Genomic DNA, 72,089 nt, shown 5'->3' on the forward strand with positions numbered 1-72,089 from the left:
ATGCACACGTGACAGGTAATAAAGGCATTACCAAGAAACACGAAAATCACAAATCCAGATAGGCCATCTTCTTTCCCAATCCAAAGATGTTGGTCTAAAGCAGTTCCCCTCAATGGTCTTGACCTTTTTAGATGAGCCTTCCTTTCTTATGAAATAGAACGCCCAGCTACGATGCTAGAAATGTCTGCAGAGGGAACGGGGTTCAGTTGTGACCCTGACTTTCATAGATCGGTTCAGCGGTAACCTAAGTGCCCAAATGATAAATGAGTGTAGTTTACTAGTGCATGGCTCAAGTCATAAACTGTGGTACATGCAGGCTCTAGCAAATAATATCTTACCTAAAAAGTGAAGGATGTAGACAATGCAGGCTGCAAACAACCCTTGATTTCAGACATCCCCTTCCTGAAGAAGAGAAGTGTCCAGTGTGGTTCCGTCAATTCTGATTAAATACCCACACTTTCAAGCCCACCCATCAGAGCTCATGGGTAAGACTTCTCCGGTCAGTAATTGGTCAGTCGTGCCTACCACCGGAGTGTAAGAAAAACTGAATGAGAAAAGGTATGTAAATATCCTGGGATCCTCCCACCTAAAACACCCTTTTTAATCTTCTCTCTTCCCACCATCTGAAAATGTCTTATTGATTTACATGTTGCATTTCTTCACTCACTAGAATATAAGCTCCAGGGGAACAGAGACTTGAGATGTCATGTTTAATGCCGTGTGTGAAGACTTGCCCATTCACAGGAGGTACCTGATAAAAAGTTTGTTGGTCACTGGGGGTGCCTGGTTGGCTCGGTAGGTTAAGCGTCTGACTCTTGATTTAGGTTCAGCTCATGATCTCGCAGTTTGTGGGTTCAAGCCCCACATCAGGCTCCACGCTGGCGGTGTGGAGCCTGCTTGGGATTCTCCCTCTCTCACTCTCTCTATGCCCCTCCCCTGGACTCTCTCTCTCTCTCTTTCTCTCAAAATAAATGAATATACTTAAAAAAAAGTTTGTTCATCACTAAATGGCAGATACACAGATAAATGGACATATGTACATATGTATGTGTATGTATATATAATTTGTTTACTCAATAATATATGTCTACATATATTCATAATGAAAACATTTCATATGAGACATCATAACCTTCATTTTACATAAAGTAACTTGCCAGTTGCCACAGCACAAGAGAGTGGCAGTCTTGGGAATTGAACCCACAGACTTGTGCCCAGTGTGTGTTTTTTCCCCTACATCCCAGCTACGTACCTACTTATTTTCTCTTCTTACCAGACCAATGCCATTCTTCCTCACCATACTCTGTTTTAGAGTCTTTACGTAATAGCTCGTAACTTCACCCATTTTCCCCAGGGTCTCCGCAGCCCCCTTCCCGGCCCACGGTAGCCACTTCCCTACGGCGGGGTGAGGTGACCACGCGTGGGTCTCTAACTTTGTTATCTAGCCATCTGGATACTAGAACTTCTAGGAACGGGTTACTATGCATTCTTAGGATCCTTCACTTCATGGATTTTTTTTTTTTTTTTAACTCAGATACTGTTCGCCCTACTCTCCACAGGGTTGAGTCCCCCAGAGGCACCCTCAGGCTGGCTTACACCGCATGACAAAGAGTTTGGGCCCACACGTGCGCCAGCCGCTGACAGACCCCACGCCTCAGCTGTGCCGCTGGAGGGTGACTGTACATGGGCAGACACTTCCAGATCGAGCTGCTGAAATGGGGCCTCACAAGTCTTTGACAGTGTTAATTACCGAATCCTCCCGGCCTGCCAGCCAGGTTTCTCCACGGAAGGCCCCGCCGTGTGGAACTTGCTCCCGGTGGCACTCCCTCTGAGCCCACATTTGGTAGCAAGCAGGCGATATTTTTAAAAAGATGTTTTTATTTGCTTCAGCATTTGGTTCGCTTCCCCGCCCGCCCCCCTTTCACTCTGACACTTTGGGACTGAAATATGTTTTCTGCAGTTGTGGCTGGGTTCCCCCAGTTTCCTGGATCCTGGGTTTAGTGAGATGGTTGCTGGAGGGGAGCTATCCCACCGGAGTCACTGACCTGGGTGTTTTATTCAGGGTCCTGCACGCAGACCTACCACATGCGACGGTACCGGTAGTGACACCAGACCGGTCCTCTCCCTCTGAAGCCTCTAACTGCAGTTCTAGAGGCCCGCGACACAGTATACGAGCTGCACGTTAACACAGAAGATTTCCCTGTCCTTTAACAGCTCATGCAAAAGGGAGTCTTGGTTGGGACAAGAGCGCTCTTGTGAGCAGCTTCCCGAAAAAACAGATTCCACATCACTTTTATGCCTGATTTAACTCCATCCTTCAGTAACAGGAATTCAGCCAGCCATGCTATGAAACAATGCAAATCACAATCACAAGGTCTGTAATATGCCATTCATTAAGATGACTCTTTTGGCTTCCACCGTGGGTGTCCTCTCGCTCCACCAGAAGACCTAAGGGAATAAAAAAGAGCCAAGCCACTAAAATAGCTGCAATAGAAAGATCTGTGGTCATAGGGCCAATGCCAACACCAAAGGCATGTACCAACCAGAATGCAGATGTGCAATTTGGCAAGGTGACATGGCATGCGGGCCTTTCAGAGTCAGTGAACCAAACAGGATGATGAGGGTTTTCATCTTCCAGAACTTATGCCCATAAATTCTAATTGCTAGATTGAATTCTCTTTCTTTAGAAGATTAGCTGTAACCAGTTAGTATGGACTCATGCAGAGAGGATACATTATTCTTTTTCTCCCTTTTGGTGCCATAACGTTTTCAGATGGATAGAAGAGACAGGTACATGTCAGGACACAAATAGAATCCAGTGTTTTCTGCTAGTTCATCGGAAATGCAGCCTCTTGGGGTGATCTCCCAACCAGCATGTGGAAAGAAAGCCATTTTTCTTGAGGACAATGATTTAAGGTTCCCATTAAAAAAAAAAAATCCAGCCAGCCTACTATTTTTATACTTTGCATTTTCTACCACTTAACTTCTTAAGAAATGCAGCCCTCCCCCAAAAGTTCAGTATTATGGATTGAGTTGTGTCCACCCAAGAGTTATATGTTGAAGTCCTAACCCCTAGAATGTGACTTTATTTGGAAAGGGGTTTTTTAGATGTAATTAAATTAAGTTGAGATCATACTGGAGTAGAATGAGCCCCTAAACCAGTATGATTGGTGTCCTTACAAAAAGGGGGAATTTAGTCATAGAGACACTCACATAGGGAGAACTTCATGTGAGGATGAAGGCAGAGATCATGGTGATGTACCAGAAGCCAAGGAATGTGAAAGGCCACCAGCAAATTACCAGAAGCTGAGGGCAAAACCCTGAAGCAAATTCTCTCTCTCTCGGCCCTCAAGAGGAGCCAACCCTGCCAGCACCTTGATCTTAGACAGTCCTGAAGGTGAGACAATAAGTTTCTGTTGTCTAAGTCATTCAGTTGGTGGTGCTCTATTATGGCCGCTATAGTAAACTAATAAATTCAACAACTGTGTTTTTTGTTTGTTTTTTAGTCTTTTTGTTTTTGTTTTTGTTTTTTTTTTTTTTGTATGTGAGTTCTCCTCGTCATTAAAATTCATAGGCACAATTCTCTTTGCCAATTTTCCTGGTAAGTTTTAGACAAAGACATCTGTCCTCCTGTTACATTTTTTTCAGGTCAGTAGACTTTTTTTGTAAGTTTATCCCTAAGCACTGTATTTACCACACCTTCTCTAATGTCCTGAGGAAAGGGGAAGCGGAGACGTGAAAGAACAGATTCTCTAGGAAACAGGCGTTGTGATGAGGATGTGTATTGACTGGGGCTTGCTCTCAGATACAACACCTGTAAGGAGGTACAGGACGCAGGGCCCAGCAGAGTTGTTGAACTATAGGGTGGTTGCAACAAGGAAAGAGATGATGCATATCAGTCATAGCTTAAGACCAGCTGTAATGGCAGGAGCTATAGTTTGTTTCACTAATTTCCTCTCATTTTTCTCAGGCAAAGAAACCAACCAACCAAAATCCTGACAGGGCTGTTCCCGGATGGGGTGAAATTTCTCTACAGGAAATATGTATCCAAGAGGTGCAAGGAATGGACTGCTGCTGAGGTTGTCATTCAATCTCCTCTTCAGGATGGAGCCTCTTGCTCCCTCAGCTTCCAGTAGTGATGGCTGGAGTCCCAGAGCTGAGTCCTCCCTCAGCATTGCCCTCAGTGGAAGAGAGCTATCTCACCATGGGTCACACCCCATCTCTAGGGGACAGCCCACATCCAGGGAGTACAAAGTAACCAGGTGGCAGTCATAGCAAAGTTTAACGATACCTTTGCTGTGTCCCGTGGTGGAAACATCCTTTCTCTGGGGTTCAGAACCTCTAGACCTACAACACCCAGAGTTTGCAGAGACAGAAAGCTTAAAATCTCTAAGTAGATCTGTGAGAATAATCAGGGCCAGACCTAATGCAACTTTAGTTTCCTGAGCAATGAGTGTCATGATTAGCAAATCCATGGTCACAATGATCTGTCCTTCCTGTAGTGGGGGGGGGGAGGGGTGTCCCTTGGTCCAATGTATGTGATCCTGCATTGGTGGATCGAAGGCCCCTGAAATATGGTATTGACTAAAGCCCTGGGATCAGGAAAATCATATCCATACTCAACAGCGTGTTAATTCTGGGCAAGGTAAATTGCCGCCTCCTCTAAGGTTGAAAGAGTCCAGTGGAATCCAATTGACGTGCACTGGCTGGTTGATGTTCTTAGAAGTGTTGCCACACTGGGGACTCCGTGTTGGTCTCTATCACTAGCAGGTTGGCTATTCAGCAGTAGCAGTAGCTACCCCAGCTTTGGTGAGTGGAAGCCTATAATGCTAAGTCTGTACTGTCCATGAATCAAATGTACTAGCACTGGATTGCCTGACGACCCAGGTCCATTGCCAGAAAGACCACCTCCATCTCACAGGAGAATGTTATTTGGTTTCTCTCACCTTATAACTTGGCACATCTGACGGAACCCAAACCACGACGAGACGTTCTGCTCACAAGATCACTACACGTCCTATCATCTTGTCACTGGGGCAGCAACATGCCAGGAGGTATTTTGCAAATGGCCTCTAATTTTCTGGCGCTGATGGGATAGCTTTGCTCCAGAAACATATGGGCCTACGCTGTGGTTCTCCTACAGTGGCTTCCAATAAAGTTCCTAAAACATCTGCTCCCACCACAATATCCCTATTGTTGTACCATATACTGTATATCGTGCCGTAGAATCTGCCAGGTCTTATGACTCAAGCAACAGGGCTTCCTGCATTGCCCTGGACCTGAGACAGAGCTTTCGGCTCGCGTCTCACTCAAAGCTGTCAGCCTTCCATGTCACTTGCTAAATGTTTTGGAGCTGTTGTCCCCACGTGGAATACGCTGCTTCCCAAATGCGAAGAGGCCTACCAGACACTGTCCCCTTCTAGGTTGGTGAGCGACGCAAGAGGCAGCAGTGCCTCTTTTGTTTCCAGGGGAAAATGCTCCTGCATGCCCAACTGATGTCTAAACCTTTGCTGATATGGCTGGCTCCAGAGTCTTTACAGAGATTGACTCTTACCCCTCAGGCCAAAGCGGCTTACCAAAATGTCGAGCACGCTTGCTCCTTTCTGCTCATCTGGTTCAATTAACATTATGCCTTTGATACAGTGGGCCAGTGTGACGATCTGCAGAATGTCCAGAGAGTCCACGTCCCTTTGGACTAATTATGATAGAAGGTGGGGGGAGATGAACACAGCCCTGAGGCAAGACTGCCTGTGCGTACTTTTGTCTGTTCCATGTGCGGGCAAACTACTGCTCACTCTCCTTCCCAATGGGGTTCAAACTAAATGCATTCATCTGCTCAGTGGCTGCAGACCATGTCCTAAGTCGGTGTCATTCTGTGCTTGCAAAGATACCTCATCTGACAGAGGAGCTACAATCGGGGTTCCTACTTGATTTCATGTTCAGCGTGCCATGGTCATTCTCCAGGATATGTATGAGTTGTTCAGTGACAAGACTGATTAATTAAATAGGGATATGATATGGACCACATTTTTGCATGCCTTAGTTTTTCTGGGTAGCACTACTTTCTCCATTCCACCAAGATGCAATATTATTGTTTATTTCCTATATTTGCTGGAGGGGAGGGACACTGTCAACTTAGACCCCGTGTCCCTAGTACTTGAAACATCTGCATATTCCCTTTTTCCTAGTGTACAGCTCTCCAAGGATATGTCTTAGACTCTTTTGAGGGAAGAACTAGGCAATTTTTACAAACTTTTTGTGGGGTTGTCGGGTCCTTCTTCTTGGAAACCTGGCATCTCCCTCAGTATGTGGGTTCTGAGTTTGAAAACGAACTCCATTCAGGAAGCCGGGCAAAGGATAATTATTTTATGCCGGGTGGTTCCCCATAGCCTTTGGTATATTGTTTGCAGAGATTGAGGGATGCCCCTGGCAAATGCCCACCTGTCTTTCCCCTCGGTTCTATTAAACACGGCCAGAGTTTTATTCAGCTCAAGCACTCTGAACTTGCACATTGACCATGTTGTCATTATATCTGCACCTGTCTTGCAATACCACTTAGTCTCTACCATTTTAGGATTTTACCATCTGCGTTGCTATCAGGGAGCCCAGTTCTGCAGCAGCATCTCCTGTGGACATTCCTTGCCTTCAGAGTTTCAGATGCACGCCCCCCCTCCCCTATTGGTACATTCCTCATCTTTTGGTAACTGGCATGTACCCCCACCTTCCCATGGACTGTTTCATAGAAGAGTCAGATGGAATGCTTGCTCTCTGATCCAGAATTCCACTTAGCATCCCATGTCTGTCAGCCCCTTGACCCTTGCCTCCACCATCTGCCATGGAGTCCTGGTATCAATACTTCATTTAGTGCCAACGTTCTTTTCTCTAAGCCTTCAGCAGGATCGTTGCCAGGATATTAAAAACTGAGTCCCTGGAAGTTGCTTTCATATTGACACCCTTTCCATTGGCCAACTTTCTGTCTCCACTCCATGATCCGAGAACGCTGAGGATCCAGTGACTATCTCAGCTACATTTTGACTTGATCCTGCAGTTATTTTGTCATATGGTCTCTTTTCCTCCATCAGGCTCAGCACATCTGTGCTTGGGTTATATGGTGACATAAAAGTATTGTTTTCGTAGCCAGTGGGAAAGTGGGGCTAGATCCTGAGTTCACCTTGTCTTGCAAGACTCAGGTGTCTGCATCCTTGTCACACAAGGGGGAAAGGAAGCTATTACAGGCAAAGTGGATCAGTCTGCAGAGGGTTCAGGGTAGTCTAGGAATTAGGGATTTTTAAATTCACTGGTCCAGATTTCCCTCTCAAATTGCAAAATCCCACTCTGTTAATCAGGAACCTGAACTTGAAGTAGCAGCCTTGCTGGGGTTGAGCATTCAAACTTCTCTGGGTCTCTGATAGCCTTTTGATAAATTTCCATGCCTGAGTCTCAGCTGGTTCTGCTTCTAGTTGAATGAATGTCTCTTAATATTGAAAATGAGGGCCTCTAACTTTCATACTTTACCTCAACCTGGTGATTGATTACTTGCAAATTTTATTATTTTCCTCCAATGTGTCAAAGTCCCCTTAGGAAGAGCCATCAGATTTCATAGTCCTTATGATTAGTATTTCCCCAAAACTATTCAAATACTTAAAGTATCACCTTGACCATGCATTTCCTTTTACTGGCATCCCATCTGAATTCACCATTGGTAAAAATTTTAACTATTGCACAGCTATTGCATACTGAGTTTATCAATAATCCATTGCCTTAGTCCCGCTCAGCTTAACAAAATACCATTGACTGGATAGTTTGAACAACAATTACAAATTTTGATTTTCTTATAGTTCTGGAGGCTAGAAGCCTGAGATCAGAGTGTTAGGGTGGTCAGGCTCTGGTGAGAGTTCTCTTCATGGTTTGCAGATGGCCACTTTCCTGATGAGTCCTTACATGGTGAAAAAAGAGAGGGATGTCTCGTTCTTCCTCTTTCTATAAGGCCATCAACCCTATTGGGTTAGGACCCCATCCTTATGATTCTATATATCCTTAATTATCTCCTAAAAGTCCTATCTTCAAAGATAGTCTCATTAGGGTTATAGCTTCAACACATGGATTTGGGCTATGGGGGACACAATTCAGTCCATAGCATCTACCTACACCACTGATGAGAGTCTGTTCAAGATGCCAGTTTGAGATTGGCTTTCTAAGACTATAACTGGCACCCATTGTTGGTTTCCTCCGGAAACAGATTCTGAGATGCTGAGTTTTCATCCAGGTGATTTATCCCGGAACACTGTTGGGATCAGTGCCTGCAGGAGGATAAGAAGCAGGACTGAAACTCCGATGTAGCTATGATAGAGTCACTTTTTGATCCCACAGAGAGCTTTGGAGCTATAATGGTCATTCAGAGAAGTCCCAAATTTAGGCAAGGGAAATGGGCTTTGGTATTTTCAGACAATGGCAATACCCAGAGGGAGACCTATCTGTCAGCTGCCATCACTTCCAGAAACTGGGGTAATGAGTACGTGAGTTCTGGAAGATATCTGGGCGGGCAGGTGGCGCACTTCAGCATCCACTACCCAAGACAACAGCAATTGATCAAAGATTATATATGGTAAGATTTAAATACAAAAAATAGAGTAGGAAGAAGGAAGCTAATTTTGCTTAGTTAAATTACTGAGTTTAAAACTGATTTTTGAAATTTTTTTTTTACTTGGTGTGTTTACATTACACTCTAAGATATAAATCGATACAACTAAATAGATATAAAACACTTACAAAACATAAGTCATGTTAATTTTATATAATATGTGATAAATAGACCTGTTCTTCAAATTAATTTCTAAGAATGGAAGCTGAAAGCTTTGGAGTATTTTGTCATTATTTAATCCTTTGATTTAAAAAAAATCTATTAATTTCACTGCTTTTAAACTAATGTCATCTTTTTGGTGGATACAACATTAAAAATCAAAAAGTAATTCAATTGCTTTTAAGTTTCATTCCATTATATCAATTTATTTATAAACATTGTCTCAATTAGCACACATTCCTGATTGGTGTAGTCCAAAATAGTGAAATTTACTGGAGTATAAATTATTGATATGGAAGAGGATTTTGCCATGATAACTTAAAAAATATCTTGAATCTTTAAGAGTGCTTCAGAAATCATTCTCAGAAACTACAAAATCTTTCTCCTATTTGGGTGTGGCACGTTGAAAGTACTGTAGTAGAAAAACCTCAGCCATAAGCATGACTTCATACTTGGGTGGAAATATTTATGTACCATAATTCAAACACTTTTCTTCTTTTTTTTTTAATTTTTTTAACGTTTATTTATTTTTGAGACAGAGAGAGACAGAGCATGAACAGGGGAGGAGCAGAGAGAGAGGGAGACACAGAATCTGAAACAGGCTTCAGGCTCTGAGCTGTCAGCACAGAGCCCGATGCGGGGCTCAAACTCACGGACCGTGTGATCATGACCTGAGCCGAAGTCGGACGCTTAACCGACCAAGCCACCCAGGCGCCCCCAAACACCTTTCATTACATATGCATATCTATTTAGAATTTACTTATAGACCAGTGGAAGAGACTGAAGAATGAACAACTGTAATGTAGGAAATTAATATAAAAAAATAAATTGTAGTCCTTTCTCATTGTGGGGGCACGGGCTGGAGACATTGTCCATTTTTGCTTTGAAAATGGGCCAGATTTAGAAATGTCACTCTAAAAAAGATTCATCTGCAGTTCCCAGGATATTTAATATGATTTAAAACATTATTTCTAGAGTTCTACACTTGATGAAGAGAAGAAGTACTTCACCGATTCCTTTTCTTCACTGTGGCAACCACAAGATGCTCTTTGAGTACGGTGTTCTACTTTTGTCCAAGTATGAGTGTGAGAGTTATAGAGTCTCCCATAAAAAGACTTACTGCTGATTCATATGACTGGGACCTTTACCAATAGCTTTTATTATACATATTAATCACTCCAAAAAGAATCTTTGTGGGGAGAACACTTTCATTCTATGAGAAATCCCTATTTATCTAATAGAATTTCACCCATAACACACTGGAACAGAATAAGATATTCAATAACAAAAATTATGCTGGCAGTTCAAACTCCAGTACCAACATCCATAATTCTTTAACTAAAACTAATTTGTCAGATGAGTCTCTTTCTTGCATATTGTTTTCTAAAGCTGTTTCCATCCATTATCCCGTATTCTCACATTGTCCTAATAAAGTTAGAAGGACAGGTTCTAGCTTTAGATTCTTTCTGTTTTCATTTCAGACCTTTCTTTTTTACTCACATTCCCATATCTGTCCTTGTAGTCCATACGTCTTTACTGAGTTCCCGATCTGTATATCCAACTACCCACTGAGTCTGATCCTATACTGTTCCTTGTCTCCTCCAAACCAGATAAATCTTTAACATCTGTCACCTCCTTTAGGAATAGCTTTAAAACCCATTCTCTATTTCTACCCTCACTGCTTCTGCCTTAGCTTAGCTTCTCAGCATCTCTTGTTTGGATTTTTATGATGGTTTCCCAATTATTCTGCCTGCATAAAGTTTAATTCCCTGCTCATCTATTCTGTACATCATTTCTATGTGATGTTACTAAAAGGCAAACCTAATCAGGTCATTCTTTTGGTTGAAAACTTTAATGTGATTCCACTGTCTACAAGAGCTAGTATAAGGTCTTTAGCACAGCAAAAAGACTCACCATCACTGGCCCTTGGTTTTGCTTCAACCCAGAGCATCTTGCCCCTCTCTGGAAAGGCACCATCATATGAACTACATATCATTCTCTAGATTCACACATTGATCACTCAGGTGAGCAAGGCCTATTGTCCTTGCCAATAATTACCATTTCTGTCTCATCAAATTGGCAAAGTCCATCCCATAATTTTGGTTTTATTTATTGCACCTTCCTATGAAGTCTGCTTGACCCTTTTTTTTTTTTTTTTTTTTTTTGAGAGAGAGAGAGAAAGAAAGAGAGAGAGAGAGAGAGAATCCCAATCAGGCTCTACACTCAGCACCAAGCACGATGACCACACAAGGTTTGATATCAGGACCCCAGGATCATGACCTGAGCCAAAATCAAGAGTCAGACACTCAACTGACTGAACCACCCAGGCGCCCCTTGACCCTCCCATTTTAAGTAGGGTCACCATACAGTTTTGTTTTGTTTTGTTTTTGTTTCTTGGTTGTAACTGGGACACACTGGAGAGCATAAGAAGGTGAAACTAATCTGTCGTGGACATTCAGGGCAAGAGTCATAACCAGAACCTTCCTTGGCAAACCAAAATGTATGATCCTTTATCTACAAACAACGTTGATTATTCTCTTTTCTTTGCACTTCTCACCTTGTGTCAACCACTGCCCTCATACTCATTACACTGTATTAAAATTATTTATTTTTATGTCTTTCTCACCTACCAGGCCTTTGAGGGTTAAACACAGTGCTTTGTTCATCTTCATATACAGGACAACTAACACAGCAAATCTGATCAGGTCATCAGTACAGATATGTAATAGAAGCTCTGTAATTGGATTACACAAATAAAGTAACCAGTTTATTTCGACTGGTTTGCCAAAGCCGTACACCTTCCTAAACTTGAGATCCCTGTGAAGCCATTCGGAAGGTAAGATGGCCCAAGTGCTCACCTCAGGATAATTCTCAGAGGCCCGAGCTTAGAGACCAGGTGAGCAGCCAGGTTCAGGAAGGTGTAGACATATCTGACGAACATCATAAAGGGCGAGGTAGTGCCCAGAAACCATAGACCAAATGGAGGGCACATGCAGATGAACTAAGAGTTGAAGACTTCCCAGTGTGGAAAGAAGCTTAAAGTAAAAGAGAGGGCCAAAAATCAGAAGAAGGAGTCAAAACAGCTGAGGTGTGGCACTTAGAAGGAAGAATCCTAAAATTTGGGCTGGTTTAACCTTGCCCAAGCTTGCGGGTGGAGTTTGGTGTAGGAGACCAGTGATGAGGGAGCACGTGAAATAAGTAGACTTAGCATCAACTAATTTTATTTATTTTTTATTGTTTTATGCTTTACTTATTTTTTAGAAAGCACAAGCAGTGGCGGGGGCGGGGCAGAGAAGGGGGACAAAGGATCTGAAGCAAGCTCTGCACTGACAGCTGAGAGCCTGATGTGGGACTCGAACTCATGAACTGCAAGATCATGACCCGAGCCGAAGTCAGACACCCAGCTGACTGAGCCACCGAGGTGCCCCTTAACTAATTTTAAAGAGAGAGAGAGAGAGAGAGAGAGAGAGAGAGAGAGAAAGAGCGCTACCTATAGATATTTAAATATATATATTTATTTAATCTCAGAGGTTCATCTTTTAAGAAGGTCCATGCATATACATGTGAGCACACGTACAAATTCTAGTACTCCTCTGTCTGTGTGTTTGTCAGGCTACATGCTGTGTAGAAGCAACAAGTCATTTTAATTTTATCCACACATTTAATTTCTATAGAACGTAGGTTTTCTTCAATATAAAATTCAAAAATTAGCTTGGTATTAAGAATTAGCTAAGCCAAAGGCATTGCATGTTCTTTATGATGAAATAAAAGTTTCTTAATAAGGAACAGAATATTACTTTGATTACTCAAAGTTTTGCTGCTCAGCTGAAACATCTCTTCCTCAGAGAGGCCTTCTCAAGCCTTCACTTAAATCATCCCAGCTGGGCACAAAATATGCCCAATGTAAAAATATTCTAGTCTGGAACATTTACATTTTATTTCAAATTAGATACATTTCAATTCTATTTCCTCACCCATCTGCAGGGAGGCAGAAAATCGGAAAAGAGCTAGGGTTGGGATGCCCTAGACAATACAGACTCCCTTCAATAAATTATTTCCATTGTATCGCGTCCATTTTTTTGTTTGTTTCTAGTGACTCATTCTCCAAGAAACATTAGTAACTTTTCCCTTGGTGTTTTGCCTCTTTGAAGCTGGGTCTGACTCTTTTCTCCAGCAATGTGTTTTCTTTGTTATCAGCAAAGCCACCATCTGCTTGAGAAGGAGGGTCCTTTAATAAGACTTGAAATGCTAAAATGCTGCCCGAGGCGAAAGTCTGAAGTTAGAATTTGGCCCACAACCATCTTTGCTTTCAGCACCAATGCAATCACCTCCCTTGGGCACCCAGCATCCTCTTGGGTTCTCTGTTTATAGACCTCCTTGGTAGCTCTAGCTTTCCAGACCCCTTTGCAGATCCATCCTCTTCTGTCAGAATCTTTCCCATGTCCCATTCCAACTCAGGCAACTGTCTTCTTGAAATCACCCTGGTTAGCAAATCCTCGATAAAGTGTTGCTAATGTATTCCCTGAATTGACAAAATTTTCCAACCGAGGAAAAGAGTTAAATCTCCATGGTGCAATTTCTGGCCAGAAAATAATACATTTGATAATTCAACAAGTCTGTTGCCCCCGACTGTCACCCCCCCCACCCCCCACCGCACCCCCTGCCCGAAAAAAACCATATCACATTGGTTGCTGCCAACTCTACCTGGGTATGACTTGGCCTAGGGTGAGGTCAGTATTTGGGTTTAATTTTCATGAGTTGTTGCTTTGTGAATCTATTTTAATTCCTCCAACTCTTTGTCAGTAAAATACAACTTAAATAGATATGATGGCTAAAACTCTAACTTCAAAAAGGCGATTTGGGCATGTGTAACAGTTGAAAATAGGTGGCAACCACAGAGAAAAGCCTTGAGAGTTATAGAGGAGAGCTTTCTCTGCCTAGAAGATATATGGCTTTCACCCCAATCCAGGTTGGTCTATAAAATCCCTCCCCTGGCAGCTGCAGCAGGCATTTTGTAAATGACATTATATAGGAGGCGTTTTGTAGAGGGCAGTTTGCAGTGCACATTAGCAAAATGTATTTCCGTGCTTCCGTGAATTTGTGAATTAGCAGATTGCACTAATGACAGCCATGGCAATAGAACTACAATTAATGAGAAATTCTAAAGGAGGGAAAAGAGGCTCTACAGTTTAAGAAATTACAACTACAACACCAAGAACTTTCTTTTCTACAAAGGAATAATCCAATGAACCTGATTAAAGATGGAGCAAAGTAGAAAATGAATCAGATCAACACACCCTGCTGGACCAGCTGAACCAAAGAAAAGTAGGGTTATAATAGATGATGATTTCCTACTGGGGGGAGAGTCGTGGGGACAAGCCGACCCACACTCTATAATTTTACTTCCATTTGACGTATCTTTATGCTCACATTAACTCAGAGTGTATGTTACAAAGTTTTCTTGCTTATTGCCATTCCCATGATTCCTTTGTTCTTGTATTATTAGAGTTACAAGTAAAATGTTTTGTTCAAACAAATTAAGAACTTTGAACTGGAATGAAAATTAAGATGTTACTGGATTCTACGGCAATATCTCTGCTTAAAGCATTTTAGTGGCTTCCAGTTGTCCTTAGAATAAAATCCAGTCTTATACAATAGCCAACCAAGACATCTGGCTCCTGTATCCTCCTTAGCCTCAAGCATGCCCTCCTCACTTTGATCAGGACTTTCCAACCATCCTTATCTTTCTTGAATGCCCCGATACCCAAAACTCATTCTTGCTTTAGAGTCCTGCTATGTACTATCTATTCCGGCAGCTGAGAATTCTCTTGTCTGTAGCTGGTTGGCTCCTTTTATAAAGCTTCATGTCTCAATTTAAATACAACCTCATTGGAGCAAATCTCCATTATTTAAACTGATTTCATCATTGTTCTTCCATAACTCTCCCAGACCCACTATAACCTATCAAAAGTCAATTCTTTTCCTTTGTTCCACTCAGCACAAATTCTGCTTTTTTCCTCTTTATTTTTTGTTTAGTATATGTTGTTACCTGTCTATCCCACTCTGCTGAAAGCTACATTACAATGGCAGCCATGTCTGTCCTGTTCACCTCTTTATGTCCCGCACCTAGCATGGTGTCTGGTTTTCATGAGCTGTTTGTTGTGGTTGGGGTGAGTTCCAAAGACATACACCCAGCGTGGATCTCAAGAGCCAATTCTTTACTGGGAAGGCCTCTCCCAGGACAGCGGGACTGAGAGTTAAAGAAAGTGAAATAAGAAAAAAAGGAGAAACAAATGTAAGATCACAGTCAGGGCTCTCCATTACCAAGCTGCTCGTGTGGCTTCACAAGACACACAGCTGTTGCTGAGCCATGAAGAACATTCCCAGGTGGGCTAAACACAGCCACTGTACCTTGGAATGGCGTTGGACTGATCAAGTTCTTTAAGGGGCCCTTAACTACTCGGTTTCTCATACTGTCATCTCTGCACTCCTGGGTAGCCATGAGGACGCTAGACTGCACGCCCTCTGTTGTGGTGAAGAGTGGTAGGAAGAAGAAGAGAATGTATGGGTCTGGTCTGGTCAGGTCAAGCCTGGGTTCCGGGTCTATGTGGCTTCTTTCTCCCGGCATAGCAGAGGCGGTACCAAGGCTCAACGCTACTGTGACAGGTAAGAGAGCGAGTCTTGCCCAGAGACGAGGGACTGTAACTGCAACCATGGCCATACCAGTGGTAGCAAGAACTTCCCATGCTCAAGTGGCCAAAGGTCCAAGTGGGAGACACATGAGGCCGCAGAGATTGGAAGAGTGGATAAATCGGATCAGTTCTGTTGCTCAATCTGTTTGCTGAATGAATGATGGAAAAATTTGATAAATTTAATGCTGGTAGTAGGCCACTGTAGCAGCAGATCCACTTATAGCCTGAATAGTCTGAACGCTCCTTGTTTAGAAAGAAACAATTCGAACAGTCTATTCAATATGTCTCCATTCAGCCCTTTATTTCCCACTCAACGTACCAACACCCTCATCCTCCTCCCAATTAACATATAGTCCTTCACCCATTTTCCATTGGTCACATCGGCATCTGCTTTGATTGAGTCTATGTTTCTATATCTCAGCAGATCAACTAGCATCTATTTCTTGGATAGGTAGTGTGAGCAGGCAGCAGAGAAGGAGCAGTTGACCGGGAGTTATGGGAGCTGGAGTGGAATCTTATCTCAGCTACAATTTAATGCAAGGAGGTTGGTTGTAAGGCAGGCTCAGCCAGTGGGCATCCTAATAACGGATCCGTGAGAAAGGGAAGGAGTCTGGGAATGAGTAGCTTTGAGGATGGGGTACTAATCAGGCTGGTGCTCAAAGAGGATGGCCACCAGCTCAAATCAGAAGATCCAAATGGCATCAAAATTTGGAGTTCAAACTGAGCTACAATCGATACCTAATGTGGTGTATGCAGTGGGTGGAGAACTGAAGCTCATGTCAGGGGAGGGCAGTTTTAGGGTTGACGTGTTTGTTATTTGGTTTGGCTTCGAGAAGGATACAAGCCCTGAAGCTTGGAGTATGTGAAGCTGATACCAGCTGCCGAATAGAAGAGCCTGGCAGAGAGAAGAATTTATTGGGCACGTACTCTGTCCTAGGCTGCATACGTACTTCGGTTAAATTGATCCTCACTGAAACTTCATCATTTTTTTTCATCATGATAAGTTTACTTTTTAATCCTCATCTGCTATTCCTCCATTCCCCGCACACACCACCCCCCTGGTAACCAGTTAGTTCTGCATAGTTACGAGTCTATTGCTTGGTTTGCCTCTTTTTTTCCCTTTGCTCATTTGTTTTGTTTCTTAAATTCCACACATGAGTGGGATCATATGGTATTTGTCTTTCTCTGACTGATTTATTTTGCTTAGCATTACACTCTCTACATCCATCCCTGTTGTTGCAAATGGCAAGATTTCATTCTTTTTCATGGCCGAATAATATTCCCTGTATATCTCTACCAAATCTTCTTTATCCATTCATCAACCAGTAGACACTGGGACTACCATATCTTGGCACTTATAAACGCTGCTGCCATAAACATCGGGAGGGGTTCGTGGATCGCTTTTAATTAGAGCTCTTGTATTTTTTGGACAAATATCCAATAGTGTGATTATGGGACTGTCAGGTAGTTCTATTTTTAATTTTTTTGAAGAACCTCCATACTGCTTTCCACAGAGGCTACACCAGTTTGCAATCCCACCAACAGTACAACAGGGTTCCTCTTTCTCCACATCTTCACCCAAACTTTATGTGGACGTGTTATCATTTATATTTTAGAGAGGCATGAAGTGGGGCTCGGTAAGCTTAGGCAACTTCCCTAATTAAAGGCAGTCAGATCTGTCTGACTTCAAAGTTTATGGTCTCTCATCACATCAGGCTGATTTATAGACAGGCAAGCCCTGGGGATGCAGACTTTGAGACTCCTAATCAAGCACTCGTGAAAGCAGATCAGGGCTCCAGTCCCAATTGGATTAAGGGGCTGGACTCACTCCAGTGCCCTCGCTCTATGCCCTTGGACAAAGCACTTCACCTACAGTGCATCCACTTCCTCTCTCTAAATAAAGGAAAGTCTCAGGGCCGCCTGGGTGGCTCAGTTAAGTGTCCGACTTCTGCGCATGATCTCGCGGTCTGTGAGTTCGAGTCCCGCATCGGGCTCTGTGCTGACAGCTCGGAGCCTGGAGCCTGCTTCGGATTCTGTGTCTCCTTCTCTCTCTGCCCCTCCCCCGCTTGAGCTCTGTCTCTCTCTGTCTCTCAAAAATAATTAAATGTAAAAATAAAAAAACTTAAAGGAAAGTCTCCTTCCAAGTGGGCCTAGGATTTATCTTTATTATTCAATTTACTAGTACTGCTATGTGAACTAAAAAAATCAACAAACAGAATGAAAAGTAGTATGAGGGCCCTACCCTCAAGGAAGTTACAATCACCATGGAGAAAAGGAAGAATATTTGTGAAATTGTTATTAGCAATCCCACAGAGGATGAAATGACTCTCAGGGTGTTTGTATATATGTATGTGTGAGAGTTAAAAATGATGGCAGAAGTTTCCAGAAGTGTCATCATTTTGGAAGGGGAATTCAAAAACAAGGATGAGGTCCTGGTGTAGAATGAGGGATGGGGAGAAAGTATACATAAGCAGAGAGGCAGGTGGGATCGGAGACCATTGCTGTTTTTCCTCAAGACCCCTGGAATAGCTTCCATGGTCCCATTGGCACAGACCAAATGTTTGGTTGTAAGAGCTATCCCGCTTCCAAAATAATACATACATACCCACATTCAGGAAAATAAACTTGGAGGAATAAACTCTCCCCCAAGAGTCTCCACGGTCACTTTGAATTTGGCTCTCAGTCCTATTTGTTAGAGAAAAACCAACAATACCTACCCTTCCTCATCTCATGATTCTGTGCCCCGCTCCTTAATAGACTATAGCCACTCTACTTGCTTTTCATGCCCTAGGATGTTCGAGGGGAAAGGAAGGGAAAAGGAATACCGGGAGACTAAAATTAAAAAAAATTAAAGGTTTGCGTTGCCTTGGATGTGAAGGAATCACTGATTTAGGCTTCCATTTTCTGTTCTATTTATTTGAAATAAAAGCAAAGGAAACCAGAGACTCGTGTCAAGGTGATGGTACACACATGTAGAGACAAACAGCTTAGTCTGAAACAGAGTAACAGATCGTAGCATGCACAGCTGAGCAGACCTTACATTCATGCACCCCATATAAGCTAGTTTCTCATTCAATCAGAACTGTCCTATGCATTAGCATGTCGGAGTCTGAATGCATTCATGCTGTATCTTACCCAAAGGTAGAGCTTTTAGCATTGAACATAGCATCCTTACTTCCTGTTGAGCTATGCACGGATAATGAAAACAATCATTCCTCTTTTCACAGCAATTAAAGATAACTTTTCGTGTCTGGAGCACTCAAACCCAGTCAAATCCTAGAGCTGAAACTCTCCACGTGTCCCACCATCGAGGAACCTAGACCCGTGGGATAATTTTAACCCTTTTTCCTTAAAGGTAGCAAAGGTAGGAGTGTAGCCTCTATGTACAAATATTTTAACACTAACAAGGAAGACTGACTGTTTTCTACTTTAAAAATATTTAACCACAAAACCTTGCAGATAATTTGGAAAGAACAGGAAAAAAGAACTGCTTGCGTAAGTGTAAGAAGTATTATAATTGTGCCAGATTCGCTTCAGAAATGTTTCCGGGAAAAAACGTCATGAATAGAGTTGAAGCAGAGGTAACTAGCATCCCAAAGCAATCTGTATTCCTCTCCACCCATGCCTGCAACAAACAAACAAACAAAAAAAAAAAATGTTTACCATATATATGTGTGTGCATCCATACAAATACATTCCAGTGTTTCGTGTATTTTAAACATATATGTAAGTGGCGGCATATTGTACTTATCCTTCTGCAATCTGCTTTTTCCACTCAACATTTTGTTTTTGAGAATTATCCATGTTGATGCAGATAGCAAGTTAAACATTATTTCAGGCAGTGAAAACATCCCAGCTCACTGAGGAAGTCTTGCAAAGTCCACAGGGCAGTTTGCGGACAACCCCGGAAGCAGTTTTACCTTCCAGTGCCTTGGCCACCCATCCTTCAGCTGCTGACTCAAGATTTTTCTCACACTGGGGCTGGTGAAACGCGGACTTGTCGATCCAGTTGTCCTCACTGCTGCCACTCACGGGGCCAGCGGGGCAAACATTCTGCCCTCACCTTCTGCTCCAATGGGGCAGAACGCACCCCTGTCTCCAGCCAGTCCCCTGATACTTACAGTCCCTAACGAACCGCTAGTTTGTGGCCAAAGGAGAAAGAACTCCCACACTTTTTAAAAACAAATTTTTAAGTTTATTTATTTACTTACTGAGAGAGAGAGTGGGGGAGGGGCAGAGAGCTAGAATCTCAAGCAGGCTCCATGCTGTGAGGGCAGAGCCTCAGGGCTCTATCTCATGAGATCTGACCATGAGATCCTGACCTGAGCCGAAATCAAGAGTCAGAAGCTCAACTGACTGAGCCACCCAGGTGGCTTTTAATTTTTTTCCACACTTTTTCCTAACTTGTAAGAGGTCTGTACTTGGGTGTTTTAGGTGTTCACAATTTGAGTAAGCTCCTTTCTTGTGCACACAGGGTTGTTGACATCCCTAACCCCACCTCTGCAGGCACATCAGCTCTTGAAGGAGTCAGCCTGGGCTGCAAGTTCACGTTCCAGCTGTCAAGATGGTCCCTCATCCTCCTCCAGCTCTTTGGTCAGGTTTCTGAGTGAGTCTTCTTTCTCTCAAGCACCTGCTCGGGGAGGGAGGTCAGATGGGAAGGAAAAGAGTAACACTCAATTCCATTCATCAGGAAAATCTGAACTCTAGATCTGGCTCAGCTAGGGTATCAAACGCATCAGAATGTACTTGAAAAGAGAGACCCGTGCTATCCAGGATGACTTCGTCCTTTATAACACAATTCCCTTCATGGGGAGGGACCAGGGGCACAAGGAGAAACACTGAAAGTTAATCTCTCCAAGTTGCTACTGAAAAAATTCTTCTGAAGATAGCAGATTAAATTTATTCAAGTCCCATCTCATGCCTTCCATAGACTGTCTTCTTTTCTTGGTTGAATATGTATTTTTTGACATATGAGCACTATTTCAGAGTTCATACTCAAAGCTGTTTTTATATTCACCAGCCATATTTTTCACGCATATTCTCTATTCATTAATACTATAAAAGTTTATAGAACGCTGACTGTGTGCAAAGCTCAAACTAGGCACTCATTACATAATTCATCTTGACCTACCTTGGATTGCAATCATCTATTAATGTATTACTCTCCTAGACATTTGAACTTTCTGAGGGCAGGACTTACACCTACTCATTTGTATATGAAACTTCACTCGCATTACAGTTTTATCAGTCACTGTGTGTCTTGATTTTGGTGAGTTATTTAATGTCTTAGAAACCTTAGTTATGTGAAATTAATATAGCAATATTTACTATGGAAACTCAGAGAGAGGCTTTAATTTAATGTATGTAGAAAAGCAAAGTCAGTACCTAATGAATATCAGTTTCCGTTTTTATTTGGGTCCAGAGTATATCAATTAAAGCTTTGAAAACAGTAAAGTGATAATAAATATTTCTCGAATGGATGTAGACAATGAAATGCCAGCAATCTGGTAGTGACCACATGGAAATCTATACAAAGCTTCGAAAATGCTTTTAAAACTTCGTGTCAGCTCCCAATTTCCTCACTATTGCAACTCTGCCTGCTTGTTTCTGAAAGACAGAGGATGCACTGAGACCCTCAACCTTTGTCTCTGCTAATCTGTACATTGTAAGTACTTAGCACGGAATTGACTCAGTGTCTGCATGGGGCAGCGCAAGCCAGCATGGGGCTGTGGCTGACTTTAATTTGGAATCCTAAGTGAGCCCCCTCAGCAGGACACCTGAGCTCACATCACCTGCCCTTGTCAGTCATCTTGCCTTTCCCTCCAGTTCTATTTCAGATGAGACCCCCAAGGAATGACGGGAAATCATACCATCCTCAGAGGGTGGGAAAGTTCAGCCTCATCTGAAACCCAAATTGGCCTAACAGCTTCCTGTTTTAAGAATAATTTTTAGGGCTTTGATGATTTGTCTTTAAAGATGCATTTTACAATGAGATGGCTGTGTGAAAAGCTTACCATACGAGGGTCTTATTTTTAACAGAATAGATGCAATTTAGCTTGCCACCAGGAACGTCCAGGAAAGAAAAAGGCATAAAACAACAGAGAAAATGGAGCATTGACAAGGCAAAGAATCAGTATTTCTCTAGTTGATCTCTCTGGCTGGTCCATTTGTTCATGACCTTTTCTTTCTTTCTTTCTTTCTTTCTTTCTTTCTTTCTTTCTTTCTTTCGTTTCTTGTCGAAGTTCATTTATCTATTTTGACAGAAACAGAGAGAGTGTGAGCAGGGTAGGGTTAGAAAGAGAGGGAGAGAGAGAATCCCAAGCAGGCTCCACACCATCAGCACAGAGCCTGCCACGGGGCTTGAACTCAGGAACCATGAGATTATGACCTGAGCCAAAACCAAGAGTTGGCCGTTTAACCAACTGAGCCACCCAAGAGACCCTGCTCGTTACCTTTTAAGACTCTTAGAGCCTTGTGACTCTCCACAACACACGTGTCAATGACTATCAAAGTCATGAACCAATAAGAAAACATCACCAGGTAGGCGAGTGGCACTGGGTGTAGAATTGACCACTTTGCTCAGTGACCTCCTTCCACAGGGTGGCTGGGAGCCACACTGTGTACTTGCTGCCATCATTTTCCCCTACCTCATTTTTCTTCTCTTTCTTGCTCATTTTCCCACATACCACCTTATCTTACTTAAAAACAAAAGCCACCATTTGTCAAATGCTCTCAATTGGCCAGACACTTTGCATGTGCTTTAGACGTATCATCGTATTTCCCTCATCCGTCAACCCTTTGAAGTAGGCACCATCATCTCCGTTTTACAGATACGATAACTGAGACACAGGGACATAAATGATTCGACTAGTTATGAAGCAAGTTAGTGCTGTAAAGATTTCATACCCTACATTTTCCTAGGAATTTTTCAATGTGAGGTTGGTAGAGGGAAGCCTGCCAGATTCAGGTTTTCCTGAAACAATATGGTATCTTCCCATTTTGCATAAAATGAATCATATTTAAAGGCCCTGAACCCAGAATCAACATAATATTAAGTCTTTTTTTTAAATTTTTTTTTAAACGTTTATTTACTTTTGAGACACAGAGAGAGAGAGGATGAACAGGGGAGGGTCAGAAAGAGAGAGGGAGACACAGAATCCGAAACGGGCTCCAGGCTCTGAGCTGTCCGCACAGAGCCCGACGCGGGGCTCGAACTCACGGACCGTGAGATCGTGACCTGAGCCGAAGTTGGACGCCCAACCGACTGAGCCACCCAGGCGCCCCAATATTAAGTCTTTAGATCTTCAACATACAAGGAGACATACTGAGCCCAGAAATCCCTCCTTAAGCCCAGCACCCATTGGACTCATTGGTAAAGCATAAACAGACATGTGCCCAACATGTGCCAACTGCCCAACATGTGCCAAAAGTTCAGTCTTGGGAAATAATATTCAGAAAGAATTTCCTGACAGATACACAATCCATCATTTTATCGCCAGACAAATCTAGAGCATTGGAGAGTTGAATATGTTGTTGGGCCCCTGTAGAATTATTTTTCTTAAATTTAATGTTATGACCTCAGCCTGATCATCATGTGTGGCAGCAGGGTAAAATTCCAGGGGGAACCTTCACATGCAACATGGAGTTGTTCAACAGATGACCTTGTTGGTAGACCAGCTCTCTGAGAATCACCCTAGACTTCACCAGAAAGATGTTATGAGCCTGCTGTCTACTCCTTCACTCTGTGCCTATGCTTCAAAAATTCAAAAACCAAAACTCTTTCAGGCTTCAATGCCTGGAGCAAAATGTTTTTCCTGATTAATGGCATACTTCCAATTCACAATGAAATGTTTCTTTGATATTTTCCTATAGTTTTCCAGAATGTCAGAGAAAGATCTATGCCCACGTTTAATAATTTCAGGACTTCATGGCATACATGTTTTTACTGTGATCCTTTCATGATTCCTTTATCCTAATAACTTCATCATCGTCCTTAAAAAAAGTTACAGGATTGTATACATTTTTAGCCTGCTCAAATCCTTTAGGAAGAAGACCAAAAAAATTTCATAAATATATATGTGTATATATTTATGTGTATATATATAGAGAGAGAGAGATGTGTATATATATATATATATATATATATATACACATATTGTAGATATTACTAAAAAATAAACTTTAAAAAATACATACATAAAAATAAAGGGGCGCCTGGGTGGCGCAGTCGGTTAAGCGTCCGACTTCAGCCAGGTCACGATCTCGCGGTCCGTGAGTTCGAGCCCCGCGTCAGGCTCGGGGCTGATGGCTCAGAGCCTGGAGCCTGTTTCCGATTCTGTGTCTCCCTCTCTCTCTGCACCTCCCCCGTTCATGCTCTGTCTCTCTCTGTCCCAAAAATAAATAAAAACATTGAAAAAAAAAAAAAGAAAAAAAGAAAAAAAATAAAATAAAATCAATATATACTAAGGGAGCAGATCTTAAACTTTTCATCGCAACAAAACAATTGTGTAACTACATATGATGTTAACCAGATTTATTGTGGTTATTTATTGTGTATATCATTTCACGATACACACAAATAACAAATTATTACATGGTGCACCTGAAGCTCATGTTATATGACCATTATATGTCATTAAAAATAGAGTTTAAAAATAAACCGAAGAATATATTGTTTTTATCATATTGCAAAAGCAACACGTGACCCTCATAGATGTATTCGGCAACGCACATTTTTAAGGAACATCAAAAGAGAAAATGGACCATCAAAGATGATAAAAAAACAATAGAAAATACCTCTAGCCCCAAATCCAGATAGGAACTATTTTGTGGCCTGTTTTTGTGATGTGCCAATATATGGAGCATATTTTCCGTTGTTCTTTGGGTGTGTGTATATATAGCACATCTGTTGATTATATTTTTGATGTGTATATTGTGTTCTATCGCATGTGCTACCCAAATTAATGGCCCACTAGTTTAGGGCCTTGAAAATATTTCACAATTTTCCCTGTTATACATAGTGAGCATCCTTGTAGACGAATCATTAGAAACATCCTCACTTGTGTTTTTACAATAAACTAGATTAATTTTTGAAGTACTGAGCATCATAATTCTGATAACAGAGGTCAACTCAACCAAGGTACTCTATCTCTCTCTGTTGCATCATCTCTCTACTTATATTCTTGACCAGTGTTTCCCAAACGTCTTTTTATTTGAAGACAAAAAATCTTGGTGATCTCGATGCTTCTAAGTTGTTTTTTTTTAATCAAACAATTCACAGGTTTACAACTATAAAATCAGGAATGAATCCATATCCATAGCTATCATTGAGTTATAGCCATAGTCTCTGAAAGGTAATGTCCATCTCGTCATAGTTTCCAGAGTAAATAAATGCTCTGTTGAATTTGCTGAGTTTTATAAATGTAGGAGCCTACCCGGGATTATGATGAATTCTCATACAGAGTATGCTAGTTCTTGTAGCTTTCTTTTTTTTTTTTAAAGTTATTATTAATAAAAAATATTTTCACAGACCACCTTCTAAAAGGTGGGACTCGAGTTCCCAGCCTCTCCAGTGAGCCGAGCACCACAGGCTTCCAGAACGCTCACCCAAATCTGCGAGCCCTTCTACCGCTGAAGAGCTCAAATCGACAAAAGAAGTTGAAAGTACTCCTCTGATTTGGAAGGGGCTGGTGGGTATCGTTAAATCACAACACAGAGCAGTTGGGTGCCCTTCTGGGCACAAGTTCAAGTAAGCCCTTGAGTGATGGCTGCCATGGTAACGGTTTTGTTGGCGCTGGTTTGGGGGGCGGTTACGTGGATTTAATCTCTTTCTCATGGGTGCATCTGGAGCTTTGCGTTTGCATCGGTTGTATTATACTTCGGGCAAAATCCCCCGAAGTTCTCTCCCGGGAAGAAACGCTGGTCTGTTTCCTGTTTTGCCTCCTAGCGCCCTTCCTTACCTATCTCGGGACCCAAGTGGACGGGGGGGGGGGGGGGGGGGGGGGGGGGGGGGGGGGGGGGGACACGCACACTCCCACCTCCCCGCCCTGAAAGGGGAGCTTCCTCCACCGCGTCTGTCTTGTATATTGTCTCCATATGCCGCTGGGAAACCTCTTCTTGAAGTCAAGTGATAAAGTTGCACTTCTGTTTCCAATGGCACCCGTCCAGCCCTGAGTGAGACTGGCAGCTTTGTGAGAACCCTTCTCCACTGGGTCGCCGAGTACAGTAATGCAGCTGGAAAGCGTTTTCTCACTGTTGTGCCCCAAGACTGCGGTTAGTCTCGAATTCCTGTGAATGTGACTAAAAACTGTTTGCGTTTTAGCCACAATCACTAACAAATTACGCTCAGCTCTTCGACGCACAGACCAAAAGAGAGCCTGACCCCATTATCAAAACTCAAACCCAGATGGCGAGGAGTCCCAGCCTAATGAGGGCCTCGCAGTGGTTTCAAACAAATTTCTTGTCAATCATGCCACATCGCATATGGGGTCTCCTTTCAAAGGCATCAGAGTTTGAGGATTCAGAGGCCCTCCAGAGCAAAGCAATGCCTTCCTCCTAAAATTAGTTACTCATTTTAGAAAGTCCTAAGAACACTTCCTCCTTCTCTCCCTCCCTCCCCTCGCCAAGAAAAAAGATTCTAGGCCGTCTACGCTGGATGACTGACTGTATCAGACTCCCATCTCAAAATGGAGCAGCCAAAAAGTCTGAACTACATTCTTGGCTCCCGACTCAGGGGGAAAAAATGAACTCAGAGGAGGAGAATATCAGAAAACCTTATCAAATGGCCTATGCTTCTGAGGTCAAAATAATACCCGAAACTAATAATTCCAGGACCCTCTTCTCACTCTCGTTACAATGAAGAGTCAGAAAGAGGACCATAGCATTGTCGGGAACTTGGCAAAGGTGCAGAGGGCAGCCCTTGTGTTTCCATCTCTGGGCTGAGAGATGCAGAACTCTGCCCTCTGCCCAAAAGGGTTTGGTCCCGTAGCCCTGTCTTGACTCTGTGTCCACTCCTACCAGATCTGGTTACTTCCTTACCCTCAGTGAGTCAAAGCCTGTGCTCTCCCTATGTCTTCCCCTCCTCTATCCATATGCCATGCACGCTTCTTTGACTCCCAAGCGTCACCCCTGATGTTCTCTCTGGCATCCCTCGCAGGCTGCCACTTTCGGGGGTCGGGGGGGGGGTGGACTCCCACCCCCCCAGATTGGCCACCACAGCTGCCTGTCCTGTGAAAGCACTGAGCTTCTGGCTGTGCCCAAAGCAGAAGAAAACCAGCGTACGTTGCCGTCCTGATTGCCCATATGGGAGATTTGCAAAGAAGGGAGTGGGGGGAAAATGGAGGAGCGGGGCAAGTTGTGAGCAGGCTGAGACCAGGGTGCTGAGGGGAAAGCAGTCGCCACACCAGGAAATTTGGAGAACCGTTGTTCCTGTTGCTGCCGCCCGGGGTTCAGAGAGGGTTTTAGAGGGAAACAAAAGTCCGACGGTGTGAGGACTGAACTCCATTTTCCGTGCGAGTCTGAGCAAAGAGAAAGATAAACAGAACCTTTCACCGATAGGCATATTTTAGAGTTCAAGTGTGACATGACGGGTCCAAAATAGATTCCACATGATTGGAGCAGATCCAGAATCCAAGTCCCTGAATAGCAATCAGTGTTGGAAGCTAAGAGCCGGCATCCACTATCATCACATAAAACATGGAAGAAACAGCAAATCCTACCCAGCTGTTAGTGAATAAGGACAATCCATATGTGCAGCTCTATGCTATGGACACATTTTCTGAAATTACTCAGCTTAGCTTAAATTGAGGGTCTCTTTGACTTCTTACATGTCTTTAATGAATACCCGGAATCTTACAACAACTTTCCTTCATGAATTTTCCTTTCAAAGAAGGAGAGTTATGTTCTTTGCAGTACTCAACCCAGGCAGAACTAATAACCCAAGGGCTTCATGCTGGTTTATTTTCATGGAAAGCTCCTCATAATTTGAAACCACAGAGGGTCACAAGCATCTGAGAAGATATAAGCCAAAATGTCCAGGAGTCTATGACTTCGTCGTGAGGGATGTTGCTAAGTGGTGAGGGCTTCTTGTTCAGGACTGTGGCATAACTGAAACTCTGACAATATGCAGAGACGCAGAAGGGAGGCAGGGAGTGAGGAAATGGAGCGGGGCTTCGGGAGAGATGGAGTCCATGGGACCCGGACATTTCCTCCGCCATTTATAGACAACTATTTTGCTTAGAAACCATCACCGGAAGGCCTTCATGATCAGGTGCTCCCCATCTGACTAATGTTTAGCACATTTAAGAAAGCTCTAAAACTTTTATCATTTGAGACAGTCCACTGTTGGCCATTCTCCACCACAAACACAATCCAAAGGGCCCCGTTCTGAACTTGTTTTTGTGACAGAGCATCGATCCATGAGGGTTCCCTCCATGAGGTTCTCCGTTTTGGTGCGCCATACTCCCAAAAGTCAGCAAACAGATAACAAAATGGATACTCGAGCACTTATGGGGGGAGGGCTGGTGCGGTGTGTGTCACAACTGCATTCGGATTGGACAGGAAGTCATCATCTTGCCTCAAACCAAACCAAAATGGCAGAAATGAGACAAGTGGATTTTTCCCTGTGTTGATATCCCCTTCCTTGTTTGGATGTTCTTGTAGGTATTTGAAATTCTGTGACTCTTGCTGTGATGCATAGTGAACTGTTTATGTTTCCCCTTATTTCTCTTTGGTTCTATCAACAGGAGTTGTCCTTTGGTAACCACAGGCCAGCAGTAGAGAACCCCTACAGGTTAGCATTCTAATGGAGTGAAAAAACGTATGGAGAAAAAGGGCAAATTTCTTTCTCTCTTCACGTCATGGTACAACAAATGCAAATCTTAACAACACAAAGAAACACTGCTTCCAGAAAAATGTCTAGTCACTTTGGGGGCGTGCTTTTTTTTCTTTATACTTTGGAGTACATGCAAGCACTATGGTGTATTTGTTTAAATGCAGGCCTGTGATGGCCTGCTATAGTTTAATTACTAAGGTTACAAACAAATAAAGCTTTAGAGTGTTGCAAAGCATTCATCCATGGTTTTCCCAAATACCATGAAATTACATAATCATAAAGCTTAGAACCTAAATAAACTTTATGGATCATCTTGTCTTGCCCCATGCCTTCAGAGAAATCAGGTATTATTATGTATATTCCATAAATAAAGAACCTGAACTTTAGAGACGCAAACTGTCTTTGTCAATTTCACCCAGCTAATAAAAAGGGTCCTAGGGATTGGAACTCTTGTCTTCTGCGCCTAGAACGATTTTTTTGTGTAGAATGAAAATCTGACCAGCCTTAAATCCATAGAGATAAAAATCCCTAGTGGCTGCCAGGATTGGTGGGGAGGACAAAAAGGGAGTGACTGCTTAATTGGGGTAGAGTTTGCTTTTGGGGTAAAAAGTAGTAGTTTTGGAACTATGGAGTGGTGATAGGGGTACAATACTGTGAATGCACTAAATGCCGTTAAGCTGTGCACTTTAAAATTATTGAAATGGTCAATTTATATGAATTTTGCCTAAAAACAGTAAAAAATAACATACTGCCTCTGACTGCTAAGAAATCAAGACTATGGTATTGCTATTATCTGGTCACCTTTCTGTTTCTTCCACAACCTGCGAAGCACTTTGAGGTCAGGGGATATGCCCTTATGTCGCCTAGTCCTCTGGTACTAAGCCTAATAATTCTGTTGAAACCTCCCCACAAAAAATTCCAGCCAGCTTTTCAGTCATCTCAAATAGCAAATATCATTTTACATAATGAGTTTATAGCATTGCCTCCTTTTCTTGTCTACTCTGCTTTACTATACCATTGAAGCAGATTAAGATTATTTTGTGACCTGGGGCACCTGGGTGACTCGGGTAAGTGTCTGACTCCTGATCTCACAGTTCTTGGGATAGAGCCCGTCGGCAGGCTCTGCACTGGCAATGCAGAGCCTGCTTGGGATCCTCTCTCTCTTTCTCTCTCTCTTTCTCTTTCTCTCAAACATTAGAAAACAGATTACCTTGAGACCTGAATGGAGCTGGTTAACCTCTTCTGGGGCAAAAAACGTATTTGTTAATAGTGTGTCCTAATTGCACCTAGCATAATGCTGTGCCCAAGTAGATTCTCATCAAATATTCGTCTTGGGCGTGAGAGATGAATCTTCTGGAATTCTCCAGGAGCTGGAAAGAGATGTTCCCATAGAAGAACAGAAGTTTCAACCTGTCTATAAGGTTGGTAACATATTATGTTTGCAGATCCTAGCTCTGTTAATTTATCAAGGCCATGCTCAAGCACAGCCCCTTGCCATCCCACTACCCCCGGAAGCTTAACACTTACTCCTGAACCAGAGAAATGGAGTCACCAAAGCTCAGCCCTGTATACCAACAGCCTCTCAGACAGGAGGAGAAAATGTGAATCTGCTATTTTCATATATACCTTCCTCTCACCATCGGCCTTTAATCTTTTTTTTTAATAAATTTTTTAATGTTTATTTATTTTGAAGGAGAGAGTGAGCAGGGGAGAGGCAGACAGAGAGGGAGACAGAATCTGAAGCAGGCTCCAGGCTCTGAGCTCTCAGCACAGAGCCTGACGCGGGGCTTGAACTCACGAGCTGTGAGATCATGACCCCAGCTGAAGTCGGACACTTAACCGACTGAGCCACCCAGGCGCCCTCGGCCTTTAATCTTCTTATGAAAATCCTGTCTCTAGATGGAAAAATATTAACTGAAAAAAAAACGTACTAATTTCAATGAAAAAAGATATGATAAATTTCATCCCGACTCAAGTCATTCAATTTCACAGATAGAAGAATATATTCTTGGGGCGCCTGGGTGGCGCAGTCGGTTAAGCGTCCGACTTCAGCCAGGTCACGATCTCGTGGTCCACGAGTTCGAGCCCCGCGTCAGGCTCTGGGCTGATGGCTCAGAGCCTGGAGCCTGTTTCTGATTCTGTGTCTCCCTCTCTCTCTGCCCCTCCCCCGTTCATGCTCTGTCTCTCTCTGTCCCAAAAATAAATAAATGTTGAAAAAAAAAAATTAAAAAAAAAAAAAAGAAGAATATATTCTTACATAATGAAAGAAGTTTATATAAGTAATAAAATTTTAAAAAATTTAGAAGTGGTATATAAAATATAACGATGTGCATTATAGTGACTTTTTTCTTCACCACTTTCTTCAATTTCTCAAGCTCTTAGGAGTTCATGTGGTAACAGTAGCTGGACATTATGGTGAATCATTTTGTAATGTACATAAATGTGGGATCACTATGCTGTAAACTGGAGCTAAAATAATATTGTATGTCAACTATACTTCAATAAAAAAAGTAAATAAAAATTTAAAAAAAAGAAAAAAAGAAACCAACTCTGAGGGGTTCATGATTATATTGAACTCAACTGCTGAAAAATAAAAAAGACAATAAACGTTACAGCAAAAAGTAACTTTAGGGCACAGTAAAATCTAAGAGCTTCAGGATATTTGGAAATAAAAGTACACATGTGACAGTCTCACAAGAGGCTCTCCATCCCGCTCTCTTGACCTGTGTATGAAGTACTGTGCTGGTAAATGTTTAATAACTGACTGTCCAGAAAAAAAGTATAGGCACACATGTTTATTACAATTTTTACAGATATAAAGTCTGCGTAGCACACAATTTACACATAACAATAAAATACATCACACTCTTTACTATAATTTCCATAGAACCAATGGGTTCTCAAGGAAGGTATTAATTGAATTTTGCCTAACTCTACCCTCTATAGCCGACCTATGATTACAATTGATAAATGAGGATAGGACCAACATAAATGCTCGTTGATATTTTCACTTACGTTTATATTAATAGGACAAAAATGGAATTTTGAAGACCCATGTCAAAACTCTCCATGACCGGCAATGACAAACTCCGGTGCTGAACTGAATAATCAATTGTAAATACTGGAGAAGGATTTCCTCAATCATTCTGTACCATTCAGGTTGTGACAGCAGCTATGTATAGAGTAACATTTCCACTTTACAGATGCAACAAATGTAAATAACCTCAAGAGCGTAAATAATACTAAAGTGTAGTAAAACCATTAGGAAGTGATAACTTGGGAGGTATTTATTACTTTGTTTTTGGTCTATCTTTTAAATTGTGAGTTTATACGTTTTAAGTTTTAATAAAGGCAGTATTTAATCACTGGCTAGCAAAACTCTTGAAAATCAAATCAGTGAAGAGTATTCTGGGATGCCCGTGGCACACCACTGTGTGTATGAAAAGCAAAATGTTTTAGGTTCATCCAAACATGGCACACAATTTAAATTTTTCTTAGGATAGTCTCTGACTAGACATAAATCATCAACTATACTCAAAAAGAATTTATCAGAATTGAGTAATTAGGGTTTTCTTTCCCTTTCTGTAAACATAATGTCCTAGCACATTTATTGAGTGTGTTTTGGGTTGGGGAAAAGTCACTACAGCAACAGAAACTGGGTTGTTCAACCAGCAGAACTTTCGAAAGCCATTGTGGCAAAAGGTCTTTAACAGTCATTTTGTGAGGTACCTCTGCATTATCAATTAGCAACAATTAAACCCAGTTTAATATGAGATGATGTCAGAAGATTAAACAAAGAGGAGTTTTCACCTTCTTAAATTTGGTTTCTGACATGTACTTCAACTATCTCTGTAATTCATAAGAACAGACCCTGAGTCGATTCAGAGTTGAAAGATGATCATATAAGAGAACCTTATAAGAAAGAAAGCAGTCTAAAATGTCTCCCTATGTGGAAAATATTACTATTGCATTTTCACCTCATCTACTTAGCTGACCAGTTGCAATCCAAGGTTTCTAGTTCCGAAAGTTTTCTTTATTCTCATTGCTCAGAACTAACAACCCTGGTATCCTCACCCCTGAAATCACAGACTTAATGAAGCTGTGTCAACAGGACCCTGGAAATGTTGGCCATCAAACTGATAGTAGGGACGAGCCCTTTAACAAAAGGGTCAGAACCACACTGGTCTGCATGGTCTGATTTTCTCATGAGTGTCAACATGACTCAATTCAAAGAAAAACGTGTAGACAGTAAAACTTGTAGAGAATTCCATGGTTTCTCTCAGTAATTGTAGTCTCTCTGTAGTTTCTTTCTCTTTTGTCAGATTAGAAGAACAAACAATACATCTTCCTTCTCAACATATTATAATTCTGTGTCCGGTGGGGTGCGGGTTTTAGGAGGGGGTGGGGTTGTAGGCAAAGAGATAGTATTGCATTCCAACTTAGTTTGGCTCTCCCCAAAAGCCAAAATTGAGAAAGTTCCCTGGTGCAGATAATTTGTAAGGGAGGTGATCTCAGAAATCAGGGTGAGAAGTGGGAAGAGTCAGATGGGAAGGCGAAAGGTCCAATGAAGAATATATTCTTGATCTGATTACCACCGAGGATCACTGGGACTCAGTTCTCTCAGGGATCCTTTGAGAAACCACACAGACCGCACCTCGGATCTGTCTTCCAAAGGCCACGACTCTGGGGATTTACCCGTCTGCATTCCCCGCTAGTTGAGGGAACATTAACTTCACCACCTTTCCATGCTAGGCCACTCCCCGGCTGAGGCAGCTGCGGCAGCTCGGGAGCTTTGCTCCTGTCATATCAAGATCACTGCACACAGGGCAGCCCCCAGGCCTGACACTAGCCCTGCAACCACCTGTCACTCACCACTCAACCGGAGAAACTGGCAAAAAAAAGCCTGAGGAGGAGAAACAGAGGATCGGCGGAAACACAAGGTGAGACACTTCCAGAGCGCATACACGTTTCTGCTACAGCTGCACCTGAGATCCGAGTTAGGCGGAGATAGTTTAGCACAGAACAAAAAACATCTGCTATGATACCCCACATCTCTCCCACTCATTTGATATTTCCTGAGCACCAACCGCAGAGCTCCAACAGTCACGGGGACACGGATATAAGCACCACTCATCACTCAGTGTCTGCTTTTCTGGCACTCATGTTCTAGCCATGTCTGCCACTCAGGGATCAGGGCAATCCCATGAGTCTACACCCTCGCCTTTGCCCAATCTCTGTCGCCCAGCGAGGACCGCAGGGCCTCCTGCACTGGGATTGGGACCATCTAGTGAATCTCTTCCTTAGTATGTTAGAGAGTCAAAGGCACTGCAACCAGCAGGTCTGAATGCACTTTGGCATTCATTCAGCAATTACTGAGTTTCTTATCCATGCTAGGCACAGTGCTAGGAATTAGAAGCAAGAACATGAATCAGCTACATATCCTGCTCCAGGAGAAACACCCATGAAATGCAACCTCCTCTTCTGAGAGCTCGGGTGTTATTGGCACCAAATTGGTACATCTTCTCCCACAATGGCACCATGAGGTAGATGAGCTGGCCCCATTGCACAGATGGAAAGCAGGGTCTAAGAGAATATTAGTCCAGAGGTTTGAAATTAGTAAATGGTAAAGATGTTACTCTCCGATTGGCTAGCTCAGCAGACTATACTTTCTATTTCATGGATTGCATGACAACTCAATTAAAATGTAATTGGGAATAGGGGCCCCTGAGTTGCGCAGTCAGTTGAACATCAGACTCTTAATTTTGGCTCAGGTCATGATCCCACGGTGGTGGGATGGAGTCCTGCCTCAGGCTCCGTACTGAGCAGAGAGCCTGCTTAAGATTCTTCTCTCTCCCTCTCCCCCTCTCCTCCACTAATGTGGTCTCTCTCTCTCTCTCTCTCTCTCTCTCTCTCTCTTTCAAATAAAATTTTAAAAAACTGTAATTGAGAAAAAACAATGATTTTTGTGAATTTTCTAAACCCTTTAGAAATGGAATAAACATATAAATTGTGTAAATTCCCATACTAAAAACCAAAGACTCCATATATGTTATTTAAATCTAATATTATAGATAAGTCTCATCAAAGTAACACAGAGAAAGTTAAAAAGGTACCCTGTACAAATACTTGTCAAGCAGAAAACATTAGGGGAGATAAAAAGTCATATATTTATTGAAGGTATAGAACATAATGGTATTATGTCTACCCCAAATAAAGCTTTATAATCTGAGTAAACATATATACAAATATATATAAGTATAAATATATTTATTTATATAAAGTATAAGTACAAGGAGAAATTGAAAAAATAAATTGTGAAGAATTTTGAAAATTTTTAAATATTTTGATTGATCAAATTCATACAAGCAGTGTGGCTGGAGAGAATTTAGATAATACAATTAGCCAGATTTAAGTATATCGAAAATAGCATACTACAAACTTACACATTTTCAAGCATTCAGTTTTGAAAATCAAAGTTATTAGGTCACAAATAAAGCCTCAATAAATATCAAAAGGAATAAATATTAAAACCACATCTTCTAAATCTAATTACACAAATCTATAAAATGAACACCAAAACATTAACCAACCCAAAGCTTTGTTATTTCTTCACTCACCCACCGTACCACTTTCTACTCACACAATTCCAACCACTATGATATGATTAACATTTCATAAAATAAAAAAGAACCAAGATGATATTATTTATCAAAACCAATGAAAATAGTCAAACCGTCCAAGGGTCAATTCAGACTGTTTTTCAATTTCTAAAGAACACATATAAGAGAAAAGTAGGCACAAATTAGAAAATAGAAAAAGAATGGATCAGATTTTCTTTTGAAAGCAACAACATTTTTACAAAGTAGCAAATCTAGTCAAGGAATAAAAGAAAGATGCCAAATTTATACAACTAGGAGGACAAAAAATAAAAGCAAAAGCAGATTCAGAGGTGTTTAAAAATATTGAAAATCATGATTACATGGTCAATTACATGGGAGTGCAAGAATGATTCAAATTAAGTCCAAAGAGATATAGTGTGAACAGAAAACCACCTAGAATAAAGTGAAAACATTACGAAGAATTACCTCCCAAATGTTTCTAAACCAGATGTGTCTTCCAATGAGACTTTTCACATTTTCAAGAAACAGGTAATTTCCATACTGAATAAACTCTACCTTAGCTCACAGAAACAGATGGGAAGTCTTAAAATGAACTTTGAAAATCGAGTATAATCTTGAAAATCAAATCGTATGAGAAACAAAAATTAAAAAGTAGCAAGAACAACTCAATTATGATTATGGCAGGAAAACTCTAAATAAGTAAAATTGAGTGTGGTCATAAAATTAAAAAAAACTGGGGCGCCTGGGTGGCACAGTCGGTTAAGCGTCCGACTTCAGCCAGGTCACGATCTCGCGGTCCGGGAGTTCGAGCCCCGCGTCAGGCTCTGGGCTGACGGCTCGGAGCCTGGAGCCTGTTTCCGATTCTGTGTCTCCCTCTCTCTCTGCCCCTCCCCTGTTCATGCTCTGTCTCTCTCTGTCCCAAAAATAAATAAACGTTGAAAAAAAATTAAAAAAAAAATTAAAAAAAACTATTATGATTATAGACAATATCAGAAATGAAGACAGTTTTATGATAAGAGGTGTATTAATAGAAATGTCACATAAATAGATCAGAAGAGGAAAAGATAAATTATCTCAAAAGATAATAGGCAATTAGTAAAACCCAACATCAATACATCAATTTCAAAGTAACAACAACAACACAGCAAATAAGAAATATAATTTTTAACACATTTAAAAATATCTATCAAAGTATTTAAAAATACCTATCAAAGGCTGACTTTGCTATTGCTTAAGAGAATACTGATGTGGGTCTCAAAGTATGGTTTCCAGACCAGCAGCATTAACATCACCCAGGAACATGTTAGAAACAAAAATTCTTGGGGCACCTCAGTGGCCCAGTCAGTTAAGCATCTGACTTCAGCTCAGGTCATGATCCCACCATTTGTGAGCTCAAGCCTCTCATCGGGCTTTGTGATGACATTTCCGAGCCTGGAGCCTGCTTCGAATTCTGTGTCTCCCTCTCTCTCTGCTCCTCCCCCACCTCTAAAAATTAAATAAACGTTAAAAAAAATTTTTTTAAAATCAAAAATTCTCAGTCCTACTGAATCAGAAGTTCGAGGGGTGGGGGCTTTCCAATCTGAAGCCAACAATGAAAACGCCAAGAATTTTGTGAGCCAGTTATTGAATACAGCCATGACTAAACATAAAATTGGTAAATATATTACAGTTAAAGCATATTAAAACAAACACAGCAAGTACTTGAAGAGTATCACGGCCTCAATATTTTGCTGCATGTTACTATGAGCTACATTCTTGAGGCTGGGTAGCTATCATATCACAACAGTGGAAATACTATATACTGATGTGCCTGTTCCTCCTCCCAGCTCCACGATCAGTGACTCCACATCGGTAGCCTGAAACTGATCATGATTAGAGCATGTACAGCAGGTAAATACTAAAATTCAGGATTTGATGTGTTGTTTTATTGTTTGTCCGGATCAAGGGCTGGCAGACTTTCCCTACGAAGGGCCAAACAGTAAATATTGTAGTCCTAGAAGGTCATATGGTCACTATTGTATCTGCCATTGCACTATGAAAACTGCCATAGGTAATATGTAAACAAGTGGGTGTGGCTGTGTTCCAATAAAACTTTATTTAGAAAAATAAGGATTGGGTTGGATTTTGCCTCTTTGCCATAGTTTGCTGACGCCTGACCTAGACAGACTTTAAAACGTGAGGGATAGGAGGGGCGCCTGGGTGGCTCAGTCGGTTGAGCGTCCGACTTCGGCTCAGGTCATGATCTCACAGTTCCTGAGTTTGAGCCCCGCGTCCAGCTCTGTGCTGACCGCTCAGAGCCTGGAGCCTGCTTCAGATTCTGTGTCTCCTTCTCTCTCTGCTCCTTCCCCGCTCATGCTCTGTCTCTTTCTGTCTCTCAAAAATGAAGAAACATTAAAAAAAATTATAAAAAAAAAAGTGAGGGAAAGGAGTCAAGGACTCATTAAAAAAAAAAAAAGTAAACTGATGGTTACCAGGGGTGGGGGGGGCAGGGAATGGAGGGAAGAGACTGATGTTGTTTAAAGGTACAAACTTGCAATTAGTAATAAATAGTCCATAAAGACTAATACACAGTATAATGAATATAGACAACAATATGGTAGTATAATTATGAAATGTGATGAACATTATTATAATGGCAATTATATTACAATATATAAATATCAAATATAAATGTATCAAAATAACACATTGCACACCTAAATTTACATAATGTTATATGTCAAATTTACTCAATAAAAAAAGTGATGGAGAAAATGTTAATAACGCAGATTAAACTTAAAGGTGCCACAAAGTAGTCATTATACTGTGAAAACCACAAAAAAATTTGAGAAAAATTCTTCCAGAAGTAGAAAACTTCTCTGATTCAGTGACAAGTCCCTCATTTTTTTTTTTTTTTGGGGCCAACCAAGTGAAATTTCAAAGTATGTCTTCATTTATACTTTCACCTTTCCCATTAATATATGTAAAAAAAATGCCAACCAACATTTACATCAGTTGCAACCATAGGTTAACTAAAGATACAAGAGTTTTACAAAAGTCAATGAAAACATTCTGTAAAAATCAACTATAGAATTTGCAAGGAAGAATTTTCAAAACCACTGTTTTAGACAACGCAGAAGAACAGAGAGATACAGCTATTGGTAAGAAAAGTATTTCTTTTCATATATATATATATATATATATATACACACATACATATATGTGTATATATATATACACACATACATGTATGTGTATGTATACATACATATATACATACATATATACATATATATATATACATACATACATGTATGTGTGTGTATATATATATATATATATATATATATATATACACTTGCAGATGCTTATATTGTCTACATAGAATATCCAACACAGTCAACTGAAAACTGTGAGGACTAATTAGAAAGTTCAAGAAAGTGGTTAGATTCAAAATAAATAATGACAAAAGCAATAGGTTCTCCTTCTCTCATAAAAAGCCAGGTAGAAAAATACGATGGGAAAAATATTTACAAAATCAAAAACCGATATAAAATACTTATACACAGGCATCAAGAAATTACATTAAAAAGTTTACCAAGTTAGGGGTGCCTGGGTAGCTCAGCCAGTTGAGCATCTGACTTCGGCTCAGGTCCTGATCTCACCATTCATGAGTTCGAGCCCCATGTCGGGCTCTGGGCTGACAGCTCAGAGCTGCCTGGAGCCTGCTTCGGATTTTGTATCCTGCTCTCTCTCTGCCCCTCCCTCACTCATGCTCTGTCTCTCTCTCTCTCTCTCTCAAGAATAAATAAAACATTAAAAAATTTTTTTTTAAAGTTTACCAAGTCATGAAAGGGGGCTTCTTTAGTATTTGAGGTACAATTCTTTCCAAAGTTTACCCCCCTTTGAATCAATATATCAACAGAATTCTTGGGAAACTTGACAGTGACTTTTACAAGTTCTCTAAAAGGTTAGAAGAGCAAAACGTTGAGAGATTAATGGGAATGAGGGAAGGGTATAAAATACTCTGCTGTATTTCTAGATGTACTGAAAACTAATTTAAACAGCGTAAAAACTGGGGAAGAAGGACCTAAATGTGAAATTAAATGGGGATTCTAACAGGAAGTTAGCACTCTTTGCTTACTCAATTAGCAAAGAATGATTTTAAGTTTATATAGTGGGAATAATACCTCTTTGAAGGAAAAGTAAACTATGCAGAATTCTAGGAAGTAAAAAAGAAACAGTCCCGACCACACACCTCATCTCCCACCCCACCAACTGCCACTAACACTCCCATCCTCCGGGGGTGGTCACTGAGAAATGCTCAAAACCAGATGCAATCCGCCTATTATATGCATACATAATAATTGTATGTCCATGGTATATATTTCTTTACATACATGGATTCATAGTGTATATAGTGTGTGTGTGTGTGTGTGTGTGTGTGTATATATATATATATATGTACATATATACATATATATAAATTCTGTCACTTGCTTTTTTAAATTAATGATAAACAGTGGATGTTTGTCCATACTGATACAGATTTACCTTATTCATTCATTCATTCATTCATTCATTCTCCCTTTGATGAATATTTAGGCAGTTTCTAGAGCATTGCTACTGCCTTCTATGGTGCAACCAACGATGTATATTTTAAAGAACAATTATGTAGCATAGCTTCAGAGTACATTCCTAGAGGTGAAATCACTGCGCCAAATTATATACACATTTAAAATGCTCATATTATCTAATAGCATCACAGAAGCTATCCATATATATATATATATATATATATATATATATCCCAATAAATAGAAATTTATCCCAATTTATATTTCTACCACCAGTGTATGAAAATTCCTTTCCTCCCAGAAAGGGATCAACAATATATTTTGTCATTGCTACTCTGCTGATCAGTAAGAATTGATCTTGTATGATTATTTTGATTTTTAACTCTTTAAAGTTAGGTTGAGTATCTTATGTTTATTAACTACTTTTTCTGTGAATTTACAGATATTTCTAATTTTCTCCTTGATTTTTATTGATTTATAGCTTTCTTTATGTTAAGGAAATTAGCTTCTTACACATATGTATTATAAATATGTTTCTTTGTGCCTTTATTATGGTGGATATTATTATCATATTCCAAGTCTTAATTTTTGATAATAAAATATAATTTTTCAGAGGGCTTCCCCAAAGATGATGTTTTACAAATTACTCGAGATTTTGTCCATTGTTTTTATAATTTCCATCTTATATAAAACTCTTTAATTTAGTTTTAATTTGTTTATACGTAAAGTACTTGTTGGGTAGAGATTCAAATTTTCCCTGCCCAACATTTGTTCAATATTCTGGGAACTGGTAAAAGGTTTAATGATGACCAAAACATACTATACAGATTCTTGCTTCAATATATTTATAGGCTAGTTGGGAAAGACTTCCACTGATCAGATATCCCCATTAAAATTGGGATCCAGGCTAGAAATGAAAGGTATATAGTGCTAAGTAAAAACTTAAGGGTCAAGGAAGTCTTCCCGAAAGAGACAGGTGAGCAAAAGCAATAAAGAATGAGCCACAGTTGGAAGTTTGTTTCTTTTGGTCACCTTCCCCCCAAATCTCTCATCCCTTTCCTCTGGCAACCCTAAATCTGATCTCTGTTTCCCTGAGTTTGTTTTTTTAAGGTTCCATATATAGATGAGATCATACAGTACTGTGTCTTTCTCTATTTGGCTTATTTCACTTAACAAAATACTCTCAAATTCCATCCATGTTGTAGTCAATGGCAGGATTTCTTCCTTCTTTATGGCTGAATAGTATTCCTTTGTATGTCTATACCACATCTTCCTTATTCACTCATCAACAGACACTTACATTGCTACCATATCTTGGCTACTGTAAGTAATGCTGCAATAAACAAGAGGGTGCAGATATCTCTCTGAGATAGTGAACGCATTACTTCAGATATATAGCCAGAAGTGGAGTTGCTGGATCAAATGGTAGTTTTATTTTGAATTTTGTGAGGAACCACCATATTGTTTTCCAGAGTGGCTGCACCAATCTACATTCCCACGAACAGAGCACAACAGTCACCTTTTCTCTATGCCCTTGCCAACACTTATTATTTCTTCCATTTTTTATATCAGCCATTCTGACAGGTGTGAGATGATATCTCATTGTGATTTTGATTCGTATTTCCCTAATGATTTGTGTACCTTTTCATGTACCTGTTGGCTATTTGAATACCTTCTTTGGGAAAATATCTATTCAGCTCATCTGCCATTCATTCATTCATTCATTCAGTTAGCTAGTTAGTTAGCTAGCCAGCTATGGAGTTATGTGAGTTACTTATATATTTTGGATAGTAACCCCTTATCAGATATGTGGTCTGCAAATGTTTTCTTCCTTTCTGCAGGTTGCCTTTTTATTTAGTTGATCCTTTCTTTCGCACACAAAAGCTTGGTTTGACATTGTACCGCTCGTTTAGTTTTTATTTTGTTGCTTGTGTTTTAGGTATCATAACCAAAAACCCAGTGCCAAGACCAGTATCAGTAAGTTTTTCCCTATGTTTTCTTCTAGAAGTTTTATGATGCCCAATCAATCGTGAAGTCTTTAATGCATTTCACATTAACTTTTGTGAGTGGCGTAAGATAGGGGTCTAGTTTCATTCTCGTGCATATAAATATCCAATTTTCCCAGCAGCATTTATTGAAGAGACTGTCTTTTTTCCATTAAGTAGTTTTGGCTCCCTTGCCAAATACTAGTTGACCATATATACATGGGTTTATTTCTGGGCTCTTGAGTCTGTGCCATCAGTCTAAGTGTCTGTTTTATGTCACTACCATACTGTTTTATAAGATAAATCAGTTCTGATGTAATGTACAACATGATGACTATAGTTAACAACACTGTACTGTATCTTTGAAAGCTGCCAAGAGAATAGATCTTAGCAGTTCTTATCACAAAGAAAAAAATTGTAACTATGTAAGGTGGTAGCTGTTAACAGAACTCATTGTGCGGATAGTTTCACAATAGATACCTATATTGAATCATTATGTTGTACATCTTATACATGTTGTCTGTCAAGTATATCTCAATAAAACTGGGGGGAAGTTAATAAGTTAATGGAAAGTCCTAAAAAAATAATGAGCTATAGGTAAAGAGTTATATTTGGGTGGGGTTAGGGAGCCTTCCAGGCAGAAAGTATGAGTGAGGCTTTTAGGGGAAATTATAGCATATCTATAGAACTGCGAGACAAACAGAAAAACTAGGGTGAAGGATCTAAGGAAACAGAGAACGTTACTGAAAATGTCAGCAAGGACCAGACTGCGAAGGATCTTGAAGGTTACGGCAACAACGCCAACTTTTATCACAAAGCAGGAAGGGGCTTAAGGGTTTTAAGCTGGAGGGTGACGTAACCAGCTTTGTATTTTGCCAAGATTATCCTCACAACAGAAAGAACGAATACAAGATGCTTAGTTATTAGGCTGTGATATTAGCCCTATGACATAAATGTATGTATAATAATTTTTATTACTAAAGAAGAGCTAGAAACCAACTTAGGGGGGTGGCTCCATGAATGAGGATATATTCATCCCATGGTCATTGAGAAAATGTTTAAAAGAATATGTAACGATATGGGAAATCTTTATATTAAATTCAGGAAACCAAACTTATATACCCTATGACTATTTTATATCTCTGACTGTAATAGTATATATCAACATATTACTCTGGGCTTACCCTGAGTAGGGAAGTTATAAACATTTTTATTCTCATTTCTTTTTTTTTTGTTAATTTTAAGAACTCTCAATTTTAATGTATTATTTATATAGTAAATTTTTGCATAAAGATTATTGTATGTCATAATTATGCCTTCATCGCCAAAGGAAATACATTCCAAAGAAGTTCTTTATTGAAATAAACGTTTTCAGAAGCAGACATCGAAAGGTATAAAACATATTTCCCAGAGAATAACCAAGTGCTTCTCTCTGCCTTCTAAATGCAAAAGAAAACAAAACAAAAACACAGTCCTATGTGCACACACACACACACACACACAAATGCACACACACACACACACACATATCTGTGTAGTAACTCGGGTGGAAACTTCCTCTCTCTCTCTCTTTCCCCACCTCCAGGCAAAGTGGCTGATATTCTCACTCACATTTGCCCAGCCAGCACATCCTAGTGCCTCCCTACCATGCCTCCACACGGTGACAGAGAAGAGGGGACCTACCTCTGCCAGAAGGCAGCCACCCTCCTGTCCACCGGTCAGATCACTTCACGCCAAAGGGCTGAACCTTCATCTCAATCAATTTTATTATTGCCCACCCGAACCACAAAAACTACCATTTATTAAGTGTCCATTAAAAGCCAAGCACTTTACATGAATTATTTTGTATCTTCATAATAATCATGCAAGCATGTTGCATCGTTTGCTGTAGGCGAAGCTGCTACAGCGAGAAAACACTAAAACAAGTAAGTAACTTTAAGAACAATGCTTATTCTTTCTCTCACAAAACAGTCCAGTTAGTGTTTCAGTTCCTCGGGCAGCATTGCTCTCAGCAGCCATTAGGGGACCAGGCTCCCGCCCTCGTGTCCTCCAAATCCCGTATCGAATTGTCCTTGTAAGTGTCTTAAAGGCTGCCCCACCAATGTCCAGGTTGCAACCAGCAGAATGAAGAGTGTGGATGAGGTAGGACGAGACCAAAACTAGCACACATCCTCTGTCCCTGTTCTATGGGTAAGTCTAACCACAGGGAAGCTCCTCCCTGCAAGGCAGGCTGGGTAATGTAGTCTATCTGTGAGCCCAGGAAAAAGGGGGAGACAGAGGTGTGTGGAAAGCTAACTGCCCCTGCCCAAGGTATTATGATTGCCCTTTTAAGGATGAGGAAGGTACATCTCAGAGAAGTTTGGTAACTTTTCCAAAGTCACACAGGAGCAAGTAGCCAGCCCCAAATTCCCTCACTCGCCTGTCTGGCTCCAAATCCTTGTTCACGGTGCCACTGTATGTCCCATGTGCTAACGTTCCTGCCTTCACAATTGTCTCTTAGCTCTTGAGAAACTGTCATCAAAAGTAAAAGAACAGAATCGGTGAGTTGGCCCACCTCCCTTGGACTCTCTATGCAATGGGTTGGCACACTATGGCACTCTATGCAATGGGTTGGCACACTATGGCCAATCGGGTCCAACCCGATTGGACCCTCTACCTATTCTGTAAGCAGGGTTTTATTGGAGCTCAGGCAAGCTCACTCTTTCACAATATTGTCTGTGGCTCCTTTTACGCTGTGATGGCAGAGCTGAGAATTTGAGACAGGACCACAAAGCCAAAAATATCTGTCACTGGGCCCTTGGCAGAAAAAAAGTTTGCTGACCCCTGATTCAGACCATCTTTGTATATCAAAAAGGCTTTCTTCCCCCCACGGAGAATTGACTAACCAATACGCTGGAAGTTTTGAAGATGAATAGAGAATCCTAAGATCTCCACCTGCTCGACAAAGAGACTGAATTGCAGCTTCCCAAATAAAGTCAGAACTCCACAGTGAAGCCCTTTAAGAAAGAAATGTTAAAATCGGCATTTCAAACAGGACCAAAGAGAAGCAGTATCAGTGCCATGCTGAAAGGCAACAGAGTAACTGTAAGAATAACAGAAACACATTCTGGAGCTGTTCCCTTTATACAGTGTTGATAAAATTTGTTAATACCATATGTTAGTCGTATGGAGGGAGGCATGGTCTGACTATGAATTTTGGAATTTTACCAGCAAACTTGTAAGATCTGAAGTCGCAGATTTGCTGAACTGCTCATCTCCGTGCAGGCGGTGGCTGGAGAAGAACACGAGGGAGGAAGGGAAGCTGTTTCGTGCACATCTTGAGCTGAGTGAGGCTGGACAGGACATCTTGTCAATCTCCATCAGTTCTGCAGGTCACCGTTTAAATGGAGGAAAACGTGGCCGCTTCGTTTGCAGATATCTTTTGGTTAAACTGCATTGTAACGGAGCGATCTGGTTGGCTGTGAAGCTGTCCAGCTGTGAGGTTAACAGGGCCACCTCCACTGACTGGGACTCGGCAGGTACATCCTCATTCAGTAAATCAACAGACGCGTGAGAGGAAGAGAAGCAGTGGGAAGGTATCCCTGGGGACCTCATTTTGTGCCCGCTTTTAGTACATGATACCAAATGGGCTCATTCTGTTTGTCCTTCTGCTGTGGCTTTTACACAGCTTGTCCTTAGTTCCTCAGGCAACCTGGAGAATGAACCTCTCTCCACGGCCTTCGGTTCTCACCCCAAATCTAACTCCACTTGAATGTGGGCTATAACAAGGGAAACGGTACCTTCAAGATGCAGAAGGCTTGGGTAGCCAGAGTCCTGTCTCTCGTGACTCATGGCTTCTGAGTTTTAGGACATTTATTTCCCCAGAATCAGAGAACAGGAGATGACATTTCAAAAGTCATAAAGAGATGAATTATTTCCCCCTCGAGTCAAAAAGAATCCACTGCACTTGCTAAATTTCCAAGTGCCCATTCTGGCAAAGCGGTTTTCTTCAGCATGTTGTACCAATCCCTGGTGTTGACGGTGCCTGCTCCAAGCTAAGAGAAGTGATCCGAAGGATCCCAGTGAACTTCTTCCTCCGATCCTTGTCGCAAATGTATTGCTTTAATGGAAGGATATATACTTCTACACAATGACCCCATTTTATCCTCTCTTGCTTGCGCGACATCAATTTTTGTCCTTGGTTTTCTTTTCTCCCTTTCGCCCCCCTGCTTCGTTGGAAAACTCTAGGGCCTGAGTTATTGTAGCATAACTCATGCCTAGATGCTGTGGGGGTACTTGGCCTTCAGGTTTGCGCCTAACTATGCTCAAGGCATGAGTTATTACACAATAATTCATGTCATGTCATGTCTTATTGCTTAATTAACTTTCCTTTCAGACTCACACATTTTGCATCAGCAAATGTGGTGCCCTCATATGACTTAAAAGCATTCCTTTATTTTATACCAGTGGGTCAGGAATACTGTGAAACCATTTATTAAAGGTGAGTTGAATATCAGAGCCGGAATAAAACCCATCATCTTTTATGTAAATAAAGTGTCAAAACTGCCCTCTAGATTAGAGGAAACAGAAAGAGTCATGACTGCTAGTCTTTTGTATCACAGTAGAGGGAAAAAAAAAAAAAGGAGATACTCTTTGGCATTTGTACTGATAAAGGAATAGTAGAGGAGACCCTTTCTCCCCCCCAGCGCCCCCCCCCATCCAATCACACAACTGTTCCAATTTCAAAACATCGGCTATCCCATTGGCTTTTGTTGTTGTTGTTGTTAGCTGGTTTTAGGTCTGCAGGTGTGATCTCGAGGGATAAAACATCTGTGGTTTGCCTTCAAAAACGAACGGGAATATATGCAAAGCTGGCAGATGATATCAGCTGCCGCTAAGTAACAACCATCACGGCATTTATTCTAAAGCCTCACGAATTCACAAATTGGGAATCTGTGGTTCAGGGAAGGATACGTTTGCCCAGCTGCGCGTCGATGTTTCTGTTCTGTCCGTGGGCCAGCCGCAAACTGTGCGTTCACTTTGAACTTCTCAAGCTTAGCTCCCTCTCCGCTTATCCGATAAATATCAGTCCCTTGCAACAAAGACAAGTACAAGCTGCCTCTTCAGCTCTGTGCGAAATGGAGACGTGATAACGATGACGGTGGATAAGGCAGGTTTGTCTCACTTATTGGCGACAAGTAGAAAAAAGTTGAGGGCTGAGGTGAGCCAGCTGGTCTGTTATAATGAGGTCATGGCAGCCTCCAGGGTCCTTCCTTTATAATCTGTGCGGAATGCTGTGAATGAGGAACAAAGTTCCCATTAGTCACTAGGATGGCCTTCAACGTTCAGGGGAGAAAAACATCAAGATTTATTCATCACAGCACATCGTTCCTGGCCAGATTCCTTTAGTGGAAAGGACGCAGGATTTGGCATCGGGCCAACTTTGAACCCTAAAACAGCCACGTGCTGGCTAGATGACTTCAGGCGCATTCTTTAATGTAACTAAACTTCAGTTTTCTTCAACTATGATACAGGACAAATAATTATCATCTTAGGGGGTAAAGGCGACAATTAAATGAGATATGTGTGAAGTACACAGCCAGATATTATGTCTAGGTCTCCAGTAAAGGAACATAAACAATGGCTCCTTAGATACTTTACGGGCTGCTGTAGGAAAAGTGGCCCATGACTTTGGAATGGCCTTGCTCCATGAACAAAAACTATACAAGTCAGGCAGAGAGTGCTGGAGAAAAGGAGGGTCCATTTTATCACATTTCCCAACAAGCTAATACAGTGCTAAGTTGAGGATATCAGAGAGCAGGCTAGTGGGGGAGACTGCTTTCTTAGGTTTGGGTCCCAAGGAAAGGTGCAGGCCTCACCCTGGAGAAGAGGCCGAGGAGTATCGTTATCCAGAATAGGTGTTCTGTGGAGGAAGCAAAGGCCTCATTTCTCAAACAAATCAGAAGGAAGTCCCCTTCCTCCAAAATACTCCTTTCTGAAAGTAAGAAATTAGATTAACCACCTAGGGGCCATTCGTACTTTGGTATGAATTCTTACGCTCAAGTGGTGTTCTCCCAATGACACACTGAAAGAAGAACTAAAAAAAAATTTTTTTTAATGTTTATTTATTTTTGAGAGACAGAGTGAGATGGAGCATGAGAGGGGGAGGGCCAGAGAGAGAGGGAGACACGGAATCCGCGGCAGGCTCCAGGCTCCGAGCTGTCAGCACAGAGCCCGACGCGGGGCTCAGACTCACGAGCTGTGAGATCATGACCTGAGCCGAAGTTGGACGCCCAACCGACTGAGCCACCCAGGCGCCCCGAGAGAAGAATTTTGGTAGGAGCCACTGAAGGACAGGAATAATTTTGCAATCCAACGATTCATTTTTAAGCTCTATTGCTTAGTTCCTGCCCAAGAAAGGGAATTGCATTGTGGGGGCTTAGGGGCAGATGCATTCTGTTTATGGATTTATCCACAGTGAATATGGAGATTGAAGTCAAGCCCAGAAAACAGCTGTCACTGAGGAGGTGGCCAAGAAGGAGAGAACTCCAAGACCTCTCCAACCCTGGTAGCTGAATCAAAACAGGGGAGCAGTTCAGCTGAATACGGGATAGGATACAGGAAAGGGTTCTAAGGGGCTCAAACTTCAGATGTGTGCCAGAGACAAATGAGTGCCCAGGGTTTGGATTTTAATTACTTACTGAGCTTGGGTTTTTCTGCAGTCACAGCAATGCTACCGGTGCTAACTGACCATCTGGGATCCTGCAAGGGGAAGATTATCCTGTGTAGAGCAGTTTAACAGAGGCCTGTCAGAAGAACATGGGTCAGGTAGGAAAGAGAGGAACTAAGACGCTGAAAAGTTACGACGGGCGGCGTGAAAGTGGTAGAAACCGCCAACTAATTCAGTCTTTCGAAAAATAACCTCCACGAATCTTTGCATTTCGGATCGTAACCCGGGGGGCTTAGGATAGAAGTCGGTGTTTAAATAGTAGGCTGGATTTTGCCGTAGTCTTACTTAGTGGCTCCCAAATATAAAACGTTCCCCCAAAAGTATGGCAGTCTGTGGCCCACTGGGACCCTTCGGCCTGGAATAAGCAATCTTCAGCAAGAAGACAACGTTGGGTGTCGACCGGAGGAGGATGCCTGACTAACCGAGGGGTCCCAGCCAAGGCAGGTCTGCCTATGAGAACCGTGGGCACTTGGCTGACCCCTGCCAGCCCTCAGCTTTGCCCACTGCTCAGAAATCGTTACAGGCATCCGCAAGAGCCGCCGTCTCCGTGGGCATGAGGAAACATGAGTGTGCATGTGAGATGGCGTCCTCCTGTATGTGTGATCACAGACTGGCCCTCGCCTGCAGAGGAACGCCCTGTGCTTTGCCACATCTGTCTGACTGAAGGCCTTACCAGAGACGCAGGAGGGCCATCCAACGTGCTGCCATTGCACAGGAGTGTTGGAGCGAGGCCCACCTTCTCGTGATGTCCTAGCGGTGGCCTCCAGACCACAGCAGGTGCTGCATCTGAAGCCAAGCTCCCCACCTCATTTCCCCCCGCCTCCTCCCGCCCCCCCCCACCTCAGCCGCACACAGCTGGCCTCCGGTCGTCTCGCTGGGAAGGCAGGGGCGCTCCCCACCTACTTCTTGAAGGGGCATCAGCTGAGCCCCTTCTCCTCGGGCCCCACCCACATTCCACAGCCGCGCTCCAAGGCTGCTAGCTCGGACCCTTCCAAACCTTTCCTGGCAGGGAGTCCAGGCCAAGCTTCTGACCACAGCTGTTCCACCTAGAGTAGAGCTGGCGGGGCGGGGAATGACCCCGAAGAGCTGCATGATTCAGGACAGGCTGGAGGGAGGAGACAAAGGTGTGTAGAGTCGCAGGTGTTGATGGAGACGCAAAGCATTTGTGCACACATGTGCCTCTGCGTATGCAGGTATGGATGAGCGAGGGGGGCGTGGTCCCGCGAGGGCAGGTGTCCGCCTATCTGACGGAGTAGGGTACGCGTGTGGGAGGCGGCTGAAAGTGTATGTGGTTGGTATTGGGCAGAGGGTAAAGCATGTACCTTACTAGAGCTGACTTTTGAAAATGTGGCAAGCCAAATTAAATTTAGGTGTGTCAAGATGATCTTCCAGATACATTCGGAGCACCACACATCTACACTAGTCTCGTTGTTTATAGGTTTAGGCATGCGGAGCGGGCTGTTTAAAGAACATCTAAGCCTCTTCTCCACATAAATTAGTGCTTTTTAGTTTAGCCAAAGTCTTCAAGTGTTTCTCAGAGGTTCCTGAACCCTCTTTGAAGCCCTCTGCCTAGGGCTTGAAGATCAAGGTTATTCAGAATCTCTGCTCTGTCACACCCCAGAGGCTCAGGTGCCTGATGGCATCGGCCATGTGGCTGTATGAAGCCGAGTGTGCAAAACAGCCAACTGATATCCATGAGGGGCTTCATCCCCTACTAGGATTTGGCTCTGATCACCTCATTTGCTGCCTCTGCCTCCTCACCACTGCACAGAAAACTGGTGATCCCCCGGCCTAATGGGAGCCCTGCATTTCAGCATGATGCTAATTTCTGGGGGACGCAGGCTGATTTCTGGGCGGAAACCCACACTCGATCTTTCAGAGTCCACGTCCCCACTTGTTCATTGTGTTTTACACCCAAGAGCATGCTTTTAGTTTGCCCTCCAGATCCTGACAAGCACAGCCTCCCCAATCAGTCATCATCTGTGAGTCTGGTATCTTGTGGTTTGCTCTGGCGTATATTTTCTTACTCTAGCGCAACGGGAGCATTTTTCACCGATCGCAAAAATGCAAAAACAAAGCCCAAACCAAAGCCCTGAGAAACATGGGCCTCTTTCTCCAAGTACTTAGTCGCTATCAACTGAACTAGTATTTAAGGTCATTTACGTCGCCTCTCATAATCTCACTCCACGTTATGTGCCATCTCAGTCGACCTGAGCCGTCCAATACTTGCTACGTTCCAGGCGCCCTGCTGGGCTTGTGGCGACAATGTGATAAGGTGTAGGCCCACTTTACAGTTTCTTACCATCTCTCAGCGTAATAGGGCAGAACCAGGTAAGGAAATGCATGCTTCAGGTGGCACGGAGGGGATCAATCCCTACTGGGGGCACCTGGGTGGCTCAGTCAGTTAAGTGACTGACTCTCGATTTCCCCTCAGGTCATAACCTCACAGTTCCTGAGACTGAAACCCCGCATCGAGCTCTCCACTGACAGTGCAAATTGCTTGGGATTCTCTCTCTCTGCCCCTCCCCTACTTGCCTATGTGGGCTCTCTCTCTCTTTCTCAAAATAAATAAACATTTTGAATTCCCACTAGAGGAATGGGTAGGAAATTATGGAGAACGTGACATGTGAGGCTGAGCTAAAGAATGAATAGAAGTCCTTTCGATCAAAATTAAAGAAAGGACATTGCAGCGGAAGGCATGACGTAACACCATGGAGATGGGATAACATAACACAACAGGAGAAGACCTGTTGATTAATGCCCGTTTTATCGAAGTACCAGTTGAGACTGCAAAGGTAGACAGGGTTGGATTTTTAAAAGACCTTAGAGACCAGTCTGGGGAGATTTGTCTTGACCTGGGGAGACACTGATGTTAACAATATTAAGAGGGATGTAGGAGAGAGACAAGAATTGTATCACAGGTACCAATTAAGGTGAGTCACATGAAGTTGTGATATGCACTGAGATCCTTTATGACTGTGGCTATCAACTAGAGGCAACTTACAGCTGAAAAACAAGGATGCTGGACATCCCTGCCCAAGGACTTGTTACCAAGGGGCCCTCCAGGAGAATCCATAAAGCAACCCCGTGAAGCACGTACAGAGGAGGAGAGTCATCTTTTGGAAAAAGTTGAGTCTCTGAGTCAGTACTTACCTTCTTCATCTTCCCTCCAAGTGGTGTGGGTGGGGAGGCATTTTAGTGTCTCCCCTTGTCCAAGCAAACCAGGTGCCCCCTACGGAATCACTCAAGGAATCTGAAAGCACTATGAGGAAGGGGACACTGTTAGGAATCTTTGCTGTGCCTAGATGATGACCAAACTCCCTGGATGTCAGATCCTAGCACAGAGGAAGGTGGTGAGTCAGAAAATATAAAAGTTACTCCCCACCCTTTGCTAGTTTTACACAGATTGAGGCCTATGTAGCAGGGATCCCAAGTTTCCTGCAGACCTAGCCAAGGTCATCACAAGAAGTGGAGGCCGGCAACTAGCTGGTCACACTGATAAATGATTGGCTAGTGTGAGAATACAGAGAGCCACCCACCAAGAGTGAAAGGAAGAAACTGCACTGGCCCTCTGAGATTCCGAGTGAGCATCCCAGACCACCTACGTCATCAAACGCTATATAACTGGTTCCCAGTACCCAGGTAAGGTATCGGCTGACTGAGAGGCAAGGATGGCCAGCTTGCCACCTGCAATATGCCAGTCACGGGAGTCGATTCCCATTATTTCACTTTATCCCGATGCCCCCATCGGCGGCATAGCTGCCTGAGACGTGAAGGAAAGAGATAACATTTCACTACTCTGCATTCAGCTTTCAGTAGAGCTGACAATGTCTAACCTACCGACAAGGTGCTTTGAATCAAAGTGACTGAGATTTTGACAATCAGAATTGTAAAGATCAATAAACTAAGCTGATGATTCTTAGGAGAGGCAGATATGGATACTGTTTTCTGCTATTCATGGGGATCAAGTCTCACTTAGTACAAAAGGCAGCAATTTAGAGGGAAAATGCATCTAGTTTCGGTATTGGGAAGTTGGGGCATCCCAATAAAAAGTTAAAATGGTAAGTGACAAGGATCTCAACTAGGAGACTAGCAATGGGAAAAGGTAAGGGCTATAAATATTACTTCTTAGCTATAACCAGATGACTTGACATCATTAAATATAAAGAAAAGAGATGAAGAGATTCTAACCCAGTGATTCTTAATCTTTCTGTGTCTACTTTGGGGGAAAGGGGTCAAGAAACCTTTTGAAAAACCAATAATAATCTATGGCTCACAGTGCCAGGGAAATGCACATATTCACTCATAGCCAAAATGTTACATACAACTGCAGGGAAATTCATGAATCCCCTGATGTCAACCCATGGACCGCTTAGGAAAATGTATTCCTAGCCTGGGCAATCTGATGGATGTTGACAACATTAAACAAAGCAGGATGACAAGAAAGTAAGCCATTTGTAGAAACCCTAAATCTCTTCCACCACCCCCAAAATTCTCTTCTAACTTCCAGACTAATCGATTCAAATCTTCACTCAGCATCTTCACTCAAATATCCCCAGGATTCTGAAGCTCATGATGTCCAAAACTGAATAACGATGTTTCCCCCAATCTGGTTCTTCTGCTCATATTATTTGATTAAAATATCATCCCCGCACCACTTGCGTAAGCTATATTCTTCAGTAGTGTCCTTGACCGTTCTTACGTTCTTCTCATAAAACCAATAGAGCACAAATTTTTCTGTTTTTCTTCACTTCACTTCTCTCCATTTCCACCATCATTTACTATGAGTATAACTTAGCTTAATGTGTTCATCAGCTTCCTGTCTGGTCTCTTCCAATTTCTTCAAAAGCAGCTAAAGCAATATTTTAAAACAATACTCTGATCATGTCATTTTAATGCTCAAGTCAATCAATGGCCATTGATCCTTAAGATACAGTCTATACTTGTCTGCTTGGGCACATGGCAGTGCGCGATCTGGCCTTTGTTTTCTCTCCGTCCTCTGTCTCCTTTTCTTCCACACACATCAGTCACGTGGCACCAACTCATCTTTCCTCAAGACACCACACTTTGATTTATCTCTAGAATTTTTTTCCTTCCTTCGCCTAGCCAGGTAACCATACTTCTAACTTTAGGTTAGAAGTAATTTAGGTCTCAAATTAGAGATCACCCCCTCAAGAAGCCTTTTTCTGACCTTCCCCCCAATTCTGGATGAGATGCCCCTCCTCTGTTCTTTCATGGCACCCTGACCTTACTCACACAGTACCATAACAGCCTTCTATTATTGCCTGTTTACCCATCGATATCTATTTGGAAAGTGTTCGTTTCTTGAGAGCAAGGGTAGGCTCATTATCATGTCCATAAGACATATTACAGTTGTGGAACAGAGTAGGTACTCAGTGAGTATTTGGTGAATGAACAGGCAGACAAGTGAGTCGTAGGTGGAAAATAGAAAGTGGGAGCGTAGTATGAAGAGGAAATAAAAGCAGGGGAAACTTATTTTTCTAATTTTCTTTATCCTGGCAAACACTGGCATCCTCATTACTGCCGCCACACCTTTGTTCTTACCACTTCTTCCACTTGGAATGGCTCCTTCCTCCTGCCCCTCCCAACCCCCCACATTCCTCTAAGAAGACTTGCCTAACTCTCAACCGCCCACATTGGTTTCTGAGTTCTCTAAACTCCATTGCAACTTACTACTTATAAAGTACATTTTAATACGTGATTACACACTGTCTTGTAATTTCCTTAATTGTTTCATGTGAATCAGTTCTGTCTCCACATTAAGATAACAAGATTTATTTCACTTCTAAGATAAAAGGTACTTTTTCCCCCCCTCAAAACTACCACAGACCTGGATACTTAGTGACTTACTGAGAAACGCTGATGCTTAATAATCCACACTGATGAACTAGTATCATTATTAATGATCACCAGTTCCTTTCTATATAGCAACAAGACTTATGAAATTTTCCTAGTTATTCGGCTTCCAATCCAGGAGTCAATCAGGGAGACTGGCCCTGCTTGAGAAATAGATCTTCTGGTGATGCAGAGCCTGAGATAGGGATTTTTGTGTTAGTGGTCTCAGTAGTCCCAGCTGCAGTCTGACTTCAGCCTAGTCCCATGGGGAACACTGGAGCAAGGATTTTGCTCCAGAATTAGACCCACCTTGAGACAAGGGCTGACTCTTCTACTCCCTTAGTCACTGGCTGTAGGCTGGTGATGGGGTGCATTCTGCGGGGTGCAGAGGCTCCCCATTCAGCCAAGGGTGATTCTATAGGGAAGGAACAGCTGTACGCTAACAGTGAACATTCTTAGAGGCTGGAGTATGCAGGCCCTGGTCTGGTAAAAAGGATCTGGGTGGGACAGCAAGAGTATCCATAACAGATGAGGATTATGATATGATAAGAACCATTCATATCAAGATTATGCTCCAACCGGGAAATGTAGAGAAGAATCAAGAACAATCTTTAAAGGGAACACAGTGAGGGGACCTGGGTGGCTCAGTCCCTTAAGTGTCTGACTCCGGCTCAGGTCATGATCTCGTGGTTTGTGAGTTCCAACCCCACCTCGGGTTCTGTGCTGACAGCTCAGAGCCTGGAGCCTGTTTCCGATTCCGTGTCTCCCCCTCTCTCTGCCCCTCCCATGCTCGTGCTCTGTCTCTCTCTGTCTCTCAATAATAAATAAATGTTAAAAAAATTTTTTTTGAAGAAACACAGTGATGGCCTGGTTTTAGCAGAAGAGAGTCGGGGTCTTCATGAGATGATAAACACTATAGTTATAAAAGTCACACACTGCCAGGGAACTAGTGCTCCCTGTATAGAGGACAAGTGTAGATAAACCAATTCTTCTAGAAATCTATTCTTCCTTAAGTCAAAATAGAAAAGAGTAACGATTGGGGGAGATGATTTAAGATACGATCAATGCCAAGCTAGCTAAAACTATTCCAGATTTATAAATGATCTAACCGCATGCTTTATCTTCACCAGTGCTGGCCCAGTTACCCTCAGCCTTCCCTGAGAATCTATATGGAACAATAGGAACATGTGAAGACAGAGTTTCTTTCCTATCACTCTATCCATCACACGGTTCCAGTTATCAGGCCCCCAAAAAGCCACGGTCATTTAAAAAAAGAAAAAAAAAATCTTGAAGCTTTTGCTTTAGAGAATGAGCTATTTATCTCTGATATAGAAAAACCTTGAACTCAAAGCAGATACTTCATTAGGCAGAGAAAGGTCAACTTGCTGTCGTGTCTATTTTGCTTCAGTCTCTACTCGCCGTGTCTACTTTGCCAGAAGGAAAACATGACTTTCATGGCCATTCCCATGTTTGCCTTTGGCAGGTGGCTTCCTCCTTTGGCAGAACTGACTGGCTGTGCCTTAGCACCTTTCTCAATTCTGGCTGACAAGCTTTCCACTCACCAGCCCCTGTGTGCACACCAGCATGACATCGCCATCTATCCATTTCAGGGTGTGGCAGGATTATGTTTTATGGGACCAGGTTTCTGCTGAGCTTCCTCAGGCCCCTGCATGCCAGCCGAACACTTTGCAGGCTCAGAAAGAACTGTTCCAAAGTACAAAGAGATAGACAGCCGTCGCTGCCCCTCAATTCCAACAAAGAGCATGCCATTAAAAATGTTTGTAACGGCTTATGGGTAATGCGAAGCAACTAGCCATCAATCGGCATCTTAATGGCACAGGATACAGAGGGAACTCCGAGAGTGAACTTCGTTTTCTGGTTTAAAAAAAAACAAAAGTTTTTTTTGTTGTTGTTGTTTTGTTTTGTTTTGTTTTTTAAGCTTCTCTCTATAGAGCTGAAGTTTTTCACAGAGAGGGCTTTAGGTGAAAGATCCAACAAATAACCGCATACATTTGCATCCACCTACTTGGCAACGCAAAAGGAAGCTGCAAGACGTAAGTAAATGCCAGGGTCCATCGATAAGCAGAGACATGTCTTTTTGTCTCTGCAAACGTAATGTCTGTGTAGCCCCAAACCTGGTGTAAAGAAGGCACTCAATAAATGCTTCTTAAATAAATAATTCTTTAAGGAGGCCCATTTCCCTAATTTTCCTGGGACATAATCAATTATGTCAGCCCTCCCCTGGATTATTAGATCTATAAAAACTGGGGGGGAAATGCCCAGTTTAATGAAACTTTATAAGTGTCCAAATAATGATTTATATCAAACTTTCTAATGGCTGAAGCTTTTTTTTTTTAATATTTTTTTTTCAACGTTTATTTATCTTTGGGACAGAGAGAGACAGAGCATGAATGGGGGAGGGGCAGAGAGAGAGGGAGACACAGAATCGGAAACAGGCTCCAGGCTCCGAGCCATCAGCCCAGAGCCTGACGCGGGGCTCGAACTCACGGACCGCGAGATCGTGACCTGGCTGAAGTCGGAGGATTAACCGACTGTGCCACCCAGGCGCCCCTCAAGGTTATCTTAAAGGGGAAGGTTGTCACTTCCATAGGACATGCTGACCACGTCATTTTGAAGCTGAAGATATTTTTAAAGTTTTGCCGTTGCTTTGCAACACGGCACACACAAGAGGAAAATGCTCACAACTGTCTTAGAGATTAAGAAAAAATAAGCCTACTAGCTTAATTCACAATTAATAATAACCATCACAAAATTACAATGACAAGGGCCAAAATTGCACTTGGTAAAATTTGTTAGAGATTCGAAAGCCGTAAAACCTGACCTGAAAAAGAGACTATATGGCGGGGCGGGGGAGGGGGGAGGAAGAGTACAATGTAAAACTGAAATTTTACGTGGTAAATTTGTATTTGACTAAAAATTAAATAAATAAAAGAATCAATTTTTTTTGGTTCAAGGATTATATTTGAATTGACAATGCATGAATGTCTATACATATAAAACTGAGAAGAGAAAACAAATACAGAGAAAAAAAAAATTGATCTCACTCTCTTGCCCCTAGCCACCCATACTCCTTCACTGGAAATAACAACTATACAGAAATTCTTCTATTACTGCCCAAAGATACAATTCTACTATGAATCCAGAAATAGAATTGCTATGTCAAAGGGTGCGTTCGTCTTAAATGTTGATCAATTTGGAGAAGTTGCCAATTGAAATTGGGCCAATTTACATTTCTACCACTTAGTATTAGGGTGTTTTCCTCTTTGCTAGGTTTACAGGTGAAAAATAGTATTATAGGTTTGTTTTTTTGGTTTTTTTTAAGAGAGAGAGCACACAACTAGGGGAGGGACAGAGAGAAAGAGAGAGAGAGAGAGAGAGAGAAAACCCAAGCAGACTCACGCTCAGTGCAGAACCCAACATGGGACTTGATCTCACAAACTGCAAAATCATGACCTGAGCCGAAGTCGGACGCTTAACCGACTGGGCCACCCAGGCGCCCCAAGTCACTTTTTCTTATGTTTAAGAGCCGAATGAATTTATGTGAATTGGCTACCTTTTTGTCTCCACACCATTTGTCAGTTACCCCACCATTTTATTTTTATTTTTTTAAGATTTTATTTTTAAGTAATCTCTACACCCAACATGGGACTTGAACTTACAATTCCATGATCAAGAGTTGCGTGCTTTACCAATTGAGCCAGCCAAGTGCCCCAGTTAACCCATCAGTTTAAATCCTACCTTTAATGTATACTAAATTATTTTATGTATTTGGGTTTATGGGTTTTGTGTTTCCAATTGATTAATCTATAGTCATATTGCAGGACTATGTTATTTTTTTTAAATGCTTATTTATTTATTTTGAGAGAGAGAGAGATAGAGAGCGAGTGAGGGAGAGGCACAGAGAGAGACATAAAGTCCCAAGCAAGCTCCAAGCTCCTTGCTATCAGTGCAGAGCTGATGCGAGGCTCAAACTCTTGAACTGTGAGGTCATGACCTGAGCCAAAACTAAGAGTCAGACGCTTAACCAACTGAGCCACCCAGGTGCCCTACTATGTTATTTTCATTGTTGTAGATTCGTAATATCTTTTAATATCTAATAGAGCTGGTATTTTCTCATAACTTATCATTTTCAGCATTTTTTGACTATTATTCTTCAATTTTTCCAGAAACTTTACAATCAGTTTGTCTAGTTTAAAAAATATTTTTTTAGTATATCTAGGGGAACAAAAAAATTCTTGATAAAATTTAGACCGGTAATTTTAAATTAGGTAAAGGTAACTGTTCAAACAACAAGCAAACAAACAAACAGGGGTAGGTGGGTGGGTCAGTCAATTGAGTCAATTTAGGCTCAGATCACGATCTCATGGTTTGTGGGATCAAACCTCAAGCTGGGCTCTGTGCTGACCTCATAGAGTCTGCTTGGGATTCTCTCTCTCTCTTCCTCTTTCCCTTTTGCACGTGCTCTCTCTCTCTCTCTCCCTCTTTCTCAAAAATAAATAAACTTAAAAAATTTGAAAAGATAATCTTCTACCATTTCAAGGGATATAGTTTTAATCTCTCCTTATAAATTGAGGGATATATTTTGGTGGAAGTTTAGAGACCACACTGGAAATACCACCCTACTAGCAATTATCTGGAGAGTTTAGATCGTTCTTAATATACAGAAGATTTCTAAAAATCCTAACTTTGGTAATAGAACAAATCTATCAATAACAATAACCAGTGACTTTTTACTTCTGTTTTCTGAATTACAACCTCCTAGTAAATAAGTAAGCTATGTTGGTGGTGATCTCCCAGCTGACTGCCACAGTACAGGGGAAAGAATACTGAAGTCGGAAGACCTAGGTTTGAATTTTGACTTGACCTTTTACCAGAATCACGGATTTAGGATTTTCTTTATCTGTTCTCACCCTGAAAAAGGAGATGATGAGTTTGTTGTGAAAATTATGTGCTGTCTCAGTAGGAACTAAACAACATAAACAAGCTGTTTAGTGTATGTTTAATAAATAAATCAATGGATGAGTCAACAGAGGAATGACTAACACCTTTGATATGCAACCAGCAAGGCATGAGTAAGTTTGTTGCACTGGCCCTGACTGATTCTGCACTTTTCCCCTTACCACAGCTGGTGGTATAATTGTAAAAAACCCAGCCAGGCTGGCCATTTCCAGAACTTATATCTAAGATCTTGGATGCAAGAAAAAATTAATTGACCCACACAGCTATCAAACCCCTGACTTTTCCTTCATTAACATAATTTTCTCATCAGCTAGGTTAATCCTAACTGAGAAACTTTTTATTGAAGTATAAATAATTCTCAGTGGTAAACTGACATCATTCACCTCTGGTGCTGAACTCAATTGCTTTCAGGCTGACACTGAATTTCACAACTGCGGACTGGCCCTATAAAGCTTATGAAATATTAATAAGGTGTTTTTTTAAAGAAATTAATACAAAATTTTCATTTTATAGATTTTGGGATAAGGTTTACTTTAACCAGTTTTAGAGGTCTTTTTGGATTTCGCTTTCTAGTGCGTTGAATGCTGCTGTATGCCCCTGTTTGGTAATGATAGAGTTCGGACTAGGCAATCACTGCATTTCTTTGGTAAACTTTAGGCCCAAACGGAAGATAACTTTCAATGGCAGCCAACAAATGAATCATGTGTATATACTAGAAGACAGTCTAGAAGCTCAGCTTTGGGCCACAGGGGAAGAAAGACCAACCAAGAAGGCAAGACTGAGAGTACAAGGTCTAACTCCGGCATAGAGTGGCTTCTCAAGGAGACTGGCCAGAGGTTGAAATGTACTACTAAGAGCCTATTCAGGCCTCAGGGGAGGCTGTCACTACTCTTTGGGGGGAGATGAGAGGTCAAAGCCAGTGGATGCCTCCTAGAGTGGAAATCTCTAAGCAGTGTTATAAAGACCTTAGAGACAGAGATACCTAGGTTTAATTTCCTAGCTTCCCACCTACTTGTAGCCTTGAGCATGGTTACCTTACCTCGATAGCCTCAATTTCCCCAACTGCAAATTATACTATCTATCTTCCAGTATTGGTGTGAAAGATCAGAAATCACATGCAGAGGACTTGGGACACGGCCTGGCCCTTCATGGGTACTACAGAAATGACCAACGGGGCTGTGCTCTTGTTATTGGAGTTAGGTAGGTCGCAACATCTTGGTTACAGGATTAGCTATCTCAAAGAAAGCCAGCCAGAGCCTGGGGAAGAGGAGACAGCGGCCAGGCTTCTAGAGGAGAGGACAATCAGGGCCAGTCAGGTTGTCAAGACTCCTAGTGTTTGAGGCAGGTTTAGTCTCAAAAGACAAATGGGGCTCAAACCATGTCCTGCAAAAGCAGTTACATATATTGGGGTATCTTGGGATTGACTGTGGGAAGAATGCATTTCTATGAACACAGATTTTCCTGGGGTCTCATTGCACACACAGCACCCCCTCCTAATGTGTATGGTACCCAGAGTAAATGTAAAACATGAGGTCCACATACAATAGAATTAAAACTTGAAATTCAACTCAGAGCTACACATTTCATAAAATATATTCTATCCTTCTACCTTGAAAATATATTCAGAAGGACCTAGAAGTTCAGACTTGAGTGAAGATTTCTTGGACTCTTTAGGATTCCATCCATACCGGGACAAGGTGGCATATCCCCTGGCTTCTGGGCCCCAGCCCATCTCTTCTCACTCCAGCTCTGTCTGTCACAGCAAAGCACATCACGTGGTCACATGTTGACACCTAGCCCATATACCCAACTCCCTGTCATACCTTCTATAGAGACCTGTCCTTCGGCTACCTCTCCATCCAAACTTAGCAATGAGGTGCACTCTCAGGTTGCATACAGGGAAGAGAACCAGATGGCTCCAGGACACAGGCCTGGGGTTACTTGGGCTGAAAATTCCAGTGTATGGTCTGAGACTTCAGCTAGGCATGGAGACATGGCCATAACCTTGCAGACATAGCCAGAGAAGGGCCAGCGTGGAGCCTGAAGTGTGGGCCAAAGGCAGGGGACTCTCTTGCTGGAGTCGAAGGTTGGCACTAACCACATATATCAGGATTAGAATAACGAAACTTATTCTAGACTGTACCACCTAGAGGGGATGGAGAATATGGGGCACTCCCAGGCCTGGCCAGGTTTGGACCAGGAACTCATGGCACTGCAGAGCCTACAACTGAACTGAGCATTATCTGAAAAGGCAGGGACATCGAGGACTTTTTTCATCCAAAGACTTCATCTCTGGGGCTCTACTAATCCAGTGGTTACCTTCTCTCACATTACTCTCTACAGGACGCATATTTTTAAGACAGGAATAAAAAACAATGATTATGGGCATCTCGATCTGCTTCATCTGAAACCCCACTAAACTTCACTAAAGGGATTTTTAAAAAGACAAACCTTGAAGGACAGGGAGGAAAAGAAAGCAAATGTAGCAACCAAGTTTCGGACCTGGAAATCAGGTGTTCCAGTGGTGAGTGGTCTCTGAGTTAGCTGACACAAGCCAGTCAAACCCTGAACCGGCTGTGGAGAGAGCGGAGAGCCAATGCAACTTGTAGCCAACTATCTTCACGAGGCACAGGAACTGACAGCTCTAGGGGTCTCTGAATCCAGAAATGAACAGTCAAGGGTTTCAAACAAGGAGAAACTTCATGGAGAACTAGGGACAGAGAAGCTGCTAGCAGAACTCGATCAGCGAGAACCTAGCCTTCGTGGAAATTCTCTAAAAGGCACCTCCTTTGGGCAGATAAACTGCCTGAAAGAAGGAACCCCTTCTAGGTACAGGAAATTAGAACGGCAAACACAATTACAAAGTAGTTGTGTGGAAGGAATTACAAACAGCCATCCCTTCCAGGGTCTACTTCTTGAGAAAGAGTGCATGGGCTTAATCAGCACCATTTGCCAACCTCCATCTTGCTGCCATCTCACCAGGCAGGTTTGTGCAGTACAAAAACTGCACAGCCTGGGCAAGAAAGTTGAATCCCTGCAACCTGTCCCCAACCCACACTGTCCTTCAACCCAGGTGACTGCCCCCTCCATCCGGGCAAGGACACACCCATCACTCCATTGACTTCCCCCAGATAGGGTCTTGGAAACTCCCAGAGAGGAGATGCCAATGAATAACTATTCAACTTACCTTTTCTTGGGAGCCTTCCTCTTAAGGAAGCAACTTGTACCGTGCTCTGTCTTCTTTGGTTTGTATTTTGTACTCCATATGTTTAATTTTGTTATCTGTAAATACCCAAGCAAGTGTTTCTTAAAATCAAACCTTTCGGTTACTTCATCATAGCACATTTAATAAATTGAGAAAACTTAACATTGTTGATATGATGCTATTAGCTGATACCAATTCCGAATACAATACTTGCTTGTTGTCACAAAAATGCTCTTTAAAAGCTTTTTTTTTTTTTTTTTTTTTTTTTCTGGATAATGATCCAATCCGGGAGTAGGCATGACATAGGTTTGTAAAAATAAATAGTGTCTTGTTTAGGATATCTCCACTGGTGGTAAAACCATAAAGAAGTTAAAGAGACCATGTAGCACGAAAGTCCATATAGTGGCTGTTCCTGGGAAGCGTTGGGTGAGTGGGGAGGGAGGGGCACACAGGTATCTTCTAAGTTACCAAGAATAATTTACTTCACAATCTGCATGGTGCGTTCTCAAATGTTTATCACTATTCTTTAAATGGTACATATTCATTTCATACACTTTCTAAACGAATAGCACATTTCACATTTTGTTTTAAGAGTCTGCTTTAGGTACAGAAGAGCTACGCTATCTGGTTAAATTGGCTCCTATTCTCATTTTGATCTTAGAAAATATTTCTTCCTTAAGGCTCAACTTGGTGTCAGGAACGAAGCTTCGTCTTTCTGTGAAATAGCCATGGGATAAGGTAACTCTGGTTCCACGATTTACTAGTTTGGGACTCTGAGCTTCCTTTCCCTAATGTGAAAAATTAATACCTACTTCAGAGCTTTATGACTTGAAAAGATAAATACATGTAGTGCCGAGTTAAGATACCTGTTTCATAGTACATTATCCAAAAAGATACATTTCCTCTTTCCACTAGCTACCCTGCCTCAACTCATTGGTGAACTACATAGGATGATTTTCTTTTTAATTGTGTTTAACATTTACTTATTTTGGGGAGAAAGAGACAGAGCATGAGTAGGAGAGGAGCAGAGAGAGAGGGAGACCCAGAACTGGAAGCAGGCTCCAGGCTCTGAGCTGTCAGCACAGAGCCTGAAGTGGGGTTGGAACGCACAAACCGCGAGATCATGACCTGAGCTGAAGTCGGATGCTTAACTGACTGAGCCACCTAGGTGCTCCACGATTTTTTTTTTTTTTTTTACTTTTATTGCCCATTGTTGCATATTTCTCAAATCAAAAACTAACCCCCTAATTTTGGTTGCTTGGGAAATAAGATTTTTTGATACTGATTTATAGTTCTGATTTCTTTTACTTTATCTTTTCTTGCATTTCGTATTTCATCCACATTCAGAGGATAGAAATTGGTTTCCATCTAAACCCTGATCAGCTGAATAAAAGAATCTCCTGGTCTTTATGCAATAGATATTTAATATTGACTCCAGAGTCACCTTCAAGATTTTAAACGTCATACTATACTTAAATGTAAAGTGACTTGGGAAGACTTCCCTGTTTTTCTACTTTAGGAAGTAGTTGTGGAAGATTGTAATTATCTGTTCCTTGAAAATCCTGTGGAACTCACTCCTAATGAGGCTATTTGTATGTATTTGCATATGTGTCAACGTATATGTTTAAGTTTTATAGATTTTTAAAAAATGTTTATTTATTTTGAGAGAGAACGCGTGTGCGCGCGCGCGCGCGCACACACACACTTGTGTGGGAGGGGCAGAGAGAGAGAATCTTGATTTTAGCTGTCGTGTCTTTATTATTTAATTAATTTCTACATTTACTATTTCCTTCATTCCTCTTTGTACAAAAATATTCTCTTATTCTTTTTTTTTCGTGTTTATTTATTTTGAGAGAGAGAAAGAATGAGAGCAGGAGCAGGGGAGAGGCAGAGAGAGAGGGGGAGAGAGAATTGCAAGCAGGCATTCCACTATCAGCACAGAGCCCAATGCAGGGTTCAAACCTTAAGATCATGACCCGAGCCAAAATCAAGAGTTGGATGCTTAACCAACTGAGCCACTCAGGTATCCCATACGTTATCCTTTATCCAACTTATTAAGTGGTATCTATAGATCATTAATTTTTGACATTTATTTTTTCCTAAGTGGGCTGTCTGATATCTTCAGTGGAATAATTTAGAGGTGTCCTCCAAGTTGGATATGCATTTTTTCCCCATCACTAGTCTATTCTAAGAGTATTCGAATTTTCATCTTTATTCTTTTCTCCCTCAAGTTTTCTTTGTGAGATGGACTTTTACATTTCTAAATATACAGGGCTTTTTGAGTAGCCTTCTAGCAACTGATTTTTAACTTAACGTTGTCAGAAAATAAAAATCTGTCTGATAACATTTTTCTGAAATTTGTCAAGACTTGCTTTAATGGCCCAGTGCTTGATCAAATTTCACAAATATTTCCTACATGATTGAGGAAAGTGTTTATTCCTCAATGGTTACATGTTTATAAAATGAAACTTAATTATATTTTTTCTATATTTTTGCCAAGTTTTTCTCCGTTTTACCTACCAGTTGTTAAGGTATGTGTCACAAATTCTCTCAATGTGATCATAGAATTACAATTATACTGTGTAATTCTCCAATTTTTGTTTTAGATACTTGAGGATACATAATTCATGCAGTTTTTGTGTGCCATAAAAACCTGTCTCATTTCATTGTGTATGACTATGACACTTGGATTTAATTTTCCCATCTTAATTTGCACTTTCCACTCAACATATTTGTGTATGCTTTTTTTTTTTTCACATCTTGTGCCTCATTTTTACTTGATGACATTTTTATTACATATTTCTCTCTACTGCTTTGTAAGTATTATCAAGTATCTCTATTATTCTAGGGTTTACCTTAAATCCTCATGCTCTTAGATAACACAATGCCAATTTAATCAACATATCTTCCTCTGCTTAATCAAAATATCTGAGAATACTTTCACTCAGATGGTTCCCTTTTTATTGTAAATTTTAATACAGATTTTTAGTTCATATATATATATATATATATATATTTTTTTTTTTAGAGAGAGGGAGGGTGTGTGAGCAAAGGAGAGGGGCAGGAGAGCATGGAGTCTGACGGGGGCTCAATCCCTTGACCCTGGGATCGTGACCTGGGCCAAAATCAAGAGTTGGATGTTCAGCCAACTGAGCCATCCAGGTGTCTCTTTACCTTATTTTCTAATAACACATTTAATAGTGACATTTGGCCGCTAGTATAAGAACAGTTTGTTTTTTCCAGTGTTTTCGATTATGTTTATTCATATGATTCACCAATTTATTTGTTCATCATTCCATTTGCATCTCTGTCCTTCCTTATGGACTCAGATTTCTTTTCCCTGTAGTTTCCTATGTAACCTACAAATGTTCCCCTGGTGAAAGTCTGTTGATAGCCAACACTCCTTTTTCGCTTGTCCAAAAATGTCTTTATTTCAACTTGTTTGTGAGTGATAGCTAAGGTTTGACTAAATTTTACTTGACAGATCTTTGAAAAGGTAGTGTTTTCTGGCTTCTGTTGTTGTTACTCAACGTCCATTTTCAGTCTAATTGTTATTTCTTTTCTTTTCTTTTTTTTTTAATCTTTTTAAATGTTTATTTATTTTTGAGAGAGAGAGAGAGAGAGAGAGAGAGAGAGAGAGAGAGAGAAAGACAGAGTGCAAGCAGCGGAGGGGCAGACAGAGGGAGACAGAGAATCTGAAGCGGGCTCCAGGCTCTGAGCTGTCAGCCCAGAGCCCGGTGTGGAGCTCGAACTCACAAACCCTGAGATCATGACCTGAGCCGAAGTCGGACGCTTAACCGACTGAGCCACTCAGGCGCCCCTAATCGTTATTTCTTTCTGTGTGATCTATTCTTTCTATATAAATTATTTCAAGTATTTCTTCACCTCCGGTGTTTGTTGTGCAGTTGTATTTATCTTGCTTGGAGTTCATTCACCTTCCTGAATTTGAGGATTTGTGTCTTTCATTGATTCTAAAATACTTTCAACTATTATTCCTTGATTATTATTCCTCCTCCCTTCTCTCTACTCTTTCAATCTAAATTTTAATTGGATATATGTTAGATTGCATTCTTTTCTCCATCTCTTATCCTTTCTGTCATTTTTCTAGCCCTTTGTTTCTCTGTGTGCATCATTAAGGGTAATTTATTCAGAACCAATCTCAAGTTCACTAATGCCCTCGTTAGCTTTAACCAATTCACTGCTTAAATTTTCCATTGAATTTCTTTACTTTGGTGATTGTATTTTTCTTTACTTTTGTATGTGCTTTTTCTTCCAAATATGCCTATTATTATTTGATGATATTTGCTTATCATTTTTATAATACTTTTGTTTATTTTTCATTTATTAATTCCAGTTCCCATTTCTGTCAACATTTTGTGCATACATATGCATATATACCTTTCTTTCATAATTCTAATATCTGAAATTTTAGATGTGTATTACTGATATTTATTGATTCTGCTGACTCTGGTTCATGATGGCTTGTCTCCATTTGTGTTTTTTAGTTTCTGTTTGTCAATTCTGTTGAAAGGGTTTGATCTAGGGTGGTCTTTGCCATCTTGAGTTGAGGGCTCATATCTCCAGAAAGGATTTCTGTTTGCTTTCCCCAGATGCCTAAGAGCTACTGAAATGGAGGACCTCTTTATATTAATGTCTTGGCTTGACTTTTCCCAGATGATGCAGGTAAATAAGGAATTTTCTACTCTTCAGATCCATGACAAAGACAGGGCTAATTTCTTTGTTGCCTGTCTTTGCCAGAAGATTCTTAAGCCTACCCCTTCCACTGAGTGAGAATGAGCTCTTCAAGCATCTCCATGTTACACCAGAGGGTCTTGATTCCAACTCTTCATTGCTCAGCCAAGTCCTATTCTATCCCTGAAAGGCACTTAAAAGATAAGACTCTTCCTTATCAAGATGTACTAATGCCCTTTAAGCAGCCAGATTCAGTGCCTATCCACTAGTCTAGTTTCATGTCTTGTGTGTGATTTTAGTCCTCAAGAAATTTTTTTCCTTTTCTCTTTTCTTTTTTCTTTTCTTTTCTTTTCTTTTCTCTTCTCTTCTTTTCTTTTCCTTTCCTTTCTTTTCTTTTTTTTTTTTTTTTTTTTTTTTTTTACTTTGAGAGCTTAGCTCTGCATTTGAGAAAATATTTCTCCTATTTTGTCATTTATTTCCAGCTCCTTTCAGATGACCTCATTTACCATACGGCAGGAAATAGAAACTTCTTACTGATTTTCTTAGCTTTCCATTCTAGACCCAGGCTCTGGCTGTCTTTCCCCTTTTCTTGCCTCACCAACCATCCCAGCTACAGGAGTAGCCACCACAGTAGTAACCTCTCATCCTCTCATCAAAGATCAAATTCCTTTTAGGGTCAAATTATCTAGGCCCTTATCTGAAAGGCTCCCTTTACTCAGACAACAAAAGTCTTGACAATAGCACAGCTAAAACTCATCTGCATTTCATTTATTGCCCAGGATTCTCCTCAGCCTAAGGTTGTTCTCAGCTTCACAGATGAATATGGGAGAGGAAGGGGAAGACAGTGGTGTCAACAAGTTTTTAGGACAGAATTTAATAAAAAAAAGTTTGCTTGTTTCAATCCTGCTTAAACTCAGCTAGGCTACACAGGGTTGAAGAAATGTAATAAATGCTCTAAATTTGGCTGAAATAGGTGCCATATGTAATCATACATGCGGTTCAAAAAAAAAGTGCTTGAGTTATAACTAGATAGCATATAAAGTGGGAATTTTAAATAGATATGCATTCTAAAACCTTACCTAAGACCCTGAGAACTCTTGAAGGAAAAAAAAATCTAATCGTGGGGGAAAAAATTAATGTTAACATGTGTTTTCCTGACCAGCTTGTCTTAAAATTCATAGTAGTCAATCAATATCCTCTCAAAGTCTTTATTTTGAAAAGCTGGGGAAGATCTGATGAATTGCCAGTATATCATTTAGTTTTACAATTTACGCAACCATACAAGAAAGTATCCCTCCGATGCATGCAAACATATATGAATGTCAGCAACTTAGAGTAGATGCTCACAGAGGTACATAGTTGTTCAGTGAATGAAATTAATATGCATCCTTTTGGACACACTGTAGTCACATCTGGTCTCTTTCATACAAACTTACTCCAAGTATCAAATCTATGCCATAAATTAACAGTGAATGAGTAGCCAGTGAATTTTCACCAAAAGAACTGAAAAGTATTCATATCTGTTATGGCAAACGTGTGAAAAGTAAACCCTCACACCTGTTGTCAAGAAGCACAGGTCTTGGGCGTACCTCCCCCACCAAAAATGCCGTTTCCTACTCAAATAAGAAAAAAGGAGTACTTTCCCTCAAAGCTTCTAGAAAGTTACCTACATTTGTTCTCTGTTTCCTTAATTTCTGCTTAGTCCTCAACTCAAATCTATAGCCTTTGCCGTCAGTATCCCACATATTGTGCCCCAAGGCCAACAATCTCTGTTTGGCTGAATTTAGTGAGAATACTGCCATCCCTATTTGACTATTTGCCCACTTTCTTCTATCCGATTTCCATTATACTCTCTTCTCCTTCTCCTTCCATCCAGGTCCCCTCCCTGTCTCTCCCTTAAATGCCACTGCATTCTTAGGCTCTGACTTATTATTATTATTTTTTTCAAACTACATGACCTATCTAATACAGACCTAGGGTTTTAACTAAAACTTTCATATTGACACTTTCTCAATATCTATCATCAGCTAAGGTTTTTCTCTTGAAAAAACCTTTTCTCAAGACTTGGATAATTCTGGATAATGCTCTATGTAAGTCCTGCATCTCAGTCTACACAAGTCTCAAAGAGAGCTCATTATTTTTCCCTGAACTCCATGCCTGCAAATGAATAGCAACATTGTCCTACTACCCATCAAGCCAGACATTTAAAGAAGAATCCTCCTCTCTTACTCTCTAGAGGCAATTATTCATTGAAGCTTATCCATCTCAGCTCCTTAACGTCCTTTCTGCTTATTCACTATTGCCGCTATTCTGGTGTAGGAACTCATTATATCTCCCGTGGATTCTTGCAGGAGTCATCTGATTCATCTCTCTGACTAGCTTTGTGCACCTACTTTGCACCCGTCTAACCTCTACATAGCTGCCAGTGTGGTCTTTCTAACATGTAAATGTGATCACGTCACTCCTTTGCTTTAAATTCCTCAGTAGCTCCCATAATCATGTTTCCCAAACTCACCTCTCCCCTAGAGATTCTGAGTCATTAGATCAGAGCTAGGACTTAAGCTTCTGTAGTTTAATGAGAGTCACAGGTGATTCGTAATAACTAGGCAAGGTAACAATGACCCACAAAATTGAATCTCAACTTTTTTGCCTAGCATGTTAGTACAGACTCATCTCTCCTGTATTTTCTCTCCAGAACCTTTCAGTGCATGCGCGTGTGCGCGCGCGCGTGCGCGCACAAACACACACACACACACACACACACACACACACACTGTAGTTAGCCTTTAACCACACTAACGTGTAATTCCCCCAAAGTGCCATAACCCCATGCCCCTGACACCTCACCACCTTTGCACATGCTGTAGCTACTGCCTTCCACGCAGTCTCTCTCTCTGGCTTGTGCAACTAGTACTACAAGTCTCAGTCTAAACCTCACCTCATCTATGAAGACTTCTCTGATTTCCTCAGGCAGATCTAGGTACGCTTTTTCCAATATCCCCAGGACTTTTGTCTCTGCAACTTAGCCTCATAACTATATTCTGTTTACTTGTATAGTGACCCACTAGACAGGGGAATTTAAGAGAAACCTTTACCCATTATCTATAACACTTTACACAGAGCCTACTATTATATAAATATGTAGGGAACTACCAAGTAAATGACTGAAAGCCACAATGAGGAGAAAGGATTGGCTTGGGTCCCAGCCTCATCCTGCCAACCACTAGTTGTCTCATCACAGAACAAGTAACACAACCTCTCACAACATTAGTCTCCTCGTGTATGAAAGGGACCAGTTTAACATATAGGACTTCTTTTAACCTATTTCTTCAATGTTTTATTATGGGAAAAGTGCAAACATACACAAAAGTAGAAAGAATAGTATAATGAACCCTCTAGCACCCACACCTGACTTCAGTCATTATTAACTCATAGCCAATATTTTTCCTGTATACCTTCAACCCACTTCTCCCTCTTAAGATTATAAGCAAATTCAAGATATCATATAATTTAATCCATAAATATTTCAGTATCCATCTGCAAAGTAAAGCCTCTTTGAAAATCTTTAACACCATACCACAATCGTATGATTCCACCTTGGTAGACTGAACTTACGGTCACAATTCTTCACATACATCTCTTTATTGGAATGATTCATTCACACCCTTGCCTTGGCCTCATGTGTATCCCCACCCCTTGGGAGTTGGGTTTGGCTATGTGATTTGCTTTTAGAAAAGAAATTCTAGAGGACATGGCCCATGCAAATCTTGAAATGTACTTGCATGTTTGGGCTTACTCTCAGGTGTTCTTACGTTTTGGAAAATGCCTCCAACAACCACCAATTTAAGGAGTGTAGGAAGAATGTGGAGAAATCCTGGACCCAGCCTGAAGCTTGAAGCCCCCCCAATAAATTCATAAATCTATAGCCTGAAGCAGAACCACCTCAGACAACTCACAGACAAGTGAGGAATAAATAAATGCCTCCGGCTGTGTGCCACTGATATTTTGTGGTTGATTGTTTTTCCGAAAAAGCTGAGACAACAGAAAGATTAATGGTAATTCCTAAATATCTTCAAATACACAGTATGTTAACCAAGTAATTTTGTGTACAGTTCTTTGCATCTTTAGAGGTAAAATTTACATACAACAAAAAGCATAGATTTTAAGTATGTTAATATGATCAGCTTTGACAAACAGTATACAACTGTGCATCTAAAACCCCGTCGAAAGAGAGAACATTCCATCTCTGCAGAAAGTTCTCTTATATCCCATCCCAATCTATTCCCACCCACCCCGGCAAGTAACCACTGTTCTGATTTTCTTCTCCACCATAAGTTAGTTTTGCCTATTCTAGAACTGCATATAAGTGCAATCCGACAATGTGTAATGTTTTGTGTAGTGGATTAAACATTCCAATTATTCTAGCAACTTTCTTGGAAGACACTGAGAAGCTGATTCTAAACTATATATGGAAGGACAAAAGACATAGAATGGGCAAAATCATTTTCAAAAGAACAAAACTGTTTTAATTATACTATCTGATTGTAGAACTTACTAGAAAGCTACACTAATAAAGGCAGTATGGTGTTGGCCTAAGGATAAATCTATAGGTCAGTTGGACAGAATTCAAAAGTAAACTCAGGAACAAAAGGAACAAACTACTGGGATGCCTGGGTGTCTCAGTCAGTTAAGCATCTGACTCTTGATATCGGCTCAGGTCATGATCTCATGGTTCACAGGATTGAGCCACATGTCAGGCTCCACACTAACGGAATGGAGCCCACTTGGGATTCTCTCTCTCTCTCTCTCTCTCTCTGCCTCTCCCCTGCTCTCTCTTTCTATCTCTCTCTCTCTCTCTCTCTCAAATAAATAAATATTTTTTAAAGAAAAGAACAACCAATACATGCACCAACATGGATGAATCATGCTACAAATTAATTGTAGCAACTTTAATTATAATTAATTATAGCAAAATTAATAAATTAAAGGCATTAAACTGAGTGAAAGAAGCCAGAGCTGAATGTGATAAGAGTGCAGATCAGTGTGGCCACCTGACTGAGGTGGTGAGAGAGAATATTTTGAAGTAATGGAAGATACTTGACTATGACATTGGTTGCACTGTATGCAATGGCCAATATCTTCAGACTGTGCACTTATAGATG

The sequence above is a fragment of the Lynx canadensis genome, chromosome D4, assembly GCF_007474595.2.
Source record: "Lynx canadensis isolate LIC74 chromosome D4, mLynCan4.pri.v2, whole genome shotgun sequence".
Classification (NCBI taxonomy): Eukaryota; Metazoa; Chordata; class Mammalia; order Carnivora; family Felidae; genus Lynx; species Lynx canadensis.